The 64,595-nt window shown below is 39.8% G+C and overlaps 3 protein-coding genes across 3 annotated transcripts in view; all 3 read right to left on the bottom strand.

The window, feature by feature from the left end:
- Window positions 1-6,952: 6,952 nt before the first annotated feature.
- LOC145458657 (pinopsin-like) lies at window positions 6,953-14,564 on the bottom strand. The gene is made up of 6 exons (XM_080337096.1): window positions 14,402-14,564; window positions 11,927-12,028; window positions 8,703-8,920; window positions 8,003-8,146; window positions 7,858-7,944; window positions 6,953-7,376 (listed from the first exon to the last, which is right to left on the bottom strand). Exons 1-6 carry the CDS (start codon window positions 14,544-14,546, stop codon window positions 7,269-7,271), a joined length of 804 nt encoding a protein of 267 aa, XP_080193222.1. The 5' UTR covers window positions 14,547-14,564; the 3' UTR covers window positions 6,953-7,268.
- Window positions 14,565-49,291: 34,727 nt separating this feature from the next.
- Window positions 49,292-54,045, bottom strand: LOC145458673 (uncharacterized). Its single transcript, XM_080337119.1, has 7 exons — window positions 52,857-54,045; window positions 52,648-52,741; window positions 51,499-51,657; window positions 51,222-51,437; window positions 51,028-51,154; window positions 50,662-50,741; window positions 49,292-49,859 (listed from the first exon to the last, which is right to left on the bottom strand). Exons 3-7 carry the CDS (start codon window positions 51,580-51,582, stop codon window positions 49,605-49,607), a joined length of 762 nt encoding a protein of 253 aa, XP_080193245.1. The 5' UTR covers window positions 51,583-51,657; window positions 52,648-52,741; window positions 52,857-54,045; the 3' UTR covers window positions 49,292-49,604.
- Window positions 53,240-64,595, bottom strand: part of LOC145458756 (rhodopsin-like) — a 321,540-nt gene continuing 310,184 nt past the window's right edge. Inside the window, exons 8-9 of the mRNA XM_080337226.1 lie at window positions 61,295-61,457; window positions 53,240-57,823 (exon numbers count right to left, since the gene is read on the bottom strand). Of these exons, the coding sequence (XP_080193352.1) occupies window positions 57,771-57,823; window positions 61,295-61,457 (216 nt within the window). The 3' untranslated portion in view covers window positions 53,240-57,770. The remainder of the gene's footprint in view (window positions 57,824-61,294; window positions 61,458-64,595) is intronic.

Below are 64,595 nucleotides of genomic sequence, written 5' to 3'. Positions count from 1 at the left end.
TACAATATATCCGTAAAACGTCTTAACTATAGGATAAATCTAACACATCTATAATTGTATGATGTTGCAGAAGTATGATATAAGTGTCCTCGTTGTTTACATACAACGAACAAATCCAATTCATTAGATTTATAACACGACTGAGTTACTATTATATCTAGCGCAGAAGGCTCAAATATGACATTTTAGTCCAAATAATTTCAGTCAAAATAGGATTACTCCAAAACTTGAGCCAATATGAAAAGATCATATTCGGAATCAGTCGTCCTCTCGAATCACGAAAATCTGGAAAAACACTCTTGCTTACTTCGCCTAAAATATGCATGTGATAAATTGATCATATTTGTCAAAGCCATTGGTCGATAGCATCCCGCAGTGTACCATAACATATCCCTCGTGTACCTATATATGAATGGGATAGTACAATAATTAGTTCATATAGCATTTTCATGTTTACGGAACCTAGTGTCATAAATGTGAAGAGCATTAGAAAGGTTCAGATTATTTTATGCAATAAGACGAGCTTGATCGGCTCTTTGTCGCAATCTTGCTCGATTCGACTTGTGATGTTCCTTATGTTTCTTTACGTTATAAAAGTTTACGGGTTGAATGGAACATGATCTAATAGACAAAATGGAAAAATAATACCCGTTTTCTTCTGTGATCACGTTGCAACAGTACTCATATGGATAACGATCACCTGAAAAGAATTCTGCTTGAACCTTCTATAGGTAATATAACAATCATAGAGATATCCAATCTGATGGTATATTTGGGACGTGGAGGAGTTATGGATGGGATGCGGGCTTGTTGCGATTCGTGAATCTATTGTGATTTGGAAGGGTCTTGTCACACCGTTACCTCGACAAGAGAACAAATGTACATGCCATTGTTTCCGCTGAACTAGTCAGGACATGTGTTGTAAATAGCTCAAATTAAAGACAATAGAAGTTTATATTTACAATCAAAACATGATCAAACACATACGGCTGTAAAGCACATGTGTAACCGGATAACAACGCATCATCACACGGGGATATATGCGACCTCTTTGACAGTAGTTTCTCCTTCAAAATTTTGACCTTAGCAGTGCCACGTCATTGTTGTTGATTATGATAAAAGGAATCTTCGACGTTACGTTAGGGTTAAACATTATTATTTCTTCGAATTTTCCGGTTTCAATTATTAGATTGTTACGTTGTCCGAAAAAACGCAGCAAATTGGCGTTTAGCTTATTTCCTACCAGTAGAACCCACGGTAAAATAAATTGAAATATCGACCATTTTTGGTATTGTGGCGGCAAATTTCATCACTTCACCACGAACCGACATCGCGTTGTAGGCATGATAGTTTAATGCGAAGCTTTGTGTTAAGCGCTTCGGTCTTGAGGTGGTCTGGCGATAGCGTTTGGACGAAGACAGCTATAGTGCATTAAAACATTATGACTCTGATTAGCTGGAAATTGGTACACTTCATTGAGATAGCCTCCTTAAAACAATAATGATTTAAGTCTCAAATAAAGTATATTCCTCACTCAACTCGGCGACCGCGAAGAAGAAATATTATAACTAGCAGATGAAATACAGATCAATGTATTTCTCAAGTAATAGTCAATATATCGAGATGTCATTTGTCGCGCAAATGAAGATTTCATGACATCAGAGCGAAACTTATTTGTGGCTACATTCTTCATATCATGGTATCATAGTATTTGCTCTTCAGTACTCCTTTACTCTTCTAGCATAGGGTTACAATATTTCTGCAACCCAAATTCCGGACACTCTTTAGCGCCCACTAGTGGATTTCAAAATGAGTTATGACGTCACATTAGCCAAGCTTTGCTCATGGACCGGAGGTGGTCGCGATCCGGTTCAGGAGTATGTGGCTGTGTGTTGTGTAACAGGGACCGAAAGCATATGTTTTCGGCCCCTTCCCGCCCAAATAAACAATGATTTTGAGCCCACACTATCGGGTAATCGATGCAACTTCAGGGGGGAGGGGTGCTTGCTATATAAATCAAGTTTCTATATGCATCTGGTCGTTAAATTATTGGAATGAATTCTGTCAATAATATTGGTTGTTGCATGTATTACTATTTAAATACTACTCTCCGCCCACATGATCAGAGTTTGCGATACAGCTGGTGGAGGATGATGAGTTCGATAATACAGGGAGCGTAATTGCACATCGTAAAGTCATGTTCATGTCCCACCGATGAGATTGTTTATCAGCCTTATGCCGGTGCACATCACGGAGATTTATAAACACCACACATCCAGTGGTTTCCAACCTTTTGTGGTCGCGACTCCATTGTAGCGGCTCTACAAGGCGCGCTCGTCGATCGTATTGTGTTGATTATTTGATTACCAATTTGTGATGGTTTCCGCGTCCCGTAATGCATGCACACTCTTAGAAATATTCGTAGATTTACCAAAATTATACCGGTAAATTTGTTCCGTCAGTTATATTAACGGTAAATGCCCGTTAAATTAATATACGGGCACGTCAAAAGTAAATTTACTTGTTTTTAGAGGGTAAAAAAATTACAGAATAAATTCGTAGAAGCAATTTACGGGATAACCAGTATTTCAGATTTACTTTTGGATTTGTAAAAGCAATTTACTGGATAATAAGTATTCCGGATTTACTTTTGCATTCGTAAAAGCGATTTACTGGATAATCATTATTTGCAACATTGCTATTGAACTCACAATTCGATCATTTTACACGCTTACGGTCTTACGTACATATATAAATGTGATTTTCGTAATTACATCATGTTTCAATCATCAACCAAATTACGACATCGATGGCCGTGCTGATTGCTCATCGGTGAATGGTATCCGAACATTTGGGCATTGCAGATACCATCGTTTATATCGCTTCATAAATAGTATCCTTTGAGACATCAAGGTCTAGCAACAGTAGCATGGCAAGCGAATTTGGTATGTTATGTAGTTTTACTGCAGGTATGATCTTTTGTGTAATTATCTGTTGGACCAGTTCTGCCACCATTGTAGACTCCTTAACGCATGTATGATGCAAACTATATATCGAAACACTGGAGCTGGTGTTTAGCCGCCATGCTCCTTTGCCATTGAGACGAGAGTAGTAGACGTCCTTTACCTTTTTCCTGCGAATGGACTTGTGAATTGTTTCATCATGAATTCGTAGCTGCTCGAGCGAACAGTACATTGTGACGTCATACATATTCCAGACATATTGGCGTCAGACGTCAGACATATCTGAGCCTGAGCACGTGCGGCTGAATGTTCCGAGATAGATATTAATTATTATATCGACGCGATGTTTTCGTATTGGATAATAACAAGATCCGTTGCTGTAAGATATTGAGGGTTTCGAAGCCACAGCTTAACTCTAGCTTTAGAATATTGCAGGTGTTGATAGCGGATATCGTAGGTATAGCAGTATCCGAGCTCAAATCTGGCAAGTTATTCTCAGTCCTGTTTCTGAAGACGTATGTATTTTCGTTACAGTTTAATGGTGAACAGAAGCTATGGCTTATAAGAATGTATTACATTTTCTGCCATTGAACTACACGAAAATGGAAGCGTTATGGCATTATGAATCATGACGTCGAATGCTTATGTGATAGAAAGGGATCATTTCGCCTCTCGCTTCTAGCACGATGCCGTGCGAAATACATTGGACGTGCGATGCAAAGGAGTATTGCCAGAAAAGTTTGCAATCACGCTGGAAAAGATGATTCAGGTACGAAGTCCTAGGCCAAGGGTATCCGTATCAAACTCAACTTGCGTCGCTGGCCAGATTCAAACTTTCAAACCGCTCGCGGGCCGGATCAGTCAAATCATTCCAAAATGTTACGGTACATCAAAACGCCCGACCTTACTTTTCGCTTAAATAGTTTATTATCAATCCTGTATACATTTTGGTATATTACATAACATTCACGATCATATCATATGGATATATTCTAGCAGCACCTTTACTCGCAAACAACGGAAGTTTGGCAAAAGTTCAAAGATTGATCGTTTGAATTCAACCGCTTAAACACTGACTCTAACCACGGAATAAGCTGACATATTTGTATGCTCTCTTTGTTTTAATCGTAATCTGCCGTTAACTCATCGTATGCGCTTTGAGGAACACAAGGGATTTAATTGTAAACGCAGACGTTAGAATTTGGCTCATTATTAATCGTCATTCGGGTTTCTCTGTCTGTCTGGGGCCTTAGAGTAGAAGTGATACAGCAGTGCGACCAAATATATTTGAATTGTATTTTTTTATAACTATTATATTTTCCATGCGACCTGCATATAACAGTTTGTTTTCACTTCACGAATAACTACTTTTATGCTCATTTCTTCATAAAAATATGAACTCAGTGTGCACTTCTTGGAGTTTTTGGAATTGGATGTCAGTATCACCAACTTGTTCCTGATGATGACTAGAGTAAAACCATAACGCCACTGTCGGATAATTATATCACGGTCTATGATCTTGACATTTGTGGCCTTGCGGGAAGCATTTCTTACAATAATATCTCAACATTTGTTAGAAAATGTGCTGGGTAATACAGGGGTTTTTCAAACTACTCAGAATTGCTTCGCAGGCCGCATGCGGCCTGCTGGCCTTATGTTCGACATCGCTATCCTAGGCCATCATTATTTGAGAAATTGACAAGAATATGAAAAGTCGCAGTATGTCATACTATAGCGTCTCAAAGTTTCCAAATTGTAACGGTGTTGATGACAGCATAATCTTTGTTCAGATTATAGAAGAACCTACAAAAGAGCATGGCCCAAAGTACAGTCCTTCAACTGCTGCTGAAGTTTTGATGAAGCCCTCTTCATTCAGGCAGTTGCTGACCGATGATCTCCACAAGAAAGACTGGATTTTCGTCATTATCCACACTTACTTTTTTTTTACGTGTTCCCGCACCAAATAAACCTGATTCAAATTTACTGCTCTCAGGAACGTAAAACTGCTGCAAGGGACCAGACGAGTATATTGATATTACAGCAGATTTCTGTTACCTTAGATTACGGAAATTTTCCGTAAAATTTCCTACGGTCAGCATATGTAAAATCATATTACGGGGAGAGTTATTTCGAATTTACTGGTCTCATCAGCGTAAAACTGCTGCACTGGACTAGACCAGTAACTTGGTATTACAGCCGTTTTCCGTTACATCAGATAACGGGAATTTTCCGTAAAAATTTTAACAGTCAGTCTTTGTAAAAATAAATTACGGTCAATAATATTTACTGGAAAATATTTTTCAAATTTACTGGTCTCAGAGTCGTAAAACTGCTGCCAGGACCAGACCAGTAATTTGGCATAGAATATTTTTAACAGTGCACGCGTTACTGCGGCGTTACTATGGCGGGGGAGATAGCGTAGTGGTGACGATAAGCGCCTACCAAGCAGGTGGATCCGCTTCGATTCCCGTCGGAGGTTCATTTGGGCTCCTCTTCCCAGAAAGCCCAGAAAAAAAGACCCGAAGAAAGAAAGCACTCACAAGGAATGGAAAGAACTAGTAGAAAGGGCCGCGGCTTCAAAAAAGATCAACATTGAAAAAGAACTGTGACATCGGGCACTCTCGGCCGAGGTGGATGTTTGAGTAAAGGATCGCTACTGATGCGTGTCGTTCGACATCCTCCTATCTGTGTCTTATCGCATTGTATATTGTATGTGTAGCTTGTTCAGATGAATGTATTGTATTGTACGGCTATGTCATGATCGAAAAATAAGCCAGATCAAACAACTAACCCAGAAACGCATAATTGACTTGTATAATCCAAGGGATAGGTATACTTGTAAATTAATATGTTTAGTGTATACTTCCAGTGTCATATGCTAGCGGCTTACTGATGGCACGTAGTTCCTTTGGTGCAAAAACGTTCTAAGATTGGAGCTGTCCGAGAAGAAGAAGTCGCTGATTTAGGATAGGTTATAAAATTATACAATTACTTGACGTCACGAATCGGGTATGAGTTGGCCGGAACAGACTTTTTCACAATTTTTGCCTTGACAATGTCGGCTCTTATATCATATATAATTCGTTCATTTCAACCTATATGCACTGACACACTATACTAATCCACAACGTATTTTTCAATGCGCAAAAGCTTATCTGGTGTACGGAAGTGGTTTTCAACGTCCGAGTTGCGGAGGTCGCGAACTTTAATTTTGGTAGTATTCAGCCTTTCAAATAGCCAAGTACTAGGGTTACCATATTTTGGTAATCTGAAAAGATGACACAAATTTTCAGACTTCAATACCGGTGAAAAATCCGGAAAAATTGGTAATTTACTCGGATTTGTAGTTAGTTGACTAAAAGGGTCATCACTTTCATTCGACTCCGAATTTACACACTTTTTACTTAAAGTTGATGGTGTTGGTTAAAAAAATCGTCTTTCTGGCTCAACTCCCGAAAGACCCGACGGGCCCTTACCTTAATGCTAATTTCCTATATCTCATTCGAATTTTTGCATACATTTAACCAAAATTTTCCAAAAAGCGGACAAATTCTCAAAAAAGAAGACATTTGGGCCTCCTCCGAGGACACTTACAAAAAAGTCGAAAAAGAGGACAAATCCTCTGAAAAGAGGACGTATGGTAACCCTACGAAATAGGCAGTAATTTCTGGAGACCGTGCTCCCATTTTTAATAGTCAATCAAATAAAATCAGGAGGTGGCTATACGTCACATTTTCAAATTGGAAATCGGGCCGAAGGTATAAAACGCTTGGCAACCACTAATATAGTTGCAGTTTAATGATCTTTTTCATGTCATGAAACAGAGAAAGACTTTCTTAAATCAAACAAACAAACATAATTTGCTAGGAGCAAATAAAAACGGTTTTGGTTGTTGTGATCCGTCGTTTGGACATCGCTGATCTCAGCTTATTTTGTATGAAGCAGTCAATTGGATATGGGGAAGCACAAACAAGTGCCAATATAGTAAGGCGGCAAGTATTTTATATTGATGTAATATAAGTTTAGATGAAGTAGTATTAAGAACGGCGTAACAGTCACTATCAGTTATATTTAAGTTTCAAGCTGTCGACCGGTATTTGATACCACAAGCAACGTATAAGAAAGTATATTCGAAAAATATATTGATAATGATCAACATCATAGCGTAATTAGTTTTCAGCAATATAAGATCATCATGAAATAGATAACAAGAGTTTTCTCATTATAAACAGTATACACCAGAGGAACCACACAAGCCGTTGTCAAATGTGTTCAAATGTGGAGGTCAACTTAGCAGCTATCCTCTCAAAAAGCGGTGTTTTCTATGACCGTCACTGCACATGCCTTCTTTTCCTGCTTTGGTGTGAAACAAGCTATGTATCGATTTAATACTGCCATTACTTCCTTTCTCATCTGAAAGGAAATGAGAATATATTCGATTCGTTAACTTAAAATTGCCCACATATGTAAAATGTATATGTTGTCCTATGTACGATAATTCTCCCGTTGCGTTTAATCTCAAGCACTGTCTGCTGTAGACGTCCACTATTTGCCGAGAGGCCCCTCTCACCAAGTACTTTGCGCTTGATATACCTACTTGGAATTTGGTATGTCCTAAGAATAGCCACTTTTACTTGAGATTTACTCGAAATTGACAGCACTACTTTTAACTCGATTCAAGTACTACAAATCACGATTTTAACCACCACTGCTTTAGGGAGTCTATTATTGAAATTTTCCTTTTAGTATTTTGTTGAGAGACGGGATATATACGAACATAAACTTATCTATAAATTGAATACGTGGGCTACACGATGTATATAAACTTCTCATTCAAATCCTTAGCAATCGAGGTTCATCTCAAAGCCGCTAAGTGCAATGGTATCAGGCTTACATTGCGATTCTGCATGACGTAGATCATCGGGCATGAAAGGTACGAGGTTTTGGCCGCCAAGAAAGCGAACATATCCGGGTATGAGTTCTAAATATTTCGATTTTAAATTGTATGCTATTTGTCAGAAGTAACCAATGAGTCGCACTTTGTCTTGCCGTATCATTATCTCTAATATAGCGATGACAGCGTACGGAAACCAGCAAATAACAAATGCCAGCATGATCGCAAAAACTGATTTCATCGTCCGCAACAGTGCTGTCGGTGTTTTCGAGTCGGAAGGTCTCTTCGCCTGCTTAATACATTAAATGAGTTGATTGAAAGCCCTAATTGTCCTCGCCTCGACACTGCAACATAGCCCGCGCGAGGGTTAAACGTGAAAATCAAAGCATCTAACTGCTTTCAATGTTGTATGAAATTGAATAGCAGCAAAGTGGCCTAACAGTGGAGATGCTAGATGACCGCTATTAATTCAGTTTCAATTTCCTAACTGACACGCGGTTTATTCAGATATTGCTATTTCGAGTTCAGGATAGCCATCATCATCATCGTTCCCGAAACAGAAGAATCGATTCACGAACGTTTAGCCATCACTTCGCGAGATTCCCTAAAAATAAGTCATAGCCTACCCCTCAGCTACACGGTGCGTGGATTGTGCATAGAAATGACGAAAATCACATTAGGGCCGAAAACAAAATTTCTACTTAGCTTTGTCGAATATAATATACATTCGTTTTGGCAGAAATTAATAGTCGTTTTCTTCCACGTGTGAGGCAGCGGATAATGAACATTATTAGTATATATTTATAAAGGGACTAAAAACATAAAATCTGCTATGTATAACTCACTTTTCGAACACGTAATAGGATCGCGCTGTAGCAGAAGACCAATATAGTTAACGGCGCTGCAAAGCAGCAGGTCAAGTAGAGGCAATATTGAACGTAGTATTTGTCAGGTGAATTCCATACGATGCCGCAAAACGAATGCAATTTATCGGGGCCATATCCGTCGCTGATCACCAACACAGTGTTCCACACCCCAGACCAAATCCAGGTAAAAATGATAGCTGGAAATAATTTGGTCACTATTACCCTTATTCATGTCACTAGTTTTGTCTGCGACGGCCATGCCGAAAGGCTATATATACAAATGATTGAGTAGCGCCATCGCAGCACTTTACCATATCTTCCCCATAAAAACGATAGATAGTCTCGGTTCTCGTAATTGTGATCTTCATATTTCTACATGGAATTTTATCACCACCCATTTTGCACAGTATTCGCAAACACACACACACACACACACACATACCCTTTTCGTAGCGAAGTGAATCATGGTATCACGTAGCTCGCAATCATAATTCTCCACTATTGATTGGATCAATTCCGAGTTCACCTCGCAACTCGCTTTAGGTATAGACTACCCAACATTGGTGATCGATCATGAATAAGTCGGTGGGCGATACGAGTCGGCTCGAATAAGTGAACGGTAATCCGTAGCCTATAATATCATGCATGGTGTGATTAAGGAGCTGTTCAGTAAAATTTACTGATGAAAAGCAATTAAATTGTTGTGGTCAGTTTAACAATATCTTACTCATTGTGTAACATTATTGCACCTTAATGAGTGCGGCTTTAGGGGTTAGGCTATCCCTTGAATTGGAAAACTTTCAAAAATCCATTTTTTATATTTGTTCTATTAGATGTCATATTTCATTTACCCGAAGCTTTTATGGATTGGAAACGCCTACCTGTGACAAATTTGACGAAATTTGTTTGCTGTCGACGGATAAACTAATCGACTCGGGCTCATGCACTTTAGGACGACAGTCACTACAGCCTTACGGGGAAAATAGATCTTGCCGCGACCTAAAGTGCATAAGCATTAAGCTTTGACCCTAATGCGTTTTGAATATGCGACTATTGCCGCCGCCAATCTATTCGAAAAATATTGACTACGGCCTGTGGCATAAATTGAAGTGGTTGAATTGCTATCGATCCAAATTTTGAAAATTTGTAAGTAGATGATAATTTACTGCATTTTGAAACCTTTGCCTATATCGGGATCATCTATTGAATGAATATTTCTACTATCATCGAAATGCAGGAGGCTTACATCTGCTGCCATTTGTCCTGGGACATAATGTTGGCAATCTGTCCGAATCTTGTATCATTAGCCAAGTGTATCCAAGATCTAGGTAAGTTCATGACTGACATGTACATGCAGATCCTAGGCAGAATGGGTACATCCTTCTAGGGTGGGTGCGGGGGCTTTAGTGTTAAAACTGTGTCGTTATCGATGTTTGCAAGGTAATACTGTGACTTTTACATGTTACGGAATGAAAATTGCTTTTTCTCGAAACTTTAAATTGTCATACCTTAAATTATTCTTTAAGATGAAAAATTCATCTGATTAACTTGATAATTTGTAGGTTGACATATTTTAGGGTAATGAACAACATGAAAAGATTTTTGTGTGCGTATCAATAAGGGAGCATCCATTTGGGTACGTCAAAGTAATTATGAACAGTGTTTCCAATTTCTTGAAATAAATGAAAAAAAATCACATGCTACCCGTTGTTGATTCCATCTTTTTCTTTAGAATGATTTGATTCCTAAGGAGCATCGCGAATAAAAAGTTGTCACGGCAATGTTCGTCAAAATTTGTTTAAAAAATCACGGAAACACAATAGAAGTAGAAAAATCGTCGGTGGTTTCCATACGCTTACCAACGTTAAAAGAATTACCAAAGCATATCGAGTTCAAACTGCAGAAAGAGTTTTCTATTAAGTTCAAATTTATGGATGCATGAGTGATTTTCAAATTGGAGGTGTAGCCTATCTCCTTAAAATGAGTGTTGGTGTGCCTTTAACTTTAAATCATACAATGCGAAATTTTTGTAATGAGTTTGGTCAATAACCTTGACTCTGGCATATTTTGCATATGTGGGATCAGTATGGTAGGACTGATGGATACGGTGTCTTCGACCATTCAGACCTCGTAATTACACAGTTCAAGTCATTTTCATGTCGCCGGGTTAAGACCATTGACGAGGTTCTCGTGGAGTGGCTTCGGGCGGGTAAATTGGTATTTATTACTGTGTCCAAACGTGTCGTTACATCGTATTCCTACTCAAAATATATTGTCAAAACTCGTCAGCACCAAACCGGACTAAGAGAAATACTCTTTTCTTGGAATCAACGCGATCAAAATTTCCTTTTTCGCAACCGATGGCATATTTCCTTTTCGAGCCATATTTTTACCGCGGGTCTCAGTTAGCAAGGACGCTTGCCGGCTATATCGATGTCTGACATTTCGATATCTAATGTTTCGGCTAACATTCGTCGGCCTTATCTGGTGTTATAGCCGCCTAATTTTGGACACCGGCCTCTGCAGAGTAGCATGTTCGCCAAATCATCTAGCGCCGTGCTGTGCTCAGCCGCGTTCATCAGCCGCGTTCATCAGCCACGTTCGTCGAAACACATCCATCACGCGAATGCTTTGTGCTCGACGATATCGATCGGGTGTTACCCGTGCACTGTCCACTGGCGCGTAATAGGTCGACGAAGTATTTTCGTTGCCCAATAATTCCGCACCTGTATGCCTCACACTCCTACACTAAAGCGGCTAAACAGATTCCCCGGTTTTACACTGTAGTATATTGCCGTATGTCGATGTATCGTAATTTCCAGAAAGGTTGAACTTATTTCTGTCAACTATGCCCATGTTTCATGTTTTTATTCTCGTTTACTATCATTTTTCCGGACATAAGGATTGCCATATTGACACCAAGAAATGCAGTGATACGAAGAGCGAAAAAGAAAATAAGTTAGAAAACTTGCTAAAACATATCCCACTTATTGTTGATTTACGAAATGAACTGTGCCGCATTTCAGCTTGTCCCCACAAAGAAGGAGTTTAGGGTAAGGCAATCACGATTATTGCAAAACCTGCATGCAGCATGGATGGGAGTTGACACAAAGTATATTTGACATACAATTTTAGGGAATTCAGATGTCTCCAAATAAGACTATCCCAGGTAACCGAACATTTAACATGCTGTGAATGCATACCTGCAAAAGCACACATTTGTGAAAATTCAATCTGCATGTTCTTGCATATAATGATGTAGTGTGCGACAGACAATGTAACCATTGAGAATAAGCAAGTTCCACCTGAAATATACGATTTTGGTGGACAAGGTGATTCAGTCATTCGAATTATTTCGATTAGTAAACAATCAGAGCATGCCAATTAGGGATCGTGTACACGTTTGTTTTCGGTAAGCAAATCTCAATATTCTCTCGCGAACTAACCTTGGAAGGTTCGAAACCAGTGGTTCCCAAACGTTTGCGTTACCTGGCCAAATTTCAAACTTCAGAGTGTGTATGGAGCCGATTGAGAATACTAAAGTATTAGGAATGGAGATTTTTAGCACGAAAGCATGTTCCAACAAAATCACACAAATCAATTTATTGTTCCCCTTGGCGTTCGCTTTGAGCCTTAAAAAGCTCCTTAAATCGAGGGGAAATCGCGGAGGATGCAGTATGTTGTAGCTGCTTGAGGTCACCATCAGTCAATAAATTTTTATGTTTATTCGGATCATTTTACCGATAAGTGCTCACAAAGTAAATTTGATCGAAACAGAGTGGCGTATGTTTGAAAACGGTTTTCAAGCTGGGATAACTTCCCTCTTGATCTCGGCTCCGAAATTCAATAAAATCTTAGCTTTGAGATAATTCTCTGAGCAGAAATCAATGAGAGATGCAACAAAGCTAGCTTGAAAGTGCATGCGGTTCTTGGTGCTTCAGCTCGGAATCATCACCGTGAAAATGTTCGCGAAATAGCATAATTTAAACATTTAATTGCAGCTCCATTACGGTGGCTTTCTGCAGAAGATGGCTGCGTCCAAAATAAATTTTCCTATCTGCGCTTCAATTTGAGACCACATCATTTTTAGAGCGCAGTGAACCTTTAACATGTCCTCTTCAAATACCTTGAAATGCAATTTCCCATCACGGTGAGAGCAAGAGACGAAATCCGACTCAAAACTAAGATGAAACTAGCGTTGTCGAAAAAAACTGATTTGTAACTAGCAGTGTCCATTTCCAAGACATGTCAAAACTACGTCACGTGGAAGTAAACAATCTAATGTTTGGAGACTACATCGATGAGTAGTCGTAAGACGTTTCAAAATCAAAACATTTATTTTGTGATTACTCCGGATGAATAAACAGGTGCAATATTAGAAGAGATATTTAGTCAGTTACAACGGTACAGTGTTAATTTTACAAAGTTCTATATTGACGATTTTAAGCTATTTCAGTAGTGCTAACTCATCACGAGACTAATGTCTATTTCGTGTAGCTTAAATGTCAAAAGTACGTAGTTATTCCTAGAAAAAGTTCAAGTAAAAGTTGAAGTACTATAAAAATATAGCCATTAATGTAGTGCAAGCATAGGAAAAACCGACTCACGTAGGTTCTATATCGAAAAAGGAAGATGTACTTCGTTACTAACCTCCCCGTGTAGAAGTAGAAAAGTCAAAACTAACAGGGGTTCTATTTGAAGAATATAGCACGACGGAACAATGTGCCCGTAGACATAGCATTCCTACTCGACAGCTCCTATGTCGTGAATACGTATTGCTAACGGACAGGCCACTGTAATGGATCAATGTAGAAAAATAGACTCACAACGCCCAGGTTTGTTGCACGACGCCATTGCTGCTGAGTGCCATAGTCAAAAATTTTAAACATAGGCTACATATATGGACGAATCTACATAAGAACGCTTTATCTCGAAAGATTAGTACTTCGTTGCTTTCTGCGTAGAAGTCAAAGATATTTCTGGTAAGAGAGGAATACCAGAGATATTTATTAGGGATGGTGTGAACGTGACGTTCACGTTCGCGTTCTGTGCGTCAACCTCAGACATTTAGAGGCTCACGTTCACAAACGAACCTTGGTAGGTTCTGCACTGGAAACCTTAGATATACATTACAATTTTTCGCGTCATAATAACATATTTGGTGGAAATTCTTTGCATTCTTGGCACCATCGCAGTACGACTACATTGCGCCGGAAATAGTTGCTATTCTCGAAAATCATTTCCGCTACGGTGACAAGAGAGCTATGTCGACCGACTTTTATTAAAACGTCACTCATAAAGTGATATATAATATAACGTTTTCCGCGTTCAGTTGAGAAACTGTGAAGTAAAATAGGCTGGTAATCTGACTTTTTGAAACTGCTACAGTAGAATTTTAACTAGTCCGAAACTGTCACCAGTCGGGTGGGGCAAGCAGAAAACAAATGCACTTCAGCCTTTAAAAATGTCGGGGTAAATGATAATTCACTACTAAATACCTCTGGATCTTTTACAAAGCCCTCCAAGCATGTTGCTAACAGTGAATGCTTTCAACATTGATTTTAGATTACCACGTTATTATTTGCACATTTGCCAATATAGAATGCTTATCGACATGGGAATAATTGGTTACTCAGAAAACGAAGTTGCTTTATGACTTCAGCATTCGGCCAACTTACCTAGGACGCCTTGAACGAGGACGAAAATTTCACAGGTGAGATCAGTCGTATCGAGACTTCCTGTGTTAATGGGCACAATCATGATGACGCTCACCATGGCACTCAGTAAGTTGGCAAAGCAGAGATTGATGATAAGCAACGTCATAGGTTTTTTGTTCCGATTGGTTGGCTGAAAATATATAAAAAAAAACATCTTTACGTAGGTGAGGCAAATGCTTCACCTGATCATAAATATGAATAGTCAAACATCATTCGGGTATCGTTCGATGTCCATTCTCCATTGTGTGAGTACCTCTAAATGTGATTTGCAGTACATGTATAAACAACAATGTAATTAGGAGATCTACTGGAGATCTACAGGGCCAGCTGATAAGATTTTCTTTTGCATTTTATTGTACCTTGACGGAATGACTACGAATTACCAACTCTGTAATTCTCATATTTTTAACCCCACTAAAGACAAAATATTTACTCCTAGAGACCAAATAACCCTGCTAAGAAAGAATATCACTTTCAAACGCCTTTGAGACCGAGTTAAAAATTTGTGCAAATTAATATAGTTATTCAGCTGTTATTGTGTTGATGTGATAAAATATTTCCCTCCAATTCTATTCCGTACTTCATTGACGTCCCATGCCAAGGATATCATTGGAAATTGGACGTCTTGAAAGGCCGAAAAATCCCATTTTCAGAGATAACGAAAACATATCTCTTTCCAAAATATGCCAACGCAAATTGTGCCGTCGAGTAACGACAACCAGTGGTTGAATTCAATATTTTTGTGTGTCGGTTTTATCGCATAGACCCGGTTCGCTTATCTCGTAATATCTAGTGAGACAGTACTGTGGATTCGAACCGGGTGAATCCGAGCACTGACGGTCACTCTTGAAATATTACTCGAGTAAACGACAATAGATTGTCGTACCCACCTCGTATTTGCTCATATGAACGAAAACGATGGTACCATTCAGAACGATTCCTGGCACCGAAACGAATAGCAAGTAGGTTATCAGCACGTGTCTTTTCCAGGACGAAGCACCATCGATGACAGCATCAGTAGGATCAAAAGAAAAAGGATTTGTAGTGTAATTCATCTGCACCGTAAAAACCAGTTATGAGTCGCGATGAACAGCCAAGACGATACATCACCGAATAGAAAACAGCTGCGCTCATAATTGTGCTCTGACCTAATTTTGCAACCGGTGGCGTGACTCAGTGGTCAATTTGAACTATACATTGTTCCTGTGCATATTTTCAGGACGTTCCAGCTGCTCTCAACGAAAATGGAAATGTTACTCCACCATCGTCCAGAAATAAATACGTTTCGAACCTTCACTTTGATACTCCGAAATCAAGATCTATTAATAGAAATAGACAATGCATTAAATTGCCTCGTCAACTACACATCATTGCTCATACGCTACCGGCTGCATAAAATTTGCCTTGAAATGACTTTTTCTAAACCCTCCTGAACACCATACTAACGTGGTGATCTGTTCACCTATAATTTCCGTGAAACGGGTATTATTCGAAGCAGTCCCATCGCTGAAAGTTACATTCGCGCGCTTGCTCGTAAGACTTCCCAACGCCATCCAACTTAAAAGCCTGAGCAAGTCCTAATCTATCTCACGTCTGCGTCGCGTCACGAGACTCATCCCCGTATACGGTATATCAGTAACCTATAATCAGCGCATAATCGACTCGATATAGATCCACATGGTCATTGCTATACCAACGCTGCACTTCGTATAAATCAAATCTTCGTTCGGCTAATGGGCAATATCGAGCCGCTAAGCTTTCATTAACCTACGCGGTACGGTGTGATTGATTACTCAGGGCAACAAATATATATATATATATATTTTAAATAATTATATGTGAAGTCGATTAGGGGTGTATCAGGGGCGCTGTGTCCAAAAATGGCATTACTTTTGCCGAATTGGCTTTATTTTTCAGATATTGCGTCTTCCCACATATGCCATGAAAGGTAGTATGTTTGTGAGTAATATAGGTTAACTCGCGCTTGAGGAGGTGAATATGGGCTTAGATTAGTTTATATCCTCTTCCGTGTAGTACTAACTTGTGCATTGTGGTGCACTGATAAAGCAATAGTTAGTTTATTCCTGAAAATTATCATTTAGAGACTCTTTTTACGACAGATTACGTCAATTAACACGACCTCCCCTCATTTAAGCTACAGAAAGAGTCAAATGACACTTATCTCATCACCGATGATTAATGGGCTCAAATGTAACACGCTTTCCTACGCTTTTTAATATTAGATACTGTTCCTTGCTATCATTTTCAGCAATTTTCAATTCATGGCTGTTTTAATAAGTATCTTAAAAATTGAATGATAACTAGAAAGAAAATGTCGTAATTACCTAGATATTTGTTTTGCTACGTATGTTACGAGAACACGTAGAACATGAGGCGATTCAATAGGTGAAATATCACCAAGTGCACTTACAAGGAGTACTTTGGCATGACGTTGAGAGATCAAAATAGACGCTGGGCACCGCAAACGTTCCGCCAGCATTAGGCTGAAACTTCGCGCTTATGGACTCAAGGTAAAGTCTAAATGATGAAATTTGTAATCCCCGTAGTGTTTGGCTTGCCAAAGAGCCAACATGATGATTGATATTTTTACATGAATGAGATGTAAGTTTGGAACAGAAACAAGGAGTCATGGCCATGGCTTTGGAGCCGGAGCCAGAGACCGGAGCCGGAGCCGGAGCTGTAACCAGTTATTTGAGGGGCAACTCCGGCTCCGACGTATTTCATAAGGTGCTATTATATATGCAACAACCATATCTGCTGAGTTCACATAATTCAATAGCAGGCCTTCGCGAAATTAAGAATCTTTTCCTCTTTGGCGCTACCTTTTCCGACTAACCATGTTCCTGGAGATTAAACAGCAGAGCAGTCATATGTTCAAAGTTCAATTTTCACACATGAGTGCCGAACCTCGTTATGCGAAATATGCCTGTGAATATTGTGGGTATTCGGCATACTCGCAATATCATCATCAGCACAACCTTGTTGGCCAATTGTATACGGTTCGAAAATAATGATCACCCTGTATTACGCGAAATGGGAGAGAGGATAAAAACGTCATTTCGTTGCACAAGTCGATATGACGAGCACGAGCGAGAAATTCCATCTTATCGTTGCTATGAATCGGTTGAGCAAATACTCGTTCTTTCGTGATAGTTCTTTAATCGGGCCGCGAAATTGGACAGTGTTATTGAGTATGCAATTATGCATGCTAATTGGAATTCATTACTGCGCATCATCGTCATTCACTCCAGTAAGGATTTTCGAGCGTAAACAGGGGATGGCAGAAGAGTAGCCCAAAACCCCATGGTATTTTCTGTTGGAGACAAATTACTGATTTGATGCGCGATTTCCAATTTGTAGTCATCTGTTTCGTTAACTCATTCTTACTGTCTGCTTGATACTCTAGTATTCCCGGATTATCGCGCACTGTGACTTGTAAATGTGCAATGTGCATACTGCATAGTTTAATTCGTTATGGGCATGGCGCAATGTGCATGGCACAGTGTTTAATTCGATTATTCGATTTGTTTCATTCGGAAAATATTATATTCAGATAAACTTGATCGACACCGGATAGACTCGCAACGAGTGCACCAATATCAAACGTCAAACCATTGGCCATTTGGTACAAATCGAATTTCTATTGATCACGTCGTTATATCCACCCATATTGCTCTCACTACAGTTACAGTTGAATAATAATCGCACATTTAAAAATTGAATTGAGCTGTATGGCTTAATGTTAACGAGTACAGTGCTACTGCTAAAACACCGAATCAGAATTTTAATGCTGTACACAGCAATGGCACGTAGTAAAGTGTGTTCTAGTGCAGTGGTTCTCAACCGCCGGTCCGCGACGACTTTTCTGCCGGTCCGCGAGGTACATTAGGATTTTATACCTTGCTGACGACATACGAGCAACTTGCAAAACCGCGCAATTCGTGCGATCATTCGTTTTCGATTCACTAATTTTGTGGATAGTCAGGTATCGATGCGTTGTCAGGTGTTTTCGTGCGGCGCATTGTACTCGTAACAGGCAATACGTCTGGTAACAGTGGGAAATGAGCAAGATAGCTAGACAAGATGCTTGGTTCTACTACAAAACGCTTCATCTTTGGATCATGTCGAAGAGAAGAATAGCATTCGAGTTGGCGTGGTTGGTTAATCCACGGCCTTCGGCGCGAAATTAGCCTATATATGTTTATCTGGGCAAATCAATTTTACCTCGACTCAGCACTCTACCGTAAGAGCAGACACTACCGTAAAATTACATGAATACCATGTTAAACATATTTAATTACGAACAAAACCCTCAAAATGTTACTCTCTAGTACAGGGGTGGCCAACCTGTGGCCGAAGAAGAACGTTTTTGCGGCCGTGGACATGGACAATTAATTCAATTGGTATGCGTTGGCGGCAGTCGACAAGAAAATTTCAATTTACGAATTGCCTCCTAAATTTTTGATATATTTTAATCATTTTCGAAATTTTATTCGCTCTAGGCGCGATTCAACGAGACCTCATTTTACGATTTTAATATTGTCGTAGTGCCCTTTGCAATCTGAGCCCCACAGTACAGATGCGAGCAGCGGAGAAAATGATGCGCCGCCCGCATAGAAATACCTATACTTGGAATCGCTTCCTAATACAAACGGGAAATATGAGTTGGGAACGAGTGGAAGATTTCTCCTATAAATCAAATAAATGGAAGAGAAATATCACGATAGATGGGATACTCACATTATGACTGATTACGGCCGGCTGCCTATTGCGAATCTGTCCCAATCTAAATCGTACAGGAGGAATTTCTTGCAGATGACTTCAAGCTAGATTGAGTTAATAACATGAGTTGCATCTAAGAACATAAATTATGCACATCCCGATATTGATTTATTTCTACCAGAAGATATGAATGCTCATTGGTAAACAAAATTATTGCTTGTTTGTTTATTTCGACAATAGCCACAAATGACAATATAGTAGGAGAATCCTATGAAAATACTGATAAATGGGGTATTTTTGTGTTCGCTATGCGGAAAATAATAGATTTATGCAGCACAGTTTCGTTCCGCCGATCTAATTGTGTTTTACATTTCTCACATTCTCGTGGTTCAGTACAGACGGACCTACTAAAACATTTATTATAGTCTGTTAGGATAAAATGTAACCTAGTTTAAATAAAATTTTAAAAAATGTCCAAATTCGGTGATATCTTGAAAAAGAGAGCCAATCTTCAAAAACCAATGCCATTTTCGAGACAAGCGCCCCCGATTTACGCTAAAATCGTTTTCACTTAGCATGGTGAAATTTGTTTGTTGTCCAGCATGGTGAAATTTGTTTGTTGTCCAGTGTTATAACCGTATTACATTGTAATCAGATTGGGGTTCCTTATTGTCAGGGGGCACACACTAAAATGTTTTCGTTTTTGGCCTTATTCCATGCTATACTGGTCACAAGTTCCTTTCACGAATCCAAATACGAATTTCTGACAATCGCGCAATTGTATTTTTGTGATCGCATCTGGTCGACATAATTCGTGCTTGTATTCAATTTCTGTTTCCATGAATGACAAAAATAATTTTACTAAAAATCGAATAAGATACGCCTGATAACTACCAAAGCAAGCAGTTTAGGAAGTACAGCCTCGCCAATAACCGAAACCTAACGTTGCTGGGGCTGGAAGCTCACTGGCTATAATGGAAATGGTTCAACGGCAGGCTCAGCACCGTCGCCGTTTAACTAACAAATTTAGCCGATACACTGGATCAGCAGTCGGCGCCAGAACCACGGTCACGTAAAACTATCGATAATGAACCTACGGATAGGTGCAAAACAAGTTTCTGGTCGCTTCGCAATAGATATGGTAATATTATAGCTGGCGACCAGAGTCTAAATTTTGATGAAATCGTGCTCAAACGATAATATTTACTTCCGAAAATATGAATTTTAATCCGATCGAGGCACTGAGACTCCTTGAAAATCAAACTCCATAAATTAGCATTTTCATTAACAATTCGAACGTCACAAGACACCGAACTTTTAACGCCGTTTCACAGAGACTCTCAATAGAGTCATAATCTCTGCTTGGCGTTTCGATTGTTCAACACAATGCCAATTTCCGGGTTCAGGGGTGAATTCGGGGTCTCCGTGCCCTAGACACCTTATAACTTATATAATCAGGTTTCAGAGCGACTGTATAGCTTTTGTGTTGGACAGAATTTAATAAATTTTGCCATTCAGTCGCCAGCTTCAAGATTGCCTCACCTGTTTATGAACCGACCAAAATTGCTAGTGCAATTCGGACTACCAAACATGCAGCAACGTGTTTGGCATCCGTCTGTAGTTTCATTATCTATTTTCATGGATCAGTGGCTGTTATTGACTTTTTGGGAAACACTGTTTCAGATCAACACAGATAGTTTCTTCTCATGAGACGTCGGTGGACAACGAGCGATTCATCGCTTCGCTCACGTCCGCTCGTTCAACCTCGTGTCCGTTTGCACGTGATTTCGTTGTTGTAAATTGTTACATTTATAGCTGACGATAAGGGGATAAGCGTCACATTGTCTCACTTTCACAATTAATATTAATATTCATAATAGCCGAGGGTATGGGTTTTGGTTAGGATTAGGTTTAGGACAGAGGTGTTCAAAGTAGTTAGCAATGCTATTTAGTTAGAATTAAAAGTATTACCGGTAATTTATTCTGAATATCAATTGACAATACCTATTTCTAATTTGTGGGTTTACAAAATGAATAGTATGAAAGGTGGTCAAGTAAGTAGATTCGAGTAGTGAATCAGGTTGAAAAGACACCAGTATTTGACTGTTAATCGCAGGGGGTTACACTCGAAATTACAAGATGCATATCTGCGACTGACGGAAAATTATTAATGACATTCGAGATCAAGTGTTCTCGAGGATAAGCTAGTATTGATTCAGTTTGACGTGGTCACATTTTGTCTTGAAGGCTGCGCGCATTCTACGACCATACTGAACCAGGTGAGCTTTATGGTAAAATGTCTGCTATTTTGATATTACAAGTCTTTGCGTATGCTGTAGTATTTGTGAATATGGCTTAAAGTTTTTCAAATATATACAAATTCCACAATTCACAATATTACTCGATTCTGAGAAATGCCGTCGTGGATTTCATAAAAATTAACGTTTTACATCCTTAGAATTTTCCGATGTTTCTTGAGGATAGGATATTTAATAAGGTAGTGGAAAATAAAATGTCTCTAATGATTAACTTACTCAAATCTAGATGTAGGCAAGTCGGGACTGCATCAGGTAGAATTGGAGCACAAACGGTCTTCAAATCAAGTCCGAGAAGTAGACAATACGTCGCTATTAACGCAGCATGGTGACATTGTTCCTCAAACAGATGATGCGCTCTACTCATGTACAGCGAGCAGTGACATTGTAACGGCGTTACAATGAACAAATATTCCTTCAGGGCTCTATTTCAATGAAACGGACAAATACCATATTCATCTCAGCTCTCAAAGCTACATTCTTGCATAGATGCTTGATTTCAAGCTCTTCAATGTTGACTGAAAAACCTTATTTAACATCCTACTTCCATTTATGTCTCACCAGTCCAGACATCTGCTCCTCACCTTGTTCGTGCGCAGTAAACTGACATGACACTCGTACCCGAACAGCGCATTAATACTCCTCAAGAAGAACATAATCGACCCGATAATGATCGATATTGCGATTGTTACACGAATGCAGAACGTCTGTACAGATGAAATCTAAGTTTGGTGTTGATTTGGTACTAAATATTAATAGTACTAAGCGTTCAATAATGTACTAAGAACGTTGCGATTACTGTATGGCATGTGGTTTCGACTGTAGAATGTCCGAGTTCCAACATTCTCAGATGGAACATACTAGATTTTCCATGACCATATTACATATAACAATCCATGCAAATTCGCATGTCAAATAGAATATGAGTATTCCACGTTGGTGCAGTTGCATCATAACAATTGCATTCGATTGGCCTATAATTCCTTTTTCTGTAATTTCAATATGATATTGCATATACGCTCTCAAATATCGACACACTATACGACCCTCACTGTAAAGGTATTCGCTATTAGTATGCCACATCGATGGTGAATAAACTGCCATTATTTTGTTACATAATACAATATTATTCAATAGCTGATATCACACGGCAACGGAATTGCCTGTTTTTAGTGGATCATAAACGACCAGACGTGTGATGGATAATGACATAATTATGGAAAAGCATCGACTCGATTACGCCATTTAGACGTGGCAAACAGCAAGTCTAAAAACAGTACACCAAGCAAATACCACGAAATAACTGTATATGTCGTTACGGTAATAGTTATGGTATGGTTATCTAGCGATTTTGATAACGGAATGAATGCTATTAGCAATTCAAAAAATTGTCAACGGTAGCGATTAGTGCCATTGCCCGCTCCATGGTTGCATAAATGCACAACCAATGAGTTGGCGGCATACTGAGCCGACCGAGTTCTACTCCAGAATTCCTATCCAAGTATTCACAACTTTTGGTTGCTTATTCTCGCCACATGTTCCGCGTTCTCGGTGTATATACCAAGGCTTTGATTGAAGTTGAGCCACGCAAGTCAGCTAGGATACCGTACAATCAAGGATAACCCAGATACTCAATCACTACTGTAATCGAAACGATTCATTGACATAATATTATTATAATATTTCACGCAATCTCTTGCAATGCTTGAAGGTTAGTTGGGGCTTCTTTTCGCCATCCTATCCCACTTAATATGCGGTGTTTTAAGACCGCAATAAGAGATACCATGCAATGAAGCGACAGATCCGGATCCATATAAAAATACTTCTGCATGAAGTACAGTAAAATGACTCAACACAATATCAATATCACACTACAATATTATTAAAAAGAACAACAAACTTGGTCATTGGCGCATGGGACATATAATCATGCGTATTTTGGCTTGGGCCGTCAAGGTCAAAGTTGCGTCGTCACCTACGCTATACGAAAGTGATCGTTGTTATGCAGCATTGAGATTTCTAACTAACCAAACGATCAATCAAACAACGGATTGACTAATTATGCGGTGACACATATTAGCCACAAGTTACGTGGACTACTTCAAACGCATGTACAAAGAGAACGATGGAAGTGCGAAAGTATTATGATTGCATTTGAAGTAAAAATCAATTTTAACCAAAGACGTTAAAAAATATGTCCTTGATTGAAGTAGAGAATTTTTTTTAACCATGATCTCCTATAAATGAACAACGACATCAGAAATTACAATAAACTGGCACGCGATAGTGCAAGGCACTGACGTGCGGTGAGGATCATTGCTGGTGAGGCACTGACCCCCCTCGCCCCAACAATTCATTTCATCTACTGTCTTCGACGATTTAAGTTCAGAGGTGGTCAAAGTAGTCAAGAAAGCTACTCAAGTACGAGTAGAAGTATTTCGTCAATAAGCCCCCTAAAACTACTTGAAGTAAAAGAAGAATTGACTAACTTTAAATATACACAAGTAAGTAAGTAGTTTTGAAAACAGTCCTAATTCGTTCGCATGGACTGTCAAAAGCTGCGAATTGAGCTATACGGAAGGTGCAGAGAGCTTAATTCGTTTTGATGCATCCCTGAAGGTATCAATTTTCAACAAAATAAGCGTTCTTTCGCATCATGGGAGTCAAAATATAGTATTGATATGAAAATACAATACTAACCCTTTGTTTAGTAGAAGACCCCGTTTTAAAAATATCATGGCATGGCGCCCTACCCCATATGATAAGGCCCCAAGTTTAGGCGAAGAGCAATGCGTAGAAGTCGTATCGGATACGGTTCCATCACTTAGCGCGAATAGTATACGTTAATAACAAATGTTGTTGATCATAAAAGTTATATTTAGTGTAGCTTTATTTTCGGAAAATAGATCGAGGCATTACTACACTTGCTTTTATGCTTCACCGTGTATGTTCTGCAGACAAAAGAACTGAAAGTAATTAGAACGTAAAGTATGATACTCGCAATTCAAAGTGAAATACAAATACGACTTCTAAAAAGCGGAAAATATATTTAATGGCTTTTGTCCATAAAGCTTCAAAGGTGATCTTCTAAAACAGGTGTAATTTTAAAAAAAGCTGGATTTCCCAGATTAGCATCACACCTAATGGGCAGCTAGATTACGATATGATAGGTAGGTTGCTAGATTGCGAAACGGCAGTTTCAAACGTTATGGTGGGCCATATTTATTGTGATGAAATATTTGATATGGGTAACACTACGGCGTGAGCGGAACCAAGCAATCCGGTTCCTGAATTATATTCACTGATACTTTCGTAAAAACATATTTGTGAATCCACAACTGCTGTGCCCTGAAAGCAACAAAATTTCTGGGCTTTACTTGACTTTTATGAATATTAAATGCTGGTACTCCGTGAAAACAGCCCCGAAATTCCTCAGGTTATCTTTCGTATTGATGGATTGAACTACTTCTACTTGACAAACTGAAAATAGCGAAAAGTAAGTAAGTAGATCACAAAAAAATACGAAGAAGAAGTAGAGAAAATCGGATCTACTTGAGTAAGTACCAGAAGTATAGGAAAATTACTTGAGTACTTCCCAAAAGTAGAAGTACTTCGTTACTGACCACCTCTGTTTAAGTTTGATGTTAAGGGGAGTCAGTTCCTCACCAGCCATGAACCTCACAGCACGACTCTGCAGTATAGTAACCTACAATTGCAACATCGTTGACGTTCTCGAATGTGATGACGTCACAATACTAGTCACGTACGCTTGGTGCAGGTAGTAAGATGTCATCCCTGAGGATGTGACTTTACCAAATTGTTTTATCACAGGAGCTCAGAGAAAACTCAATTGTATATTTTAACCAGATGCGAGGCAATGGTTCTTCACCGCTACTTACGGCCGGAACAGTTACGCCAGGGCCGGCCAACCCGTGGCCCGCGGGCCATATTTGGCCCGCGAGAAGGTTTTGAGTGGCTCGCGAGGTAATTTACGAAATTAGTAATATAATACAAATGAATTGCACAGATTGCGAACTTGCAAGGCCAACCAAAAACTTGATTAGTCTGACCGCAACATTTGAGATGTGATGACCAAAATATCAGTTCAGCCAGTAGATCTTCGTACACTACAATAAAGCAGAATCATTTGCGATAGATTTAATAAAAGTAAAAGTTTTCTTCACGTTTCGCGCATCATGTTGTCACTCGATTTCTTGCATTAAATATTGTTACCCCGTTGTGATAATGAAAGAACGCCTAATGTATCAGATTGAGTCTAACTATATTCGCGATTACGAGACAAAGTGTCGTTCAACATATAAGCATATGCAACCTTGCGTTTGCGCTCGCAGAAATACCGTCGACGATGAAACCCAGGCACAAAATGATTGCCGCGAGTTGGTCGAAGCTTTCGATATCGATGTGTCCAGGCGCCGAATAGTCCAGTCCTTGCAAACTGCGCCTTGCGATATACAGAAGGCCCGCAATATAGTCAAATGACAATATTATTAACCTATGAACTACGAAAAAATTTCGCGCCTTGCGCGGCTAGTGGCCCGCGCAATAGTTCAGCAATCGAATGTGGCCCTTTGGCCAAAAAGGTTGGCCACCCCTGAGTTACGCTAACCAAGAAGTATCCACAAACAAGTGCGTAGCCAGAAAAAAATATTCGAATAGCTGATTGGCGGTACAAAACTTGAACACGGCTTTAAACAGTAAATTCATATTTATTGACTCGAAGAACTTTTCGCGTGCCTCTTATCAAGAGCAACCGGCACGATAAAGGATACAGAACAGAGATGGATTCAAAACCAAATGGCGAATTGTGACGCAATAATGAAAATTTATAAATAACATGAATGGATTTTCAATCATAGCAACAATGCGGCGTATATAGCAACAAGCAACTTCAAGAAGTACTGCCCGTGAGGAATAACATACAAATACAATGGGACAGTGCAGCAACACAGAATAAAAATTGTACAGAAATACGGACGAATAGCTAAGCAACAACAACTAGTGTGAGATTTTAAGATTATACAAAAATTCTTTCTGTCGACAAAGGACCGGGTTGTTGAGTTTGATGAAAGTGGATTCCAAAGCTGTTAAATGAAATATGGTTCTACCCTTGGATAAAACTGAAAACATGTCGTCTGAATAGTTTGAGGCGCAAGACGGGTTGTCGATCAAATGCTGGCCAATTGAAGAACTGCATGCCAACACTCGGCTGTACGATTGGGATTTTGATGCGTGTTTCTGTTTACATTGCTGAGTGATATTTTCAGAATCAGGAGACTGCGATGCCGATCTTATCCTCTTAGGAACATGCTGTTTGATACGCTCTAGCAAGCGTTGGGATGTGCGTCCCACGTACCGACTGTCACAGTGGCATTTGTATTCATATATGACCAATGACCATACTTTGATGAAAAGCAGGCAGCACATCTTTTCGCGTGTTGGGCAAAATTTGTTTCGTTGTATATACAATCCTCGCATTAAAAGTGTTGTAACATGATTCGACGCATGATGATCTGATTGATTTGGTGAATCTATTGGAAACAGAGCCAAGCCAAGGAAGGTGTATGTACATTGTACACCGGGCATTTGTTAGGGCCGAAAACTGTAGGTTGTCTGAATTTGCGCATTTTCTCCGCAATGGCAGAGTCAGTGATGCTATCGGGATATCCATTTTTGGACAAAATGGATCTAATCCAATTTAATTCTGCGGACAATTTGTCTTTACAGCAAATCATAAGTGCTCGATGCACAAGGGTAGAGATCAAATTTAATTTACGCTTTTTCGGACAAAAGGAGTTCCACCTAACATAATGACCGGTGAATGTTGGCTTCCGATAAACTGATGTGGTGAATTGATCAGGGCCGTAACAGCACTTCGTCAGGCCCCCCCCAAACGTTGGTCCTGGGCCCCCCATAGGGTGATAAACTCAACTTCTGGGGGGCTTCGCCCCCCAGACCCCCCTCAGGCTCTACGTTGTTTACCGCTGCTTATCATCTATATTGGGTGTCCGTTTGGTGAGACAGTTGTTATCGCCTAAACGCGCGAAGCGCGAAAAATTTCTACAATTCATGACTGAATCGGGCCATATGATCTGGGATTGCATATATATTGCTATCAATTTTTATCCTTTCTCTGCTCACGTAATCAGATTTACCGGTAGAGCAGAGTGAGGTGTGTTTGAAAGGGTAGGACCCCTCAATAATAAATAAACATCTCCGGATGTAATGTATACCCGTTGGCAGGAACGAAACAGCACTTCGTCAGGCCCCCCAAAAACTGGAGTCTTTGGCTCCCATAGGGTGACAAACCGACCCTCCAAGCCGCCACCACGTTGCTCACTTTGCCACGAAAGTATAGATGTATTGCGTAGTAAGCCAGCGCGAAGCGCGAAAATTTTCGATAATTCAAGATAAAATCGGTCAATAAGATCGGGAATTGCATATATATTGCTATCAATTTCTTGTCCTCTACACTCAGTTGCTCACGTGATCAGATTTACCGGTAAAGCTGAGTCAGGTGTTGTCTTGGAAAATGTAGAGCCCGTAAATAATAATTAAACATCTTCGGGCAGGTGGAACCGTTGGTATGACTTCGTTACATGATGTTATTTCGTGACCTCCTGTCTGCTATATCAAAAATATACAATCGTCGAAACGTACTAAACTAAAAGATCTCACGATTTCAAATTGGTATTTCTTCACTGGCATATATTTTTTCCCTGCGGGGTGGTATTTGTCTTGTGAGGTTCAGATTGTCCAGACACGAACATTTAGGTGCCAGTCATTTAGGCACCTATGGACTATTAAACCCACATGTATTTTGTATATATAACGAAGTTTTCGGTCAGCATAAGGGCAGTCCTTTTCGGCCAAGGTTTTCTCGCTGCCGATCGTTCTGGCACACTTCTTGCAGTCGCATGTAACATGGCCTAAAACTTTACACGTCTTGGTGCGTCGTGGCGAGGTAATGGCCGACGCTGATATGCCCATTTCTATAAATCTTGCGTATTTTTTCTTGTGGGAAGGGTACCCAATATTCAAGATACTTGGCAACTTGAAATCGCGCGCAGCGCGAAAAATTTTTAATAAAGTTGCTTAAATTTTCAAAAAATACTCTATAATTTATGCTAATTCACGAAATAATTTTGGGCCCCCTTCGAGCTCGGGCCCCCCCAATTGGGGGGTTTGGGGTGCGGCAGTTACGGCCCTGGAATTGATGACCCGTTTTTTCTACCAAAACATCAAGAAACGGTAGGGAATTATTTTGTTCTTTATCTACTGTGAATTTGAGGGATTGATGCATCCAATTTAACGTATCGACGTTGACGTTGACGTTGACGTATTGACGTTGGTGATTTTTTAATGACCAAGGAATGTTGGCAAGCTATTAAATCACTTCGATCCAACAAGAATATTTATATAACAAAACCGGACAAAGGTAACGGAGTAGTCATTCTCAACAAAGCCGACTATTGCCAAAAGATGGAGAGCATTCTTCAAGATTCCTCCAAGTTCATTTCCTCGGACCATCGAGTTCGAATGATAATACGAAAAAGAATGAGGGTAACTACAGCGTCGTCTACTAGCTCTGAAGAATCAGAAGGTTATCCCTAAAGAAGTCTATGAATTCATCAGACCGTGTGGATCACAAAGACCGCGTATGTATGGCCTGCCGAAAATACACAAAGCTAATACGCCACTGCGTCCAATTCTTTCTATGTCTGGTTCGGCACAACCTAGTTTAGCAAAATGGCTCAACGCAATAATCGAACCCGTCCGGTCTGTTCATTCAAATAATTGCTTGAGTGACTCATTCACATTCGTTGAGAAAATTCGTAATTTCGGTCTTGATCCCAATGATGTATATATGAGCTCATTCGATATTGTTAGTTTATTTACCATGTGCCATTGACTGAAACTTTCAATATTTGCGCTGACACTCTTTACAATGGTGAGCTTGAACCTCCTTCAATTCCGCGGGAAATATTCTTGGAGTTGCTTGAAATATCAACGTCGTCGGTTGAATTCTGTTTCAACGACATGATGTATAAGCAATCTGACAGCATGGCCATGGGTTCACCATTGGGACCCACCCTCGCGAATATTTTTGTCGGGTTCCATGAGAATAAGTTATTTTCGGACTCTGATAAACCTCTTATGTATTATCAATACGTTGATGATACGTTTGTGGTTTTTCAAAGTGAGCGACAGTGTGATGCCTTTTTCGATACGTTAAATTCAATGCATCAATCCCTCAAATTCACAGTAGATAAAGAACAAAATAGTTCCCTACCGTTTCTTGATGTTTTGGTAGAAAAAACGGGTCATCAATTCACCACATCAGTTTATCGGAAGCCAACATTCACCGGTCATTATGTTAGGTGGAACTCCTTTTGTCCGAAAAAGCGTAAATTAAATTTGATCTCTACCCTTGTGCATCGAGCACTTATGATTTGCTGTAAAGACAAATTGTCCGCAGAATTAAATTGGATTAGATCCATTTTGTCCAAAAATGGATATCCCGATAGCATCACTGACTCTGCCATTGCGGAGAAAATGCGTAAATTCAGACAACCTACAGTTTTCGGCCCTAACACATGCCCGGTGTACAATGTACATACACCTTCCTTGGCTTGGCTCTGTTTCCAATAGATTCACCAAATCAATCAGATCATGCGTCGAATCATGTTACAACACTTTTAATGCGAGGATTGTATATACAACGAAACAAATTTTGCCCAACACGCGAAAGGATGTGCTGCCTGCTTTTCATCAAAGTATGGTCATATATGAATACAAATGCCACTGTGACAGTCGGTATGTGGGACGCACATCCCAACGCTTGCTAGAGCGTATCAAACAGCATGTTCCTAAGGGGATAAGATCGGCATCGCAGTCTCCTGATTCTGAAAATATCACTCAGCAATGTAAACAGAAACACGCATCAAAATCCCAATCGTACAGCCAAGTGTTGGCATGCAGTTCTTCAATTGGCCAGCATTTGATCGACAACCCGTCTTGCGCCTCAAACTATTCAGACGACATGTTTTCAGTTTTATCCAAGGGTAGAACCATATTTCATTTAACAGCTTTGGAATCCACTTTCATCAAACTCAACAACCCGGTCCTTTGTCGACAGAAAGAATTTTTGTATAATCTTAAAATCTCACACTAGTTGTTGTTGCTTAGCTATTCGTCCGTATTTCTGTACAATTTTTATTCTGTGTTGCTGCATTGTCTCATTGTATTTGTATGTTATTCCTCACGGGCAGTACTTCTTGAAGTTGCTTGTTGCTATATACACCGCATTGTTGCTATGGTTGAAAATCCATTCATGTTATTTATAAATTTTCATTATTGCGTCACAATTCGCCATTTGGTTTTGAATCCATCTCTGTTCTGTATCCTTTATCGTGCCGGTTGCTCTTGATAAGAGGCACGCGAAAAGTTCTTCGAGTCAATAAATATGAATTTACTGTTAAAAGCCGTGTAAAAAAATATTCGGGGCCAAAAATTCGATGACGTAATTGTCGCAAATTTTTATGAGTTTGGGGGAGCTCCCCCATGGGACACCTCGCAGAACCGTGCATCCTTCCATGGGCAATTTCATCACTACCCTTTATACATACTGTTCTTAGACGCGCACACACACACACACACACATACCCTACAGAACAGTGGTTCTCAACCTTTTTGTCTTCGCAGACCCGGCCTCTTTGAACTGTCACGGGTCCTCACGTACCCCTCAAGTTTTAATTTAAATTTAGTTCAATTACCGTGCAACCGTCGTCTGTCTTGTGCAAATATTTACTGTAGGCTAGTGATAAATAGCAACAAAATGACTTTTCTGGAAAAAAAAACATCATACTATTTATGCTTAAATTGGTAAGACTTATGTTATTTCAAAGCGGATTTGGTAGCTGAATATCTTGTAATGCGTGATGGTATCTTGGAAATAATCCGCGCCGCCGATTTGATCTTAATGAGTGCTGAAAATCCATTTCCACAATGATAGGTCATGGCCAATATAATAATTATGTGTAACGCTTCCGACGACACCTTTGGGTAGCTCACAACACATATGACACCAATAATGAGAAACAATTTTTTATGAGCATGTAACTTCCAGCCTAGTTATTTATATCTAGTAGCTCTTCTTGTGGTTATTTATATCATAAAAGAAAATTGATTTTTGGAAACAAATTCTTCCAGAACCACAACAAAACATCTCTAAACAGCAAGATGTTTGTATCAGTAGGCTATTGGCAATTAAAATGAATTTGCACAGTAAAATATTTCATCTCAGACAGCCATTCTGTCTATGTGAGTCCTGAAGTTTTAGCTGTTATGAAGAGAAACTGCCTTGTGATTTCTTTATTGAAAAAAATACAAATTAGGTTATCAATCATTTTGCTAATTTGGACATTTCCAGACCCCTTGAAAATGCTTCGTGGACTCTCGGTTGTGAACCGCTGCTACGGAAGCTTCCAGTTGCCAACTATAACTTATATTACGCGATCGTTTCACGGACGAGCCCAAATCACTGACATTAAGTGATGAACTATCAGTGTGAATTTCGGGCCTAGTCGCGCGGATCGTAAAATTGTTTTAAATAAATGAAAGAATATGATCAATGGTATTGGTTCTTGTATATGAGCAAGTGGTGTCCATTCTTATTAAATACTTCGTTAAAGCACGGTTAGTTAGTAAACTCTGGTAAACATTGCCGCTACTTTCAAGATTGGAATCGCTGGTACATACCAGCCAAATTTAAAAAAATCTCTTTTGATCAGACTCGTGCGATTACAAATTAGCACTTTTTAACGGGAAGTGGCGATATTATCCTGTGCCAGTCGCATTTATGTCGGAGGGGATTGATTGCAGAGACGGGATCATGAGGCGCCAGCTACTTAAGCACCCGAAAATCTATATCAAAGGCTTTGGAATACATGCGTCGGTTTAATGACCGTCAATCATTTTGGGAGCGCACTTTGAGGGGTCGCGTGTAGCCTACTTTATATGTCGTCGCGTGTCCCGGAATGGAAATTGCCGGGACTAACAGTCCCCAACCCTCCTATTGAGCTGACACTCCTAGACTCAATCAATTCAACGACCTCGGGCTACTCTAGTGTATCTACTGGTATACTGTTGTATTCTCATAAATGAAAATTCAGCTAAATTCAATTATGGGTACTGGGTATTTGCAGAAGAAATATTTTTTCGGGATATCGATAATAAAAGCACGACATGTACGGACGAAGAAAAGTTTTAGGTTGCATTCATCTGCCCCAAAATACTGTAATATTTATCGATTTTACAAAAATTTTACTAACATTTGGGCGGTGGCATCGCCCCTTTCGACCCCCCTAGCTACACCAATGTCCAAGAAACCCAAATTTTCGATTAGCCATACCAACAAAAATTTACGATATATACACATCCAACTGCACATCTCAAAAAGAACTGTGTTAAGGAACAAAACCAATAAAATATAATTTCCACATAAAACGAAAACATTATAATGGATATATATTGAAAATCGGTGTCACTTCAGTTGTTCCCTTCCAGATAGCAGTTCAGAAATGCTAGGCTGCACCTTAGAAAGTGTCATCGTATTGATCGGTCAGTCACCAATTGCTAAATTCTAATTGGGCTTACAAATATAACATAGCCATTTCAGAAGGAAGGGTTTCGAAATCGATCCCCAACCTTCCCTGCGTACGTCACCACACAAGACGTGTCACAACAATAGTCACAATTCGACAACTCGTAAGACCTAATTGCCTACAACTAATGATTTTTCGAGACAGCGGCGCTGTAGTCTTTAGGTCTAAATCTCAAACGGTGTTGATTTCCATGAACGTCCTGGCAACGTTCTGTTTGGCCCTCTGTGATTTGGGACAGGCTGTGCAGATGTTGAACACGGACTTGACTTCCTTTCTTATCTGAAATGGAAAGATAATATATTCGTGTTTGTAATTTATTACATGTATGCGATCTTGCGTCAAATCCCCAGTACTTGTAATAGTAGGGATGGTATGAACGTGATATTCACGGTCGCGTTCTGTGTGTGAACCTCAGAATTTGGAGGTTCACGTTTACAAACGAACCTCGTTAGATTTTGCACTGTGAACTTTTTTCATGTATTACTATTTTCCACGTCATTATAACATCTTTTGTTTAAATTATTTGCATTTCAACTTCGGACCACTCTATGCAAGGCACTGGCAGCATAAAAAAAATCAACACCAAACAAGCATGCACCTTGCCAATCTCAAAAGTTTTACTTACTTTGTTACAAAGGTTTGCTCGTGATATTCAGTTTCCTGTTGTGAACATTTAGTGACTCTCTGCTGTGAGCTTGACCCGCAATCACTCATCATCAAAAACGAAATACAGTAGATGTAGGTAGTCGACGAATTATGCTTATTCAATAAATAATTGAAATTGATATAAAGAAACCAGGGCTGTGGAGTCGGAGTCGGAGTCGGTGGAGTCGGAGTCGGAGTCGGGGTAATTTTCACTTGATGGAGTCGGAGTCGGAGTCGGAGTCGTAAAATCTATAATAGCTGGAGTCGGAGTCGGAGTCGGTGGGAAAATACTGACTGGAGTCGGAGTCGGAGTTTGTGAGAATGACTATGACTTCGACTCCGACTCCGACTCCGACTCTAACTTCTCTATCACGAAAACATTTGCTTTCAAAGAATTTTCAATATAATTTTTATGTACCACCAATCACTGTTATTATTAACCATGCAGATCAGGTGCGGCCAGCCCGTGGCACGCAGGCCAAATTTGGCACACGAGAAGGTTAGGTGTGGCCTGCGAGGTAATTCACGAAATTATTTATGACATCAGGTACAATTGCAAGGCCAACCAAAATTTGATTAGCATGACCGCGAAATTTGATGATGACTAAAACAACAGTTCTGACGCATTGACGTATCCAGGGGTCAGCCACATTTATCCCAGATCTTCGTATATGACCAATGACCATGAAGTAGAATATTTCATAGCAGATTTATTTGACTTGAAATTTTTCTCGGTACTTCGCATGATTCATTGTCACTAGATTTCTTGCATTCAGTATTTGAGCCCCCTTCTGAAAATTATAAATACATATTATTCACAGAATTGAGTCTAACTATATTCGCAATTAGGAGATACGGCTTCGCTTGTGCACTCGCAGCGAGATCGTCGACAAAACATTTGCACAAAATGATGGAGGCATGTTCACTGATACCATCGATTTTGCTATGTCTAAATGTCGAATAATCCTGTCCTTGCCAAATGAGCCCAGTGGTATACAGATGCGACCCCCAATGTATGTTAGCGACGTATTTATTGATATAGCTATAGCCTAATTCAGTCGTTATATTGCCAAAAAAATTCGCGCTTCGCGCGACCAGGGCCTGATTACGCACTGCACAGTTGCATGACATATTGTTATCAATTTTAGAGCGTATTGATATAAGTATTGTTTGCAATGTTACCTAATTCGGTTCGCTCCTATCGACGACTAAAAAAAAAGGTTATCAACATTCCAGTTGCCCGCGCAATGGTTCGTAAATCTCAGGTGTCCCTTTAGCCGAAAAAGTTGCCCACCCCTGATATAGATAAAATTAGACATTACTTGCAAATTACAACTCAGTTGCAGAGGGGAAGAAAATCGCAAGATGCGTTTTCGCGATGCAGTCAAAATCGATGCAATTTTTGGAATTATACCATGATACTGTGACAGAGAAAATGCATCGGCTGGTTTTGTAAAATTGTAAAAATGATGTAAATATGACCAAACGATGCTTCCCACTTGACAAAATTAAAAATATTTGTACTGTAGCTTAGCTGTTTGGGTCGAACAAATGATTAAGAAAGACTGCAAGTCCCAATCCGTGAATACTTGATTAAGTAGGCTACATGCAGACTAGACATAGGCTATGGTCTTTGACTACTTAACTAAATTCCATTTATGACCAATGTCTATTATTAGTAGTAAGAGTGTGTGTGCTTGTAATCAGGATAGTGTGCAATGACAAAATTAGTAAGTTCAATTTCTTTATTAGTTGCCGAGTCATACACAAGAGCTACACTTGGATTTTTTATCTACATTTTTATTATACAGGATTGGATATCTGCCGTATTTGAGTGATTCATACATTTCAGGATATTAGAGAGTCCATGTAATAAAACTTGAATAAGGAAGGATATTTAGCAAATCTTTATTTCATGTTAATTACATAGGGGATAATTCGAGCAGTGCCACAATGAAACAATTTAGCATGCCACAGTTAATCATATGTTTGCATAGCATATGTTTAATGGTTGTATGATAGTCATTCAACCGACAATGTGGCATATAATTTTCGAAGTAAATTGGTAATAATGCTGGAGTCGGAGTCGGGAGTCGGAGTCGGAGTCGGAGTCGGTACGTTTAAAAACCCAGGAGTCGGAGTCGGAGTCGGAGTCGGTACATTTAAAGACTCAGGAGTCGGAGTCGGAGTCGGAGTCGGTATATTGAAAATGTGTGGAGTCGGAGTCGGAGCCGGAGTCGGTGGTAAAATTTACCGACTCCACAGCCCTGAAAGAAACGTCGTTGTCTATAAGGCAGAAGGCGTACGGAATCCATCTTGATTTGATGTTTATTGTATCTTAAAACCAAATCTGTCCGATTGGGGTGTCGACTACTGTATAATTTGATTATTGGGTAATATCGGTAGCAAGTGTGGAAACCTGTTTTACACTCTTCCCAATATCGATATCGCAATAGTTAGACGCCGAATACATTGTCCGCTCTGGCTTCGACAGTTAAGGCGTAAGCTTATAATCCCTTGCAAGTCATCGTCGAAATTGTTGACGGCCGAAGATATTGATTTTACCGGATTATTGTGGCATTTAATTGCTTCAGTTGATACATTTTGTGTCGTCTAAAATGTCAGCATGTAGCTCACTTCAGAATTGTGGCATAATGTGGTCTGAGTCGTCGCGAGGTTTTCGTGTACATTGATATTAAATATATCACTTTACTGAAATGTAGGGTTAGAATTAGCCTGACGTCATAAGGTTCACACAGAACCTTTCAAAAAGGTTTGCGTTCACACGAACCTGAACCTTTCAGGGGTTCACACCATCCCTATGTAATACGCTTTAGCTTATCTCTTTAAGTAAATGGGAACATAACATATTTATAAATTGACTGAAGAGTACACGATTTATATAAACCTGACAGCACAACATCTCAGTTGATAATAATTAGCAATTGAAATTTATCATAGCATATTACGATAGTCACAACTACGCTCACATTGCGATTCTTCATGACGTAGATGATCGGGCATGACAGGTACGAGGTTTTTGCTGCCAGGAAAGCGAACATTTCCGGATAATAGTCCTAAATATTCAGATTTGAAATTTTATGTCACCCGCTGAAACTAATCAGTAATTCTTACAATATCTTCCTGTATCATTATCTTCAATATGACGATGGTCGCATACGGGAACCAGCAAATAACAAATGCTAGCAGGATCGAAATAAGTGATTTCATCGTCCGTAACAGCGTTGTCGGTGTTTTCGAGTCAGAAGGTTTCTTCGCCTCCTTAGAACATGACAAGAACTACATAAAACCCACGGTGTCTCATTAACATCATTCAACAGATTTAAATAATGACAGCCAAATTCGATAGACAAGCTGCATCATGGAAGCGGAGTTGCCATACAACTTATTCACTCCATTCATATTTACCATTTCCTCTGTTGCAGGCAGTTTATTCAGTTATTGCTATTTAAAATTCGGGAAATTTCAAAGGAATCGAATGGTTATAGCAATAAATTGTGGTTAAATGATATGAATGAATTGATTGTTCAAGTGATAAGGGCAGATATTACTACGCCGTGGCACGTTTTCGCATTGAAATGACAACAGCCATGTTACCGCAGAGCTAAAAAAATTCCCCGTATAGTTGTGTCAGATACTATATGAATTCGGAATGTAATCTGAACTCGGCCGAGAGTGGAAGAAAGAAAGAAAGAAAGAAAGAAAGAGGACGTAATTCAGCTTCTTCCGAATGTGGGACAACAGATAATGAACAGCATTATCATTTAAGTATTTATATATAGGCTACAGCACCTAACTTTTACACAACCCACTTTTCGAACACGTATCAGGATTGAGCTGTAGCAAAAGATCATTACAGCTAGCGGCACAGCGAAGCAGAAAATCATATATAAGCAATATTGAACTAAGTATTTGTCAGGTGAAGTCCAAACGATTCCGCAGAAGGAATGCAATCTGTCGGATCCGTATCCATCGCTCATCACCAACACAGTGTTCCACAGCCCAGACCAAATCCAGGTGAAGATAATAGCTGAAAAAATTGAGTAAATCTAACTACCATTTACTGCTTTTGATTTCTTCCACACAGGAAAAATCATTAAATCACATTGAGATCGATGGACTTGAATAGGCAAAATTACGCATGCTTACATATGAATCTTAACAAAATTAGAAAATCACATGTAACCCACAACAAAACTTACTGCAGGTAATGCATACCTGCAGAAGCACTCAATTGCGAGAATTTCATTCGTACCCTCTTGCATATTATAATGTAGTGTGCGACTGATAAAGCAACCATCGAGCATAAGCAAGTTCCACCTGAAATGTACGATTTGGTTGCAAATTATGATTCAGTACTCTACTATATTTGGATTAGTACAGCATGGCAAATGGATGGTGCGAATACTTCAGAGATTCGCAAACAGAACTGGGAAACTTCTACACCGTAAACACATTTGTGAAATATCGGAATTCTGCAGTCTTTCGACATCATTATTTAATTTCTCATTGAGGCGATAGACAGTGAGCCATACAGATATGAAATCCAGCACAAAATAAATATAATCATAACGTAGAAAATAGATCCAGATGGGGACCCCTGCTGGACCAATAATATTGTAACAGCAACTCATCATAACTGATTTTGCTGAAGTCACATCGTTATGCATGACACTATTCGAATGGTACCAATCGCACACTCTGGTAACAGATAACGAGTCCTATTATGCTATGCAGACAGGGCGCACAGGCTATAAGTGATATATGTTTGAATTCGCATTGTCACGTAGGTTGTTCCTGTTCACGTAATTAACGCTAACATCCTGTTCTGAATAATCCGCGTTCACGAAACATTGGGATGAAGTCACTATTTCTTCGGGTTACAAGTCATTTCTAGTCAATGTAAATTTGGTCCAGAGTCAAGTTTTCCAATCAAGCCAGGAGTGATCTCAAGTTTTTTGGTTTCGAGTCGATTTCAAGTCATCAAATATTTTCAGTTTTAAATCGTTTAATTTATTGTGTTGATGTAGATGTACAATTGTACATTGTACAAGCACATCTATAGGCTAAGGCTGTTAGTAGGCGATGTCACATCTGTCAAATTTGATGTCATGGTTTTTATGTTGGTATAACCCAGTGGTCGGAAACCTTCTTCGTCCGAAGAGCCATATTGGCCCAATATTTTCCATATTATAGGTTTACCATCAGGGTTGTGGAGTCGGTAAATTTATCCACCGACTCCAACTCCGACTCCGACTGCACACATTTTCAATATACCGACTCCGACTCCTTAATCTTAAAACGTACCGATTCCGACTCCGGCTCCGACTCTGACTCCTGAGTCTTTAAATGTGCCGACTCTGACTTCGACTCCAACAGTAATACCAATTTACTTCGGAAGTTATATGCCATAGTAACGGTTAAATGACTATCATATAACCAATAAACATATACAAACATTATTAACGATGGCACGCAAAATTGTTTCATTGTGGCACAGATCGAATTATTCACTACGCAATCAACATGAAAGATTGCATTTCAAAACATCCTTCCTTTCATCATATTTGATGAACATGGACTCTCTAATATCCTAATATGCATGAATCGTTCAAACATGACATATATCTAATCCTGTATTATTAAAAGGTCGACAAAACAAACCGAAGTGTAGCTCTTGTGTATGAGTCAGCAACTGATACAGAGATGTAACTTAAAGAGCTTCTTGGAGGTACAGAACTTCAATATACAATTGAATAATATATTCATATTGAAATAAACCCGAATATTTCGGCTGACACTCGTCAGGGGTAATCGTCAGCAACTAGTAGAGAAATGGAAAGAACATTGTATATCAACAATCGTATCACAAAATATGACGTCACCAGCATGAAATTTCATGAATGAGAGAGCGTTCAATGTACTATTTTTAGGTGGTACACGAACTCCTTTTGTTGACAGAGTTTTGGTTGGTGTATTTTGATAAAAGTCGACTCCAAGGCACACAAATGGAATTGTGAACGGCCTCGCCCAACGATTCGAAATCGGTCGTCTCGATAATTATTCGCACAAATCGGATTATCTAACAGATGTTTGCCGATGGCAGAATTAATGACCTTTGATCGATCAGCATCAATCTTAAGCGGATGAGTTAAGGGTCAGCTTTTCACTGAGCGTGAAGCACGTGTTCTGATGAATCTGGGGACATGTTGGTTTATGCGTTCCTGCAGATGTTTTGACGTTCTTCCCACGTAGCCACAATCACAGTGGCACTTATATTCGTACGCTACATTACTTTGTTGAAGTGCAGGCAGAGCGTCTTTGCGTGTTTGAGGGAGCAGTTGTGTTGTTGTTAAAATCACATTGGTTTTGACTGTGTCGTAACACTTACTGACCGCAGAAATCAATTGTTTTTCAAAGCGGGTGGAAATGTGGCCAATCCAAGGTAGATGGATATAAACATCTTTTACTGTTCGTTCGGTGGGCTCTGTTGGTTTTTCTGCGTTGAATTGCGTTAATTTCCGCTCTATGCCGCGGCTGATGACGTGTTCGGGGTAACCGTTATCTAGTAAGATTTTTCGGATGTTGTCAAGTTCTAAACTCAGTTTGTTACCCGAACATATCATCAACGCTCTATGCACGAGGGTGCCTATGAGGTTAATTTTTCTGCGTCGAGGACTAAATGAATTCCAGCGAAGGTATTGGCCTGTGAATGTCGGTTTGCTGACGACAGACGTTTCAAATTTGTTGGTATTGCGCTTTTCGACTACGACATCAGCCGCGGCATAGAGCGGAAATTAACGCAATTCAACGCAGAAAAACCAACAGAGCCCACCGAACGAACAGTAAAAGATGTTTATATCCATCTACCTTGGATTGGCCACATTTCCACCCGCTTTGAAAAACAATTGATTTCTGCGGTCAGTAAGTGTTACGACACAGTCAAAACCAATGTGATTTTTACAACAACACAACTGCTCCCTCAAACACGCAAAGACGCTCTGCCTGCACTTCAACAAAGTAATGTAGTGTACGAATATAAGTGCCACTGTGATTGTGGCTACGTGGGAAGAACGTCAAAACGTCTGCAGGAACGCATAAACCAACATGTCCCCAGATTCATCAGAACACGTGCTTCACACTCAGTGAAAAGCTCACCCTTAACTCATCCGCTTAAGATTGATGCTGATCGATCAAAGGTCATTAATTCTGCCATCGGCAAACATCTGTTAGATAATCCGATTTGTGCGAATAATTATCGAGACGACCGATTTCGAATCGTTGGGCGAGGCCGTTCACAATTCCATTTGTGTGCCTTGGAGTCGACTTTTATCAAAATACACCAACCAAAACTCTGTCAACAAAAGGAGTTCGTGTACCACCTAAAAATAGTACATTGAACGCTCTCTCATTCATGAAATTTCATGCTGGTGACGTCATATTTTGTGATACGATTGTTGATATACAATGTTCTTTCCATTTCTCTACTAGTTGCTGACGATTACCCCTGACGAGTGTCAGCCGAAAATATTCGGGTTTATTTCAATATGAATATATTATTCAATTGTAGATGTAACTTACTAACTTCCTCATTACACACTATCTGATAATAAACACACACACTTTGACTACTAATAGACATTGGTCATTAATGAAATTTAGGAAGTAGTCAAATAGCATATGTCCACAATACATGCACAAGTCAAGTATTCAAAGACTAGGACTTGCGGTCTTTCTTAATCATTTGTCCGACCCCATCAGCTAAACTACACTAAAAATATTTTTAATTTTGTCAATTTGGAAGCAGCGTCTGGTTTTATTTACATCAATTTTACAAAACCAGACGATGTATTTACTATGTCACAGTATCAGGGTATAATTCCAAAAATTGCAGCAATTTGTAACTGCATCGCAAAGATGCATATTGCGATTTTCTTCCTCTATGCAACTGAATTTCAACTTGCAAATAATGTCCAATTTTATCTCTATCAGGTGTGGCAAAACTTTTCGGCCAAAGGGCCACATGATATGTATACGAACCATTGTGCGGCAACTGGAATGTTGATAAACTTTTTTAGTCGTCCAATACGAGCGAACCGAGCTAGGTAACATTGAAAACAAGACTTATAATTACTACGGTTTAAAATTGCTAACAATTATGTCATGCAACTGTGCAGTGTGCAGTTATGCCCTGGCCACGCGAACATTTTTACAAAGGAAATGAATAAGTTATATCAATAAATATGCTACTCACATATATTGGGCTCATTTGGAAAGGACAGGATTATTTGGCGTTTAGACATAGCAATATCGCGGTTGCGGTGAACATGCCTCTATCATTTTGTTGCAATTTGCTAATTTCGAGAATTACCTCGCAGGCCACACAAAACCTTCTCGCGGGCCTCATTTCGCTCGTGGGTGACGAGATGCCCCCCCCCTGATCTGTATCGTTATTAATAACAGTGATTGATGGAATATAAAAATACTATTGAAAATCTTTTGAAAGCAATTGTATTCATGATAAAAAAGTTGGTGTCGGAGTTAGAGTCAGACTCATATTTACAAACTCCGACTTCTACTCCAGTCACTATAGTTTTCACGACTCCAACTCCATCAAGCGAAAATTAGCCAGACTCCGACTCCGACTCCACCGACTCCGACTACGACTCCCCAGCCCTGGCTACCATACGTCCATACGTTGGTTAGATATAGGGCTAAGTTCGATTGAGACACAATGAGTCAGCAATGTAGTAACGCTCCGGCGGCTATTTCGGCAGCTTTTTTTTAGTCAACCACCTGATGATGTGAAAGAAAAAACTGCATTTCCGGGAGTTGAGCCAAAAAGTTGACCTTAATTTTAGGCAACCGACCACGAAGTGGAAAAATTTACAATTTTTTCAGGATTTTCCTCCGGCTCCTCCAAGTATAAAAATTTTGAAAAAGTGTCCTCTTTTCAGATTTCCAAAATATGGTAACCCTATCATATTAACTCCCAAAGAGCCATACTTTACAATCAACTGTTGCGTCACAATTGTAAACTCGTGAGGTCATGGTAGTACTAATTCGAACTCACTATGACATGGGATTCGCCGTGTCCGCCATATTTTCTCTGTAAAACCTTGTACTCATCGGGCTGGTTACCTTCTTTAAGCATGCGAGACTTCAGTTACATAGATCTTTTACAAGTTACAGCTTTTTAATGGTATTACAGTGAGAGCCATATGGTATTTTCCGAAGCTTAAGACAATTAACATTTTCAACAGTAAAAGTGCGAATATACTATTTACACGCGTTTTGCAGTTAATGCGTCTCTTAGTGTTGCACGATATTATTGGTGGCTGTGTAGTCTGGTTGATGAATGAGGTCAAGCTTCATACAAAATTTGAGACTGTCGTCGGTTATACGAGATAGTAGGTTTGTCTTGATCGTGGCTGTTTAACCTTTTTGCTATTCACGGCCGCATTTCGATTACATATATAGAATCCAGTCGTAACGAAACACCAAATATCAATGTTAAATTGGCTGCTTGGTGACTTCGAATCGCCGGCGGCCCTTTTGGTGTTCTGTGTTATCACAGTTTTCTTGTGAAATACCTTGAGCAAGATATATTGAAATTATAGAAGCAGAACGCTCCAGCAGGCTTTATATGCGCAACGAAATCGCAAATATTAGGGATGTGAAAAGTTACCGGAAATAGACGACTAGTCTCTATGATGAATTTCGTCGATAATATTAGTAGTTGCACAATTTCTAGAGAACATTTATTCCCTCTTAGCCATGATCAGCTTTTCAGCTGGATCTGCTGGAGGGGTGTCTTCGAAAGTTTTGGGCACATATTTAATGATGATGCACATTCGGATTGTACTTAATCACTTTGTTGCATATTTTTATATCTTGACTTCCCATCAGGATTTTCGGAATAGCCAAAATATATATTGGAATCACGCAAACGTACCAGAAAAATCTTCATCCGTGAGACGTACACGATTCCGAATTGGTATTTCTTGACAAGGCGCATAATTGCACTCGGTGGTTCGCATTTGTACAGTGCAGTGGTCAGATTACAAGAACACTACTATGTTTTTAAATGAAAAATCAAGCCACTCAAAATCGCGCATTGCGCGAAGAAAATTTCGAAGTTGACTTGAAATTCCTAAATTCAAATTGCATGTTGACCGCCGCCGACTCACGCAAATCAACGCACAATTATAGTTCTACGGCAGAAGCCGGCAACATTTTGTGTGCAGCGTGCCAAAATGTCAAAAATTGTCAATTATCTACCAGCGTGCGTGCCAAACATTCAATTTATTATTATTTAACGTTTCAAGAAAGGAATACGACCAACCGTTTTTCTGCCGCTGGCAACGACATGCGTTACGCCAGTGATTCTTGAATTATTGGTTGCGAAGGTAATAAAGTTTGGTTGCTACCGTACTCGACCTATCGCTTACATGTACGTAATATATTTTTAGTTGCGCGATGATCGGTCTTCTGTGGTTGATTTGGTCGTTTCCAAGTCCACTGTGTTCGGTACCATATCCAATAAGTGACAGCCAAACAGTGTTGTTACGATGACATGGTCTGATGATGATGAAAAATGTGCCCACCCCTGTATCATTTAAGTCGGCCTGGTGTCACATTAAGGTTAGTGTGACACTAGATTTGTCTGCAAAGCGGGGTGGTGGAGTTGGAGTCGGAGTTTTGGTAATATTCGCTTGAGTCGGAGTCGTGAAAACTGTGGTTGCTGGAGTCGGAGTCGGAGTCGTGGAAAAAATCCCTACTGGAGTCGAAGTCAGAGTTTGTGAAAATGACCCTGACTTCGACTCCAACATTTTTATCATGAAAACAATTGCTTTCAAAGGTATCTTTAAATTACTAATCTATAATCGGATTTTTATGTACCATCAATCACTGTTATTAGTAACGATACAGATCAGGAGCGGCCAAATTGTGCCCCGCAGGCCAAATGCGGCACGCGAGAAGGTTTTGTGTGGTCTGCGGCGTAATTCTCGAAATTATATATCACATCAGGTAAATTTGCAAGGCCAACCAAAATTTGATTAGCCTGACCGCGAAATTTGGTGATGACTAAAACATCAGTTTCGACGCATTGACGTAACCAGGGGCCAGCCACATTCATCGTACCAGATTTATTTGACTGGAAATGTTTCTTAGCACTTCGCATGATTTATTGTCACATTTCTTGCATTTAATATTGGAAACCCTCCTTGAAATTATAAATACGCGTCATTTACAGAATTGAGTCCAACTATACTCGCAATTAGGAGATAACATGTCGTCCAACATGCGACTTCGCTTGTGCGCACGATGCGAGATCGTCGGCGATGAAACATTTGCACAAAATGACAGAGGCATGTTCACCGAAACCGTTGATATCTGCTATGTCTAAAACGCCAAATAATCCTGTCCTTGCCAAATGAGCCCATTGCTATACAGAGGCACCCCCAATATCTACAAGTAATATATTTATTGATCGATTTCATTCGTTTACTTAGAAATAATTTCGTACTTCGCGCGATCATGGCATGACTGCACACTGTACAGTTGCACACGAAGTTTTCACGACATAATTGTTATCAATTTTAAAGCGTAGTCATATAAGTCTTGTTTTCAATGTTACCCAATTCGGTTCGTTCCTATCGGACGACTAAAAAAAGCTTATCAACATTCAAGTTGCCCAACGCAATGGTTCGTAAATCTCATGTGGCCCTTTGGCCGAACTGGTTGGCCACCCCTGAGCCCTGACATAGATAAAATTGGAAACTATTTGTAAATTACAATTCAGCTGCACAGAGGAAGAAAAAAGCAATATGCATCTTCGCGATGCAGTCACAAATTGATGCAATTTTCGGAATTATAACATGATAATGTGACAGAGCAAATACATCGCCTGGTTGTAAAATTGATGTAAATATAACCACTTGAAAAAACTAAAAATATTTGTAGTGTAGCTTAGCTGCTTGGGTCGAACAAATAATTATGAAAAACTGCAAGTTCTAGTCCTCGAATAGTTGATCAAGTGGATGTGGACTAGGCATTTGCCATTTGACTAGATCCTAAATTTCGTTTATAGTAGTGTGAGAGACTGAGAGTGTGTGTGCTCGTAATCAGTACAGTGTGTAATGAGAAAATTAGTAAGATGTATCTCTGTATTAGTTGCTGACTCATACACAAGAGCCACACTTCGATTGTCTTATCTACATTTTAATTATACAGGATGGGATATATGTCGTATTTGAATGATTCATACATATTAGGTTATTAGAAAGTCCATGTTCTAAAAACTGATAAAATATGAAAAAAGCAAAAATATTTAGAAAGGCAATCTTTCAAACATAGTCAATAATTCGAGCTGCGCCACAATGAAACAATTTTGCATGCCATCGGTAATCATATGTTTGCATATGTTTAATGGTTATATGATAGTCATTTAACCGTCACTGAGGCATTTAATTTTCGAAGTAAATTGGTAATACTGTTGGAGTCGGGGTTGGAGTCGGAGTCGGTAGTTTTAAAGACTCAGGAGTCGCAGTCGGAGCCGGAGTCGGAGTCGGTACGTTTAAAGATGCAAGAGTCGGAGTCGGAGTCAAAGTCGGTCCATTGAAAATGTGTGGGATCGGAATCGGAGTTGAAATCGGTGGTAAAATTCACCGACTCCACAGCCCTGCTGCAAAGGTTGCGGTGAGGCGGTAAAGATTGTCGTTGCTCCAGATATATTGGAATCGCTTGCACACCAGACAACACGGGGCTCCATTATTTTCCTGGGCAGGGATACGTGCGACTCAATCTGCCGGCTCTCGACTATCGGCGCTGGTTACTTCGGTGCCTGGACAGGGGACATATCAATGTCGAACGTTTTGGCCAGCATGCGGCAGTTATTCTGTTTCAAGGTTTTATCGCCGCCAATCATTTCATCACAGGAGTCGCGTGGCCGCGTTTTGTCCGGAACTTAATTTCTAGGTCGTGTCTTCTATAGCGTGAAAATACCCATCGCTGAATACCGGTTTATAAGTTGCGCTCTCGTAGGCTGCACAGTGAACACTGCTAGACTAAAGTAGCCAAATGGTTTCATACGATATTCGGTTGACGTTCTGTCATGACTGCTAAACGTGGTTGACTCATTTCTGTATATTATGCATAGCTTTCGAAAACACTTTCTATATATACATGTATTTATTCATTGTGGGTTCCCACATTATAATCAAGACATTAGGTACCAATAAATCGCGCCAAGCGCGGAAAATTTTCAAGATAAGTAAAATCTGCCTCAAAAGACTATACTTTATGTTGATTTACGAAATAATTTTGGATCACCCACGAGCTTTGTACATTTTGAAAACTTCTATTTCACTTTTTGCAAAAACATGGTATTAATATGTCGTTTGCGTGTAATCATTTGGCGTGCCATGAAAAATCGCGTGCCGGAGTTTGCCGACCCCTGTTCTACGGCCTCAGGTAGGCCAACTCTGGCATTGTTGCTCATTTTAAATGCGAGTATCCATGATCGCATGCGATACATGGTCATGTTCATACATGGTCACTACAGTAGTACATACTAGGGATGGTGTGAACCTCTGAAAGGTTCAGGTTCGGGTGAACGTGAACCTTTTTGAAAGGTTCTGTGTGAACGCGAACGTGAACCTCATGACGTCACGTGACGTCATATTGCTAATTCCAACCCTCTCTTTCAATGAAGTGATATCCTATATTATTGTACAGTTGTACACGATACCTAGCGACGACTCGGATCACATAATGCAACAATGCCGATGCGTTTTAAACGTCGCTAAATGTATCAACTGGGGCAATCAATTGATATAATACTCCTATAAAATCAATATCTTCCGTCGCTTTGGCAACAATTTCGACAAGGACTTATCAGGGAATATACACTTACCCCTTAACGGTCTAGGCCAGACCGGACAACGTATTCGGCGTCTGGGTATTGCTACATTGATATTGAGCAGAATGTATAATGGGTTTCTATACTTGCTACCGATATCACCCCATTAAGAAGTTATACAGCAGTAGTCAACCCCTCAATCACACGGATTTGGTTTTAATGATGTAGTAAAGATATTGAGTCATGATTGACCCCGTACGCCTTCTCGAATTTTTACATCAGAAAACGATATCAATCTTATTGATTGGTTGAATAAGGATCATTCGCTGACTACGTATTTCGCTCGTGATGTTTTGTGATTGCGGGTCAAGCTCACAGCAGAGAGTCACTAAATATTCACAAACGGAAAGCTGGATATTTCGAGCAAACTTTTGTAACAAAGCAAGTAAAACTTTTGAGATTGTCAAGGTGCATGCTCGTTTAGTGTTGATTTTTAATGCTGCCAGCGCCATGCATAGAGTGGCCCGCAGTTGAAATGCAATAAATTTGAACCAAAGATGTTATAATGTTATAATTGTAATATATGAAAAAGGTTCACAGTGCAGAACCTACCAAGGTTCTGTTGTGAACGCGAACCTCTAAATTTCCGAGGTTCACACACAGAACGCGAACGTGAACCTCAAGTTCACACCATCCCTAGTACATACCCATTACCCACCGTAAGGTGTGATACGTCCATTACGTGGGGTCAGGAGAGGCAAGTGAGGCAATGCTTCACCTGTCGTAAGGATGAATAAACAAAAATTTTCCATCGATGTTCAATTATGAATGACTAGAGCTTGAACATTTTTATTCCCAAAATCACGCAATTTGCATAGTTGTAACCAATCAAAAACGAGGATAGCTATTGCGTTGTTTGTAATTTGAATTTGTAAATGTGAATGTCACTTCCACGGCTGCATTGTCATACAGGCGTCACCATGTCTGTTATTCTCTTTGATCAATCAAGGTATCGTGCAATCCGAGATTTCGAGGCGGGTACACGAATTAGGAAGTGATATTGGTTGTCTGCGCGACAGCAACTTAAAGTTTAGGATTTTGAAGAGGGAGTCGGAGCCCCTATACCTGAATACGTCCGTCTTGGCCTCTCACAGACATGTTTGTATTGCCACGAGAATAATTATTTGGTTGTGATGACAATTTACTAACAAATCACTGCACTATAGTTAAATTGAATCTTATACACTGTAAATCTAAAAGGTGGAGATTTCCTACATTAAAACTGGTTCACCATTCTGACCATTTCTGGTGGAATGCAACTCCACCCCCCATCATGGTGGAAATACTTTCCACCCTATATGGGGGAATACCGTCCCCCTATATGAGGATTACCTTCCACCCTATATGGAGGAATACCCTCCACCCTATATGGGGGACTACCTTCCGCCCTATATGGGGTAATACCCCCCACCCTATATGGGGGACATACCTTCCACCCCAACCTAGCTGTCAGCTGCCACACATCTTTGCTTTATGCAATACTGCAGAATACAAATCCAATTAAAAACATACAAGTATGGCATTTCATGCATTTTATTAGGCGTATTCGAACAGTCATTACTATAGGGTTACCATATTACAGAATCGAAAAATGAGGACAATTTTACCAATGCAGGAAAGTTAGTTGATCAAGAATGACAGCAGATTTTGCTATTTTTTGCTGGAAAACTTTTGGTGTTGAATGGGAGTGATGACTCCAGAATTACCATCTTTTCACTTAAATTTAGTGGTGTTGACTAAAATTAAAAGTAGGCACTTACAATCAACTTCCGAATGACCCGCTCGAACCTCCGTATGGTAACCCTACATAACTATGATGACAGTTCCATTGTTTATGGCAACATATTGGTAGTCCTCACAACGGAATTTGTCAGCTCTACGCCAGGCAGCTTTAGCAGGTATGACGAAATGAAGGTGAGGGTGTGCTTGATAGTCTTCTGAAACTTGATGTTAAATATCCAATGAGCTGCGATCAGAAGAGCAAGTGCTTCATCAAAACTTTCAATGTTTTTTGAGAAGATGAGTCCATCCAAGTGCAGGCTCCATTGCAAATTGTAGACCATCGTTGGATATGGAGAGATAGAAACCTGAAAGATATATTACTATGAAATCTTCGGACTTCAGATCATTATGATATCGAGATAGGTTTAGTACATGGGACAATTTATATTACCAATGCACAAGTTATTAACATGACTTTGTGTCACATAGTGTTGCTCATTTGATTTACACTTTTAAAAATAATCTTGTCAAGTCAGTCTGCTTTGGTCGCAATGAAGTATATATTTCAGTCACGATGAAGTATATATTTCAATCTCATGAGCTCCAATCCATTACTAAAGCTATGCGACGCCTGTACCAGGTCTATGAAACTATTTAATTGAGCAATTTTGACACTTTCTATTGGTAGAAGTTGTTGGGGCATATCAGAAATATGAATTGACTCGTGACTCGGTTATGAAACACTGGTCTACCACTATGGTCATTTACACCGGGCCGGAATTATTTATTTTTCATTCCGTATTTGCCGACTTGTAGCACGGGCCACTTCTAGGAATTTTGTAAGACACCGCTTACACGGATGAGATGTCGAGGTAGAAACCAGACTAGAACTACAACTACTGAATTTTCAAAATCAGCAACTACAACAGTGGTTATCAACCTTTTTGTCTTCTCGGACCCCTTTTGGACCGTTACGGACCCCACGGGAGCGTGCAAAAAATGACTTTTCTGGACCCCCGGTTGAGAACCACTGAACTAGAACTACAACTACTGAATTTTCAAAATCAAATAAAAAAAACCTTAGTTAGTTTACCATCAACTAACTAACTGTTTAGTTTTAACAACGTGTATTATACATAATACATCATCTATCTACGAACAGCTTACCTCTCCAATATGAAGAAAATTGTCATATCCTTCTCCAAACATGGATGGTATACCAACACGCCAATCCACCACTCCATCACCTATAAAGCAGACGCAGGTTATTAGAACCATCGATGATTACTTCTAGTGTTCCGATATTTATTTTGAACGCGTATAATTTTCGGAAATGAATCCAACTGTAACCGGCTGGTACGAGACAATGTTATTGTGAAAGCCACGATTATTGGTGCGGCGCAAGTCAAACAAGTTTCTACAATTGCCTCGCAACGGCAGAAGTTAGAGAGCCACTGCACTTGAGTTCATTCGAAAAAAGTTGTTAGCGGAAAATTTGCAATGCCACACAATTTCATGAAATAATATTCTCACCAAGTAATCCTTGAATAGTCTCGGGAACTTTAGGCCACTTTATCTTGCCTTGAGCTATATTGTAGCAGCTCTGTGTTGTGTGCTTCAAAATATCAAACCCAATCAAGGTTTCAGCCTCTTTCAACATCTTAATATACATAAAATATGATACACCTGTAGCAATGACAATTCATACTATAGACTACTGTACTTACCCATTGAGCATCCCATAGTGATGGATAGGTCAGGAGTATCTCCGATAACTGAGCCCCTTCTAAAACCTGATTTCTGCGGTGTTGGTGGGTCCTCTTCATTCGGTCTAGGAGCGTGACTTGGTTTGGCTCCCTCTTTTGAACTTCTTGTTGTATATCTTTTATGTGATTATCAATGCTGTGTTGCTGTGCTCCGACAAGATCCGGACAGAAATTATCCTGAAAAATTAGAATTTAACTAGCTCATCTCAAAACCAAGATAAAAATTAACTGGACTTACAACCCTGGCTCTTTTGCATCTTGAGCTGCTGGTTTCTTCTTCCTCAATAACATTCCTTCGTTTTGTACCATACTTCTGCTTCATCTGATTCACCAATTTAGCTTGTAACGGTCTTCGATATTCATTGAACTTCTGCTTTAAGGCAATATGCCACGAGCCCTGAAGAAATTGCAATTATTGTTACACTCGACTCTGTAGAGGGCACTAATACCAAAACCAAGAAAAAAAACCTAAACAGCCCGCAAAGTCTGAAAATCGGCATTGTTTCAACAGTGGCAGTGCCACGACACAATGAACATAACAATGGTCAATTTTGTTGAGCGATTGTTGGGAACAATGCCGATTTTCAGACTTTGAGGGCTGTTTTGAGGTGGTTTCATTGCATGGACTCAAGTCGCGATTTTTGGGTGACTCGACTTGACTTAATTCTTTTTTGAAAAAAAATACGTTAAATGACTCGACTCGAATCAATTTTTCATTGCAACTTCGAAGAATAGTTATTTCGAGTATGAGTCCTGATACTTGGCAAAATAGGGCCAGAAACTGTTAAGACTGAGGAAAATTACTGTATTCTGGATGGGAGCCAATCACTTTAGCAGAATTGACAAAAAGTGGATTGAACTGAAAACCTAACATTGAACGTAACGACTTGGACTCGGCTTATCTTGTAGTTATATTCTGGAATTGTGGTTATTGCCTTCAGAAATACATTGAAGCAGCGTACAGTGTACAGGTATAGTCATGACAAAAGAGACCATAGGCGCCGACTTACGAGGTTACGAGGTGGCGCAGGTTCGGACATTTTGATTAGCGAAAACTGTCGCCGAGGCTGCGTAATACCAGCGCGTATTTAATTGTTCACCAGACATCAGTGACTCGCTAATTGAAAGCGTTTCCGGACTCTTAGGCAAGCTTATCATACGCCAAAAATCGTCAACAAGAATAGATTATATCAGGCATGGGCAATGTGCAGAAATTTGTTTGGGCGTCAACACGTAATTCAATTAGTATGTGTTGGCGGCCGTCGATATTGGTGCGTATAATACGCTGATATGAAAACATACATTAGTCCGGAATTCACCTGTAATGGGCGAGGACAGTTTACTATGGATATTTGCCCAGGACTACAGGTACATGCAGCTGACTTACATAGCTGGAATTTTTTTCGTTATTGTCTTTCAAAACTGGATAGTTTCTTAATAATGCCGAGCATACTTCTTGATACTGACGCGCAGTGGGGTACCTGTTAGATAGATCGGCATATAGTTACCTGATATCTATCCAAACTAACGAAATGCATGCACGAGTTTCAAAACAAAATACGATGGATGAATTGAATAGAATAGAATTATACTTACTAAGTATATTGTAAAAGATCTTGAAAGAGAATTGTCCTGATCTCTTTTCTCAGTCTTGATGGAATTACAATATTGCCAGCGCTACCAGGTACTAGGTGTTTGATGCGTTGCACCAAGTATTGAGGAAAAGTTGGGATGTTGTAGACCACAGGCCATCGTTGGTATGAACGTGAAAGTGATGATTCAACTGGATCATTCGTCACAATAGATTCAGATGAATCCAGTAATGATTCAACTGAATCATCCATCACATCACGTTCAGATGAATCCACAGTTAGGGAGTCGTTAGCGATGCAGCTGTCGCAAACGCTTTGTACTTTTTCTTGGAAAATTGGGTATAGAGGTGAAAAAATTGATAATTGAAGTCAAGCCTAAACTCACCCGTAACAAGGACTCTAATCCGATCATTGTCTTTTACATCAGCATCAGACAGATCAACCCAATCAGTAAACTCCGTATCATAACACTGAATATTCAAGAGTTCCGGCGCCAAATCAAATTTCAGTGCAACAGATGATGGTATATCCTCTTTTGTGCACACATTAATGATCTTGTTGTTGGTATTGAATGTAACTAAAAGTCTCATAATTATTTAGGACTGAAATTACAAATTACAATTAGTTTTCAATTACATCTCACACCAAGTGATCTAAACGGACATGATGGTGGTCATCGACTGCGTAGGCATCTAAAGGTACAAATGATTTTTCATCGTCGGAGTAAAGCAAATATTTCACTTCAGAGTTTTCCACAATGTGACTGTGAATTTGTCTAGAAAAGAAAATTGTGACGCCAGAAAGATATCAGAAGAGTTCCTTTCATTCAAACAATGAAAATCCAAATTGTAAATATGCAGCTACTGCATGATGGTAAAACTATAAATACAGAACCAGTTTGAATACCCAATAGCTCTATACCTATGGTATGCATGAATATAAAAATGTACTCTTCCTAGATTATTTCTTGCATTATAATCACCAGTTGGCTTACTTGAATTACCTTCCCACCAAACAAGATATCAGCAGAAAAACAGTATCGGGTCATCAGATGCATCATTCTCATCTCTCAGGTACTGCTAACTGCTTATGGCAAGTTCATTGTATTTTTAGTCACGAGCGATACCGGTACTTAATACGAAATCGATTAAACAGATGGCATAACTTATGAACTAAAATCAACAATACTCATAATTGTGATTAACTCAAAATCAATGAATATAAATATCTTTTTCTGTCGACTGAATGACTGACTGACGGCGGAGAGCGCGCATCGCGTACATTCGAAATTGCCAGAGTCCCGGATGCTGAATTAGCGCCGGTCACGGTTCATTGGTGAGAATGTTGGCAATAATAATATACGTTAAAGGTTTTGGATATGCTACAGTCGTGAAGGACATTGAAATAATCATCACAATCCATTATTAATATTCAGATATTTTCAAATTTACTAATCCCTTTACTGGTTTAACCACTTGAACAAAAAATGTTTAAAATTTTATCAATATTCCCAAACGCACGCGACTGTGACTTTATATTGAGTGAAAAAACAACACTCGACTCGAAATTCATGTTTGATGACGTTATTAACTAGAAGCCAGTATCGACTGTCATGTTTTAATTAGGCAATACGACAGTTTGCGAACAGTCATTTCTGATTTCCACCATGTCAATAATTGTTTTCCACCAAATAGGGTAGACTATTGATTCCTCCCTCTTTCCACCCTCTAAATTCCTCCATATGTGGTGGAGATACGGTGGATAAAAGGAGGAAAAGTATCTTCCTCCATTTTCCTACCATTTTTTCCACCTTTTAGATTTACAGTGTAGAGAGGATTTATATCTGAAACTGAAAATTGTCAATCGGCTCGTCACGAATTTCTCAACATAACAGCTATTTCAACTTCCGAGTGACAGCAAGTTGGCTTGCTTAGTAGGGGAGTCACCTACTTTCGAAAAATGCAGTATATACTTCTGGTTTAATTGTGCTATTTTTAGGAATTGGAACAACGCCAAGTTTATTTGCATGACTTATGATTCTTGACAGCATCCCGAAGACGAAGTAATCGATTGTCACTTTGCTAATATGACCTATTTACTTTCCGAAGGCCGCTACAAAAGCAGAACTCAACACAGTAGGCTATACACCAGTGCAGCTTACCCGAGTCATCATGCTATCTTGAGGTCAGCGACAGGGACTCGAAATGCAACAATCATGTTTACTGGAATCAACTTACCCAGTTGCACACTACTTCCAATGGTTTATATCGATAATCTATAGTCTTCATGGTTACGTAATCGATGTTATGCTGCTCACCTGAGATCACGTGACGTCGCCGAAGAGAGAAATGCCTCGACTTGCATATGACGATATAATGTGCAATGGACAGCACCGTAATCGTCCATAGATTTGCGACCCCTATAAATATTTTGGATGGTTTAGTTTGGTATGCTGGTAAGACAAAGTTTATAGCGTCAATCCATACCAGATCGAATTGGTGATGAGTGACGAAATTGGATGAGAGAATAAGTATAACTCATCTGAATCTCGAATCGTCCTTTCATCCAAGATCTTCGTATGATATTGCTATTTACTATTTCACGTTTCTATTACCTTGTACGATCAATTTACATTTACAACCCTATAGCGCCGACATGCATGCATTGGCATAAACACAGGGTGTCAATTTACGACCCAAGAGGCACATTGTCTTGGCACGCATAAAACTAGAAAAGGCTTCAACTCAACTTACTTAGCATATAATCGCTTCAACACTAAAAATGGCGAATATGTGATTCAGCGTTGCGCAAAATGATTTAAATCTTATTACTCGATATTAGCCACTGATTCACTAGATATACATCCCAAATTAAAACTCCGAAAATAATTTATAGCTTTCCCATGCTTTCATGACACAAAAATTCATAAGTTCGTGCGCGCACAAACGAGTTAAAGTAACGGTTCGCAATTAAAGACTACATAAAATTTCTGTGGTGGGCTTGGGAGATGTGATTTTCTGCAATAAAAATGAGATTGAGACCACGGCGAGCAAAAATTGTTTTTCGCCACCGTAAACAATCGTTGGATAGCATGAGATAGAACAGTCCTTTTTGAGCACTATGCGTACTTTTTATGCAAAAAACATCATCCGCACTATAACCTACCGAAAATGATTAACTGCAAGCCAATAGCAGCTCAAGGGAACATAAATGAAGGGCATTATTAAGAGCCGAGATAATAAAGTTAGCTGATCCGGGAGAATGCTAATTATGTGATTGTACACTGCTAATCGGGTCGCATTTTAGGCGGAGATAATGAAGTTGGCTGATCCGGAAAAATGCTAATCGCGTGAATAAATACTGCTAATCGCGACGCCAAGAAGTTGGAAAAGGTTACGCGCGATGGTTAGTCGTCTAATCCAGTGGTTCTCAATCTTTTTCACCTCGCGGACCGGTAAAATTTCAAAAAATGCCTGGAGGACCGGTGAACTTTCAAAATTGAAATGAAGCCCAAATGTAAAGTATGCAACCGTTTTTTGCAATTTTATGATGCTAGAAAGTGACATTTTGAGGGTTTGATCGTAATTAATTATCTTCATGATCACATCCATGTGATTTTATGGTAGTGAGTCTGCTTAGTCGCGTTAAAATTGCCTTGTCCAGATAAACGTGCTACCGCCGATAGTCGTTTGCAGTCTTTCGCGCCAAAGGCCGTGGGTTAAACCGATCACGCCAACTCGAATAATATTTATATCTTTGACAATATCGCGAGAAGAAGCGTTTCGGAGTCTAACCAAGCACCCTGTCGAGCTACGGCTTGCTCATTGCCCACTGCCACCATACGCAGGCTACTCTGGCAAATACGAATACAATGCGTGTCGCAAGAAAACACCTTACAGCAGCTATACCGGTCATCCGTAAATCCGGGCCGCAAAAGCACTTCGTCAATCCACCCCCAAAAACGGTAGTCTTGGGCCTCCACAGTGCGATAAGCCAAGTTTCCGGGGGCTTCGGCCCCTGACCCCGCAGTTGGGTGGATGTACTGTACCTGTACTGTACCTGTACTTGCGAGCACATTCATTCTACTCGGTGTACGTAGAGAGTTCATGTAGCTTAATCGCGCCCATAGCGAAAATTTTGGCGCTTCTTCAGTATACCCCCGAGGTCAAGATTTATAAACGGAAAATTTTTTTTTCTTGTTTGGTATTGGAATGGGATTTGAGTTGTGGGTGCTGGAGATTAGGGTTGGAAGTGGGTTAGGGTTATGGTTTTGGTCAGGGCATCCCAATATTAGGGTTGCGAGTGGGAGATATTAGGGTTGGCATATGACGGATGTTAGGGTTGGGGGATAAAATATATTAGGGTAGGGGGTTTCGGACGTTAGTTCGAGGATTTTATCACATCTAATCCTCATATCCTTCACGCGAAATCCTAAAATACGTCAGTCACGCAACCCTATTATCTGCCATCCCCTAACCCTAATATCTTTCACCCACAACCCTACGGTTGCGGTCTGGCACAAAATGAATTAATCGAAAATTGCGCGAACTGTGCTGTTTTGCGATGAGGCAGCTCGTATCTGTTCTGTACTTGTCGCTCGGATGTCGTCAAAGCACACGTCTTGAACTTTAAGTCAAATCGAACATGTTTCCAGCCCTACTTTTACCTCGCGAAATCCTGAATCAGTTTAAAATCTGATGTTTTATTTATTTTATCAATGGACAAGCATTCAACATTGCATCTTGAAAATATGGTATAGAATTGTAATATACCTGCCGGACCGGCAGGAATGTCGTCGCGGACCGGCACCGGTCCGCGGACCGGCGGTTGAGAACCACTGGTCTAATCGATATGTCCCGAGTTTTCAATCAAGTGGCGTTATCCGTTACATCATAATGCGAAAACGCGTAATAGGCTGTCAGTTGTCGATTTGTTGAATGAAACAGCATCCTGCTGATAACCATACTGCCACTGTAATAGGAACAATTATCATCATCGCCAAACGAAAGTCGTGTCAAATTAGTACCGTACAGCTAAGAAACGGATTATAGAATATTGATATCGCTCTGCAATCGCGGGTACTTAATTCGTTGATTGTTTGGTGAAGCCATTACCTAGTTGACAATCGGTAGGTCATTATCGGAAATATTTTTGCGTAGGAACGGTACGCAGTTATCGATAGTTTAATCCGGTTTGTTAAATCATGAGATTAACACCAACTTTATGCGCTGCGATCTACCGATTTCCTTAATCCTGGGTTGATAAATCCTGACGAACGGGATGATCGATTTCATTGCTAATCCAACTTTATTATCTCCGCCCTAAAAATTGGGTTCATCATTTTCCTCTAAGGTTGCATGTGTAGACCCTACCGTCTATTCGGATTGCAAGGCTGGCGCTATACATCGGTGGCAACCATTTCGGCAACTAGGCATATCAATATCGAAGGTTTTGACCCACCAGCGACGGTCAATAATGGCTTAAGTTTTATCATCACCGATCATTCTGGTACCGCGCTTTGCACATCCGCATGTCGGCGTAAACGACATACCTTCATGTCACACGAAATCACGCGAAGAAGTATTTTTTGCAGGAAATTAAAGAAGTATTACATGCATGTTAAAATATCGCTCTGGTGCCGTCGCGACCCAAAATTATAGTCTTCGTGTCGCAAAGAAAAACTTTGGGATTGACTGTACCTAAATATTAGGGATGGTGTGAACCTCTGAAAGGTTCAGGTTCGTGTGAACGCGAACCTTTTTAAAAGGTTCTGTGCGAACGCGAACGTGAACTTCATGACGTCACGTGACGTCATATTGCTAATTCTAACCCTGTCTTTCAATGAAGTGATAGCCTATATTAATGTACGCGATACCTAGCGATGACTCGGGCCACATAATGCCACAATGCTGAAGTACATATTGGCGTTTTAAACGTAGCTAAAAGTATCAACTAAGGCAATCAAAGGATATAATACTCCCATAAAATCAATATCTTTCGTCGCTTTGCCAACAATTTCGACGAAGACTTACCAGGGAATAAAAGCCTTCGCCTTAACGGTCTAGGCCAGACCGGACAAGGTAGGCCTATTCGGCGTCTGAGTATTGCTACATTGATATTGAGCAGAGTGTAAAATGGGATCCTATACTTGCTACCGATATTACCCCATCGACAAATTATATAGCCGTAGCCAACACCTCAATCGCACGGATTTGGTATTAATGATGCAGTAAAGATATGAAGTCAAAATTGACGCCTGCTACATTTTTACATCAAAAACGATATCAATCTCATTGATTGGTTGAATAAGCATCATTCGCTGCTGACTACGTATGTCGCTCGTGATGTTGTGTGATTGCGGGTCTAGCTCACAGCAGAGGGTCACTAAATATTCACAAACGGAAAGCTGGATATTTCGAGCAAACTTTTGTAACAAAGCAAGTAAAACTTTTGCGATTGCCAAAGTGCTCGTTTAGTGTTGATTTTGAATGCTGTCAGAGCCATGCATAGAGTGGCCCGCAGTTGAAATGAAATAAATTTGAACCAAAGATGTTATATTGAAGTGAAAATTGTAATATATGAGAAAGGTTCACAGTGCAGAACCTACCAAGGTTCTGTTGTGAACGCGAACCTCTAAATTCCCGAGGTTCACACACAGAACGCGAACGTGAACCTCACGTTCACACCATCCCTACTAAATATGCTATTAAGTTTATTTAGATCATTCCACGTCAGAAAAATTACGAAATATATGCACGATTTCATCAGCACCACGTTTTTCATCCTCGCTGTAATTTTTGTTCCATGCACGTCCGTATCATCCAACAGTTTGAAAAGCAAAGATGTAGAACACCAATAAAATTATAGAAAAATAATATTTGGACAGCTATTGGTTGTCGAGAAAAGTCATTGAACATACATAGTCCGTAGGTATTCAATGCTACCAAGTAGCAATGATGCAACCACCTAAATGTGTGGATTTGTGTGAACTTCAACGCACGGCGTCACAATGCCAATTGAAACACAGATCGTTTTACTGCATGTTATTATTATTATTGTTATTGCTGAAGAGAGTGACGCATTTCGCCAGTAACGCCAGGTGCTACACGGACTAGAAGATGCGAGCGGTATACAAAATTATCGACAATTACTTTTGCAATAAGTAATTTAGAGAATTTACCGATCGGAAGACCGCTACTATTGACACACAATGCGGGCCAGTACAGATTGACAAATATCTGACACACGACAGAACGACTCCGCGTCACGAAATAACATTCCGGGGACAGTCGTTGAATTTTCATTGTTGCAGCGATCATTTTCGGTTGCATATATTTTATGTGCAAAGCACGTATAGCCGTGACGGAAGGGAACTAATTCTATCATTTACAACCAAAATCAGGTGTGCTATTGCAAGCAAAATTCTCGAGAATATTAGGGTGTTTTGCTAATTAGGGCTCACTTTTTTGTCTAATGTTCTTTTTCTCTGTCATCGACGTGCATGGAGCGGTATTAAGTTGAAGTACAAGAATTTTCTATAAAAATGTTACCATCATTGTATAATTATAATATTTCACCAACTTATTCACCGGGTAAGATGAGTTATGGGAGTTTTATTGAAAATGCCAACCTTGGAATTGAAGATGTCAGCATACCGAAGACGAGCATGAACCGAACGTGCGTAGCATCGCTACTACTAAATATTTCCTTATGGCAGGAGTCACCCACACGCGGCCGGCGAGGTCATATTTTGTCACCCGCCAGCTGATTTAGAAATTCGGAAGAACGACAAGTAAAGTATTTTGAAATACGAAATTTTATTTTTGTTCCAAAAAATTGTTGTTGTTGTCCCAAAATAAGCTATTCGTCTGAGCCAAATATCATTATTCCTCACTAGCTGAAACGGCTTCGACGCTGCCAACGGCATGCCATCGAGGGAGGATCTGCCGATATCAATTGGCATATTGCCTCGAAGTTTAATGACCCAGACAATGCCAAGACCAAGACGCAAAGAAAACGGTATAGGGCTTTCCCACATATGATAAAGCTTTAGGAGGAGGCAGTCTTTCTGCTATACAGCTATAGTAACGTATCTCGCCAGCCCCAATATTGATTCCATAGTGTTTATTCGATGAAAACTGTTGTCAGGTATCGTGCGCAGCTCTTATTTCAAAATAAAACGATAGTGATTATCACGATGTTTCTTGTTGTATTTGTACTACTTTTATAAATGTACTACAGTCGCCAATGTTGAGGAGCACAGCGCTGTATTGGCGTAAAGTTTTAAAAACGTGGTTGCTAAACTTGTTGCTTTTTTCTCAATATTGCATTCTTGCGCCCCGCGGCCATTGCGAAATTGGAAAAGTGAACCACAACCCGCTTTGAGTTTGCGTCCCCTGCCTTAAGGGTTTATCTGTCCATATATATATCGATAACACCCACCTAACATTCCACAGGTGAAAACGTAAATCATACAACCCAAATTTCCGAAAATCTGCTCCCCGAGCGCGTTTACCGGGATGACCAAGCACGCGCTCGCAGTCGTGCCGAGTAGGTTCGATACGCACAGGTTTAAGATGAGGTAGTTCAGCGGTGTGCGAAGGCTCTGTAATGGTGAGGATAATGGCGAGTAGAATGGGTGTCGACATTTGGGCATGTCGCGCATTAATGACGCATAAGTGGTCAAATTATTGTCAGCTTCGCTACTCTGGTCGAAATGGAGGTATGGGTTTCCAATAGGTAAACTCTTTTCGAATAGAGCGTATTTCCACCCGTGTACCACTCCTAATATGCGGATGTGAATATACACCCATTCTACACGAAACCACAAATTATACTGCGGTATAAATCGAGTAAAACATTTTAATCCAAATTATATACATGCAGGTACGGAAGTACGGAGGTATGTACGTAGTCACGAAGGATTTATGATCGCTATATAATTATGAGTTAGGTTCAGACGAAGGTATGAGGTTCAGACGAAGGTATGAAATGAATGTGCTGATATGACCCCATGTGACTTCGACAACATATTCACGCGCCGTGATTGAGGCAGTTGATTATTAGAGTGGAGTGAAAATGACTTTTTTTTTCAAATCGAAAAAAGGGCTTCCTCAATCCTGATAAATGACCTAAAACTTCAATAAAAAGTGACTTCAGGATGTTGCCCCCATTTTCCAGCCGGCAACCCCCCAATTTCTGCACGTGGGGGGGTAAAATGGCCCATCTCGGCAACCGCTGGTCGTAGCGTCATGATATATAGCTCAAAATCTGTGGAAGCATCATGTTTCTATCTGTCTTCAGAAGAAAGTTTTCTCTATTGTGAACACAAAATGAGTTATAGCCAAAAAACAATATATACGCACATTTTTGTTGAAATTCAGCATTTATTCTGACGAATTGTGATCTGTCATCAGTTTTTTTTAAAGAAAAGTAACACACTGACAATACCGAATACTGGGCCCATATTACAAATATATTCACAACACAGTCCTTTTAAGATCGGTTTAAAACATCATAATGAAACACTCACATTTAACGACTCATTGAAAATGCATTCTTTTGTCAAGTTTTTTCATCAGTTTACGAGACTTAATTTTTCGGCGAACGAAGCCATCTCGTCTTTGAAATCCCGAAACTTGTGCTGATGCTTCTGTTACGAGCTTTACATGTTGTTCCACTGTTTGATTGTGGCATGGATGAACCAAAATCAGAGGCTTCTCGCGGCATTCTTCCAACTGTGCATCAGTTAAGTGCTCAATCGCTGGAGGAAGTTGTTGATATAAGGTTCAATATCAACCAACTCGTGGTATGCCTTTGCTTCCAAGTTCAACTATGGGACACAGAATAAACGAACAGGACCGCAGTTCAATTGGTTGGAACTGCTATGACTCTCAATGTCCATAATTGAATTTTGTTCAGCGGCATGTTTTCGAATCACCAGGACCTTATGGTCACACCCAATTGAAAAAAACTACTTGGAAGTGTATCTTGTTGGCCAGTTACTCAATTCAAAAAGCTCTCGCTACCACGTAGGGCCTTGCCAAAGCTCCCATCGGAAATTGTTAATGACTTAAGTAAAGACCAGTTATATGCTTATGAATGTGCTGGGCAATTATTCAAGGAAATGCTGATGATGATCTGGCTTACTTGGAGGTTGGACCAGTTTCGCATTCAAGATGGCTAACTTTAGGATGCAGTGTAGAGTTTTACGGTAATATGTAACAGTTGATGAACCGCCTTTGAACCTGGAGATTCTGGTTCGTTTTTGTCTTGAAGTATATTTTCCGACTTGGTTTGAGATCAAGCGAAACAAACATATAACACATGGATCCTGAATAAACTTCTTCAACTTGATTCAACAGGTTTTGAATTTCTCTTACGGAAACGTTCGGAAAATTGCTTTGAATGTGGTGATAAGAAACGGTTATTTCGCATACCCCGAAAATATTATGATTGCAATGCTGGTAGATGATAATGAAGACATACGAAATAAGGGTGTGACCATGGTGCTTGCGTTTCGAAAGCATGCCGCTGAATAAAATTCACTTGTGGACATTGAAAGTCATAGCAGTTCCAACCAATTGAACTGCGGTCCTGTTCGTTTATTCTGTGTCCCAAAGTTGAACTTGGAAGCCAAGGCATACCACGAGTTGGTTGATATTGAACCTTATCAACAACTTCCCCCAGCGATTCAGCACCTAACTGATGCAGAGTTGGAAGAATGCCGCGAGAAGCCTCTGATGTTGTTTTATCCATGCCACAATCAAACAGTGGAACAACATGTAAAGCTTGTAACAGAAGCATCAGCACAAGTTACGGGATTTCAAAGAAAGTCACTTTTTATTGAAGTTTTAGGTCATTTGTCAGGATTGAGGAAGCCCTTTTCTCGATTGGAAAAAAAAAGTCATTTTCACTCCACCCTATTGATTATCCTGTAGTGGTTGTGGTTCAGACCTCACATTTTCAAAATACCCAAATCTCTACGTCAAATATTGGATGGTAATAATTAAGCATTTTTTAGTCAGTACAGATTCACTTCGATTGGGGTAGGCTGTATGTGGATTATAAAGTGTTTTTTATGTAGTTCAAAAACCAGTCACAAATCTTGAATCTAATACAGAGAGTTGTTGTCGCTGACACAAAGCAAATGACTAAAACTATTTTTCTTCATCGATATATCTCTCGTCTTGCAAAAGTGAGAGAAGCACTTCGGGTTCTATAACGGCGGAAAAATCGAATCCATCAGGTTCAATGATAAATTGCAAGAATTGCAGAAAACATAGTTTCTTTCATCCCGGCAATGGACGATAATCTGTGAATTCTGTGTTACAGACATACTGCTCGCATCGAAATATTAAGGAAAAAGCTTTTGGTTGATTTACCGAAGTTAAAACAGACAAGATTCTGTTTAACAGCCGAGTTTTAAAATATGAACTGTCTTCATTATCATGGGCGGTAAATTAACCACTTTGGAAGAGACATTCACGTTAAGGTTGTCCAAAATTTGGAAAATCTTACAAATCCTCCGTTGTAATGTCTTATTCTATAGATTATTGATAAAAAACGACACTAGGCCTAAAAGAAGCTCACAGGAAGGCCGTTAAGATTTCGTGCAAAGCGTTTGAAAGTAGCTGCCGAATAATGGGCGTGCCACCGACCATGGAACGGCGAGAATACTAGTAATCACGAAGCCACGACTCCTGATTGGCTAATCGGCTATGCTCCAATGACCACGACAGTA

The sequence above is a fragment of the Botryllus schlosseri genome, chromosome 2, assembly GCF_051294905.1.
Source record: "Botryllus schlosseri isolate E-star chromosome 2, Bs_hap1, whole genome shotgun sequence".
In the NCBI taxonomy this organism is placed as follows: Eukaryota; Metazoa; Chordata; class Ascidiacea; order Stolidobranchia; family Styelidae; genus Botryllus; species Botryllus schlosseri.
Note: the sequence above shows the minus strand (reverse complement) of the source record. Positions and strands in the feature narration are given on the sequence as shown.

Excerpts from the sequence above, each read along its gene's own strand:
- LOC145458657 (XM_080337096.1), bottom strand. The coding sequence starts at position 14,546 with ATGACGTTGCTTATCATCAATCTCTGCTTTGCCAACTTACTGAGTGCC. Across the intron at positions 12,029-14,401 it reads CCTCGTTCAAGGCGTCCTAG|GTGGAACTTGCTTATTCTCA; the intron begins GTAAGTTGGCCG and ends CGTATATTTCAG. Across the intron at positions 7,377-7,857 it reads ACGTCATGCAGAATCGCAAT|ATGAGAAAGGAAGTAATGGC; the intron begins GTAAGCCTGATA and ends ATTTCCTTTCAG.
- LOC145458673 (XM_080337119.1), bottom strand. The coding sequence starts at position 51,582 with ATGAAGCAGAAGTATGGTACAAAACGAAGGAATGTTATTGAGGAAGAA. Across the intron at positions 51,438-51,498 it reads GATGCAAAAGAGCCAGGGTT|GATAATTTCTGTCCGGATCT; the intron begins GTAAGTCCAGTT and ends CTAATTTTTCAG. Across the intron at positions 51,155-51,221 it reads CACTATGGGATGCTCAATGG|ATGTTGAAAGAGGCTGAAAC; the intron begins GTAAGTACAGTA and ends ATGTATATTAAG.